The 72,089-nt window shown below is 35.1% G+C and overlaps 3 protein-coding genes and 1 non-coding gene across 4 annotated transcripts in view; all 4 read left to right on the plus strand.

Moving 5' to 3' along the window:
* LOC131649784 (P34 probable thiol protease-like) overlaps positions 1-617 on the plus strand; it is a 1,099-nt gene extending 482 nt beyond the window's left edge. Inside the window, exon 2 of the mRNA XM_058919542.1 lies at positions 390-617. Within this exon, the coding sequence (XP_058775525.1) occupies positions 390-617 (228 nt within the window). The remainder of the gene's footprint in view (positions 1-389) is intronic.
* A 19,629-nt stretch (positions 618-20,246) lies between these two features.
* Positions 20,247-20,753, plus strand: LOC131649785 (uncharacterized). The gene has a single exon (XM_058919543.1). It carries the CDS (start codon positions 20,247-20,249, stop codon positions 20,751-20,753), a length of 507 nt encoding a protein of 168 aa, XP_058775526.1.
* Positions 20,754-33,927: 13,174 nt separating this feature from the next.
* On the plus strand, positions 33,928-34,434 carry LOC131649786 (uncharacterized). The gene has a single exon (XM_058919544.1). It carries the CDS (start codon positions 33,928-33,930, stop codon positions 34,432-34,434), a length of 507 nt encoding a protein of 168 aa, XP_058775527.1.
* Positions 34,435-61,861: 27,427 nt separating this feature from the next.
* LOC131654290 (small nucleolar RNA R71) lies at positions 61,862-61,968 on the plus strand. Its single transcript, XR_009299332.1, has one exon. It is a non-coding gene; the product is annotated as a small nucleolar RNA R71 (small nucleolar RNA).
* The last annotated feature ends 10,121 nt before the right edge of the window (positions 61,969-72,089 follow it).

Consider the following 72,089-nt stretch of genomic DNA (forward strand, 5'->3'; position numbering starts at 1 on the left):
GTAGTTATATAACTTAGAGTTTTTATTCATGTATTTAATTTATTCATCTCTTTTAATTATATTATATTTGACTAAACTCAACTAACAAAATAAATTATAAATGATAGATCAAATATTTAAATCACAATGTATATAAAATATGTAAGTTATAATAAACACAAAGTTGGTCATCAAACTATTAATGAGTCTGATTAAAAATATTTTGAAATAATATTTTACGATCTTTGAGTAGTTTGAAATTATCAATAATAAATTGAAAATCAATACTTATAGCAGTCTCTCTTTTATTATTAATTGCCATGCTATCTCCTTAAAACTAGCTTCCATTTAAAATAATTTTTTTAATATTTTTGAATTTGATTATGAAAAACATATTTTTTCTTTGCCAGGGAGTATTTAGAGGTCAAAAGTGTCCGTTGGATTCTTTAAATACAACTCACGCCATGGTTATAGTGGGTTATGATTCTGTTGACAGCGATGAATATTGGATCGTGAAGAATTCATGGGGTACCCGTTGGGGAGATAATGGTTATATGTATATCAAAAGGAACACTGGTAAAAAGTATGGAGTCTGTGCAATCAATGCATGGGGTAGATTACTAGTTAAAAATAATTGAGTAAATGAGAATTAAGTCAACTAATTTCTTTTTCTCTCTCTTAGAAAGAATTTAGTGAACTAAGAATCTTAATTTGAAGAAAAAGTTAAAGCGAAATTTTACGGTTTTGTGAGTCTAAAGTTTGTTGTGTGGTTATTTTTTATGCTGTTTTGAATATATATGTCAATTCTCCTCTTAATTGTTGTTATTTTTTATGTAAAACAACAGAAATGATAATAAAGTAGTTGGTATTTTTGAATTTTATAAAATAATGTAGCAAATAATTGATATATCACTTTTCTCTATGGTTTACACTTTGCAATGTTTTATATGTTAGAATACTTTTTTTTTTAAAAACAAATATAATATATACAATAGAGGTAAGAGGAAGTTGTAAGAGGCGGAAGAGGTATCAAAGCATCCTAACCAAAATAACAATAATGAACAGAACTACGAATCATAACCTCATATACCGACTACTACTACAAAAAAGTATTTTTCTATGGTTGGGAGAAGCAATTTTGCCACAGGTGGAGGTCCATGATAACGAAACACTATAAAAAAATTGACATCTACCAATAGCAAAATCCCGTTGATAAAGATTCAAAAATCGTTGATAAAAAGAAAAAACTTTATATCGACGTTTGCTTCTGTCAGCTACAATTTCCTATACCAATGGTAAATTTTTGTTCCAATATCTTATACCAACTGCAATTTTGAGGAGTTAGTAAAAATTTCAGGGTTATAATAACGGCTAAATACACTATTTAATTACTTTATCCACAAAACTGATTTGTTGGTATAGGACAAAATTAGATGTTGGAATATGTCTTTTTTTTAAAAAAATATTTCTTTATTGTAATTAATAATTTTTAATAATCAATTTTTTTACAATTTTTTTTTTTGTATACACCACATAAAATTTAAAGCAACATCAAAGAAAATTCTAATTATATTGTCAAAATGTCGGGGAAGATAAGATATTGGACCTCGTTTTATTGAAATGTCGGAGAGGATAAAATGTTGGATGCAAGATATTGGGTGTGTGTGTGTGTTATTTTTTGGGAATATTGGGAAAAATTTAAAAATAAATCGTTTTGATATTTTGAAAAATAATATTTTTTTAAATTTAAAAAGATCTACAATAGCGCTTATTTTTGAAAGACCTATTAAATCGTGTTTAATATTACGGTTAACAATAGCGCTTTTTGAGAAATCGATATTAAATCATGTTATATTGTAGTAGGCTACGATAGCACTTTTATAGGAAGCACTATTAAATGGAAGGCTTATAATAGCGCTTTAAAGTGTTATCTTAGGTAGCACACCTTTAATAGCAGGAGCATTGATTGCGTTTTTAAGCGCTATTAAAGGCCATAAAAAGCGCTATTAAATACCTTTTTTGGTGTAGTGATTGATGTCTTTGCAATAACTTGAGCGTTGTTTCTGTAAGAATGTAGGATAGAGATTTGTTATTTTAGTTGTGTAACATATTCCCTCGATTTTTTTAAAAAATCGAGGGGAAACATATTTTCTATTTTCAATAGAAGAATAAAATAAACACTACACTACTACAAAACAAGCAAACAATAACGTCTTGTTTACAACATATTCATATACACTGCAATGTTAGGTTAAAATTTCCGCGCCCAGTAAGTTGTTGAATTTATAAACAGTAATTTAATGACGGTTGATTTTAAAACAATAGTAAAAAATGATGTGTAGCATGCGTCGACTTAAGGGATCTTTCCGTCGGCTCATGTAGAAAATTACTTAGTATGAGTCGACCATAGGTCGGCCTGAGTGAACTCGAAGGGGGCATAATCATCTATTCGTCGACTCATGGAATCCATGCGTCGGCTCACAGCATTCAATTTTTGACAGATTTTTCGAAGGTCATAACTTTTGATTCGTAAGTCTGTTTTGTGCGTCGTTCAAAACGTTAGGAAGCTAACGAAATGCTCATTATGATGAAAATGAATTGATTAGTACTAGATAATCTAATTATTATGTGGTTGTGTAGATGACATGTAATTATATATGTGTATGTCGTGGATTAATGTTATTTGGGAATAATATGTATTGGTATTGTGTACTATGTGCTAGTTATGATACATGGAATTGATGAAGGTTAATTGTTATGCATTGTTGTGATTGTTACATGATGAGTGTATGTTGTACAATTGGTAGATAATTCAATATGCTGAATTATGGTAATATGCTAAGATGTTAAGATTATATGGATAATTCTTATTTGCATATGTTTTGGTAATTGTATGTATCCATGATACTTAAATTTATGAAATGTATATGTTGTTTTTGGTGGTTGTTGAGAATGACATTGCTTGTCTTGTATGTAATATGTCATTTGTGATTGATAAAAGCTATGTGAATGCTATTGATGAATGTGATAATATGGTGATGTTTTGACAACATAATTGTGATGTTGATGTTGTGTTCGGTGTGAATTTCGTATGATGTGATTGTTCGATTTGTGTTAAGGCATGAATGCATTATACTCGGTGTTGTTTCAGTGAGTTATTTTGTGATGATATTGTTCATCTTAATTGGTGTTGATGATTAGCATGCTAGTTGTGGTGTATGCATTCATATCATAATTATGGTTGTATCCCGGTGGTATTTGGATCAGTGGAAGCTAATTCCCATTGTGTGGAATTAGTGATTTGACGGTGGCCGTATTCCGGTGGTGTTTGGATCGGTGAGATGGATTAATCCCATGATTTTAGTACCACATGCATAGTGTCTCATTGCATTAATATGTATGTTCATTATAACATGAGTGGAAGAATTCCAGTGTTATAATTTGGTGATGTGACTTGTGTTTAATTGTATTTGTGAATTGTTGGATGAACATTCTAAAATCTAGAATATGTTGCAATAGGGTGAATAATTATTTACGATGTTTTATTGTTTATGAACTCATAATATATGTGAACTGTGAATATGTCTCACTCTTACTGCTGATCATTTAATTAAGAAGTAACAGCGTTTGAGGATAGCTCGTAAAGCTAATCCATTTTAGTTTCAGTCGTGTCGGGTGTCATGCTCTGGTCTTGTAACACTGGGGAACATTCTTTGTTTAGGAGTTATTTAATAAACTCTTATTTTATTTATTTGAATAATTTTAGTCGAATTGAGACGGTGAATTTTTGTGCTGATAATTGATGTCTTCCATTATCCAATTATAAAACTCTATTCCGCTGTATTAAACATGTTTTGTTGAATAAATTTCGGTTTATGTTCCTCGGAAAAGCATGACAATGATTTTAAATTTTATTAAGGAATTGTAGCATCCTTTTCACATGTTTTACTCTGAATTTATTTTATATTGCGGGGGATTAGAAGGGTGTTACACTCTTCGCCCTCAAATATGTTATTTATTTAACGTTAAGGCGCGCCTTTTATTTTTAATTTATTTTTTAAAATAAAAAAAAAACTTAAAGGGTTATGACTACGGTTGGAATGTTCCACCGTTGTGATTTTTTGTTTTTTATTTAAATTTTTTATAGATAAATTCAACTCTGGTGCTTCTTTATAAAATTTCATATGCAACTAATATATCATAATGGTTTTGGGTATTGGTCGTGGTGGTATCTTTATAATATTTTAGACTTATAGGTAGCTTGTCTCTTCAGTATCCATTTTCCCACTAAAAAAAGAAACTAGACGAAACAACCTTAACGTTCAATACTGTGAAACAATACGCAATTTCAACCCTAACACCATAGTTCATTCTAGATTGTATCTTCTGTATCCATTCTTCGCTGTGTATTTTTCATTTTCGTCATCATCGTCGAGGAGGTTGACTAGACCATCACGATCCTCGACGTCTAGGAGGAAGATTATATCAACACCATTGTCACCGTCGAGAAGGAAAACAACAAAAACAACGTCGTTATCGGAAGGAAGGAAGACAACACCAACACACAGAAAATAAGGATCCCTAAACCCTAAAAACAAACAATATCAGTTCCATGCCTAAATTAGGTTACATCCCTTCTATTTGTAGATATGTCGTTTTCTGGACTGGGCTTCAAATCGCAGCAGTGAGGCTTCCAAAAAGTCTGCTACTTGTTCTCCAAGAAATTAGGACTTCAATCCAATCTTTCCTATAATATCTCCAATCAAAGACACCGTGGAAATCTTCGTGATTGAATCCAATTTGGAAAAAATATCAGATTGAGTGATTTCTTCGAATATTCTGAGTTGAAATAAAGAATCTTGTAGCAAATAAAACAGCCTGATTCAAGAGCCAGATCAATTTTCTGCAGCCAGGATGTCATGCCAAGATGTCATGACATCTTCTTCAACATGTTGAAGTCTGAATGCTAAGTCATATAGCATCTCTTCCAACATGATCTTCCTTAGAGTGTTTTAGTAAAATGTATGCCAACAATCAGAGATCCTCCAAGGGTTTTACCTGATTATACAATAAAATGGAGTTCTACAAGGGTTGTAATCCCAACATAACAGTACAGACGCAATTAACCCCAGTGTTACATATCAGAACTGACACCGACTTATTCTACTCACTATAAGAAAATCTCCTAAGCTAACCTCAATATCAAGCTACTTTAGATTACTTGCGCGTTACCAACATAGAGTTGACATTCAAACAGAAGGGGTGATATATCATAACAATATAAGAAAGCCTATGATAACAAGTATATGAGAATAGAGTCATACACGATTCACCACTTAACAACACATCCACATTATTTATTAACAAGTAGTATACAATTATTTTACAACATCTAATCCATCATCAAATCATCGATTATACAAGTATTCATCACCAAACAACTCAACATAATTCATCATCAAACAACTCATCAACATTCATCATTATGTAAAATGCAACTAGACTAATGTTTATGCAAATGCATGTGGTACCAATAGGACATACACCCTCATCAAAAAATTGCCAATAAATAGAGGCATCAACAAGGCATACATCTCCAACGTAATTTGCACTCAATCCACACAATGGTAATGAGGCCATCTTAGTTAACCACTCTAGGCCATCGTAACTTTCCAATCCATGCCATCATAGTTTGCCAATCCATGTCATCACGCATGCAATGTATGCGACAGAACATGCAACACAACAACAAAAACAACAATTATGCAAACACAAGGAATAAAAGCCTTCAACAAACACCGACATAGGCCATCACTTCTTCGTCCCCTCAAAACATCATCGTACAAACATACACAACAACAACATCACAATTCAAGCAATATAAGTTCTACAACACATAATAACAAGAATAATCACTAACATACATCAATTTCATCAATTTCATAGAATTCTTTGTTTTACGGTTAAAATACATATTTTTATGAAACATAACAACAGCATAAAAGATCATGCAATATAAGTTCTACAACACATATGCAACACATATCAACAAGAATCGTCAATAACATACATCAATTTCATAGAATTCTTTATTTTATGTTCAAAATACATTTTTTTAAGAAACACAACAATAACATCAAAATTCATGCAATATAAGCTCTATAACACATATACAACATATATAAACAAGATTCATCACTAGCATATATCAATCTCATCAATTTCATAAAATTCTTCGTTTTACGGTCAAAATACGATTTTTTTTTTAAAACAACAACATCAAAATTCATGCAATATAAGTTCTACAACACATATCAATAATAATCGTCACTAACATACATCAATTGTACCAATTTCATAGAATTCTTCGTTTTACGATAAGAATACGAATTCTTACGAAACACAACAATAACATCAAAATTCATGCAATATAGTTCTAAAACACATATAAAACACATATCACTAACATACATCAGTTTCATCAACTTCATAGAATTCTTCGTTTTACGGTCAAAATACGAATTTTTATGAAACACGACAACAAAGCCAGAATTCATAGCCATACAATACCGATACAACACCTAGCAACAAGAATCGTTATCAACAAGCATCGATTTTATTAATTTCATGCAATTCCCCATCAAAATCGAAGTTATCAATAAAACCCCAAAACTCATTCCTACATACAAATCATCATACCTAATCTTATAGAGTTAGAACCCCTCTCTTACTTTGGATTGAAGGTTTTATACACTTTCAATGGAATCATTGCCCTAGCCTCTTTGTGCCTCTTCTCATCTTTCACGAAAACCTTCTCTTTTCACGTTCTCTCCAAATTCTCTATTTTCCATTTTATTTTTTTTACTTATTTTTATTAACTACTACTAACTTTTAACTTCACTAATAGGCTTAATAAACACACCCCCACTATTCCTTATGCTAACACTACATAGGCCCACTAACTATTTACTCATTTACTCTCTTATTATTATTATTATTATTATTATTATTATTATTATTATTATTATTATTATTATTATTATTATTATTATTGTTATTATTATTATTATTATTATTATTATTATTATCTAACCTCAATAATAATTCTTATTCCAATCATATTTAATTCCACAACTTTTAATTCAAAGACACTATCCTCTATTCTAAGGATACGTACCCTTTGATACTACAATCATCATATAACATCAAAGAAAATTCATCCAATAAATCAACAAAATAACACTAAATCATTGAATAGCAAAAACCGGGGTGTTACAACTCCCCCCCCCCCCCACTTAGTAAATTTTCATCCTAAAAAATTCACTCGATGTCAACAAATCTAGATACCCCTATCACATTCTACTTTCCGTCCCCCAAGTTATGTTTAGCAATACCTCGTCTACTACTTCCCGGCTATAACGATAACATAACAACAATCCAACCAAATGCACATGCTAATCATTCAACATCTTCGCGATATAACAATTAACAAACATAGCATCCATTTAACAACATTTAAACGTAGCAACAACAACACACATAGATTTGTCATCGGCAAGTAATCATCAACATAACACATTTATACTCGGATATGCCACATCATTGATAAATCATCACACTATCATTACAACAACATCACTCATAACATCTCATCATCCTTATAGTGACATCAACATAATGAACATAATCTCACTTCGTGATAATATATATATATATATATATATATATATATATATATATATATATATATATATATATATATATATATATATATATGTAGTATTACTCATAGTTCCCAATAATTGACAACCAACCGATACAACGTCACAACAGCTGCAACAAAGTCATTATAACATCACACATTACCAATTCGATATTAACATATATTATGGTATCACAAATATTAACAATGAATACCTTTAAGTTAGATATCACACTACACAACCACTATGTCACATCACGCTTCGGCTGCGCCACTATAATCATCTACCTCAAAATCAATGTCCTAATTTGATTTCCGTCAACTACTAATTCTACAAGGTTTACATCTAGCTTCCAAGATCTCTTTTCTATCCTCCAGGAATCATTGTTCAACTTTGATATTCCCAATTTTACAACATGCGGCGTTAGATCGCATACAACTCTAGTATCTGAACTATTCAATAAGTCTTAATTCCTTCTTAGCCGCTTCTCCATTAGGTTCACACGAAATGGTGAACGACCATCTTCAGGATAGAACGTCAATCACCTTACACACTATCAAGCTAGCAAGACAAATCTATCTCGTCCAATTCGATCTCGTCTACTATCAGTAAGAGATTAAGGGTGACCAGTTCCTCAATTTGTCAATAGATAGCCATCAACCATAATGGATCATAAACTATCATTATCAAACTATAATAGCGTTCTCTTAGAACTTTTACTCAAGTCACCTAAAGCACCATAATCCAATAATCTTCTTTAAGGTTTACAATTCCTTCCACAATTTCCTTCTTATTCGATCTTGTCAATGAGACACCATCGTCCAAATGTATTATACGGTTTAATTCACACTCACTTAGCATTACGCAAACGTTAAGTTCCTTCTAACAAGAAATAATAATATACCTAATACATTATAATTCATTGTACTCCAATTGAAGTATGTATCCATGTAAAAAAGACTTTAACAACATTCCTAAATCCTTGGTTTCGTCCTAAATCTCACAAAATAGAGGATCCATACATTTTCACATTCGTATCTCATTCCAACTGTAATCTGAATAATACCATTACCTCTCTTTTCTTCAAAAGCTACTTTCACTCTAATCATCCTTAGTTGACATAAGCCGCATCTCCATGCGCTTCTCCAATATCGTAACCTCCTTCCTAATACCAAACTCTCCTTCCTCCAATACATTTATAAACAACATATCGTACTTTACTTCATCTCAAACATACCACGAAAGTAATTAATTAAGCTCAAAAAGCTTCTCGTCTCTTCAATCCATAATCTAAGTCTCTCGGCAATCATCACCATGTACCATTTAAATAGATTCCAGGAACCGGAACCATTACAATTAAAAGGAACATCGTTCTAGCTTCCTAACGCTTCAAACGGCGACCCAGATGGAGTTACGGTCCAAAAGTTATGAATTTCCAAAGTTTACCAAAAATTGCAAACACCGACATCATACACAGACACCACAAAGTTTCATTACACACCAATTTAAATTCATTTCCTCAACAAGAAAAAAAATTTCCAAGAAATTAAATGGTACGAAATTTTCTTATATTCAAACAGTGCGTCAAACACACACCCGAGTCAGAAATTATGAATTTTTGAAGTTTCCCCAAAAACCAGAAAAATTCCTGCGAACAGCCATCGGGTTCATACTAATACTTCACTAAAATACAACCAATTCAGCCATCTTTCATGAAATAAACACTTATCCATTCATACCTAACATATGTTAATGATTTGGAACCATAAAACATGAATTATAACACATTACCAAAACCTCATTTTTCTTATAACTCAAGAGACACAGTAATCTCCAGAAATTCCATCTTCAAAACACCAAGACTCCATTCCTAAAGATGTGAAGAACACAAGAACCTGATTATTCCCTCTCAAGGACACTTCGAATTGACAACCAAACATAAATCTTGAATCCATACTTTCTTTGAATTCGAGAATTAACTAGGTCTCACCAATATTTTAACTTCTGCACTTCAGGCCACACTAAACCAATTATTCATCCCTTGCAACTAAAACAGCCCCGAGAGGCAACAACCTCTCCCTCACTTGTTCTGATTTCCCTCCTGAAAACAAGTGAATAGAAGAACAAGAAAGCACCGACAGTGTTTCACACACATGTCGCGTGCTAAGGAATAATACGTCAACAATATTCCATTGTCAAACCACACTACTGACTCAACAATTTTGCTGGACGGACCGACATGCTCAAATACCACTAATAGTGCAGTCGTTTCATGTGCAGTTCCATGTTTTATAAAAGTTCTTAAATAAATCATAATCATACTCAGTTCCCTTATCACTACGAAGTCTTTTTTTTTTTTTACTAAATTGATTTCAATTTCATTCACATAAATTTTAAACATGTCAAGCGCTTCACTTTTATTCTTCATTAGGTATACATAAGTATAATTTAAACAAGGGTTAATGAACTTTTTGGTCCCTTTAAATATTGCAGATTTCGTTTTTAGTCCCTCCAAAATTTTCCTTTAAGAAATCGTCCCTTCAAAATTTTTCTTCCGAACTATTGGTCCCTAACGTCAAATTTCGTAGCTAATCAGTGGCTAAAGTCGTAGCTAATCTCTAGCAAATTTGACGTTAGGGACCAATAGTTTAGACGAAAAATTTTGAAGGGACGATTTCTTAAAGGAAAATTTTGAAGGGACTAAAAACGAAATCTGCAATATTTAGAGGGACCAAAAAGTTCATTAACCCTTTAAACAATCGTTGATAAAAGTGATGAAATAAAATTTTCTATTTCTAGCTAAAGTTCTATCTAATTCACATATATGAGAGTGTATAAGATATAAGGGGACAATTTCTTTAATTAGTAATTATGCAAAGTCTTAATTATTTTATCTTGACTATATATATTCACAGTTTTCTAAATCATTGACATTCATTTTTTGGATTAAATCCTAATTTAATTAGATTAGAGATAATGCACTTATTAACATGACACAGTCTAACATTTCAAACATTAAAATTACACCAAGAGTAAACATAAGAAATTTTTGTATTTAAATCAACATTAAACTTAAACTTTTAATCAGTAGAGTACCATTTCTCAACAAAATACTATTTTTTATGATGGTGTACAAATTTGGAATTTTTTTTTTGAATAACCAATTTTTTTAAAAAAATTCCAAAAATAACAAGGTTTTCAAATTAATTACCAAAATGTCACTTTTTTGCTAAAAAATACACGTTGTCGCCAGGGGGGGTGGCGACAACGTTGTGGGCTTTAGTGTGGTCGCCAGGCCCACTGGCGCCTACGTTGTTTCCTTTAAGTGTTGTCGCCACCCCCCTTGGCGACAACACCCCCCCCCCCCTATTTTTTTTTTCTTTTTTTTTTTTTGATATTTTTTTCAACTGTTTATTTTTCATTTTTTTTTTCTGTTTTTTTTATATTACTTTTTTAGTTGTTTTTTTTATATTTTTTAAGATGGAAATATAATACCAATATATTAAACATAACCAAAATACAAATTACATTGAATTGAAAAACAACACAAAATACATTAAACTGAAAAACAACTCAAAATACATTAACGATACAAATAAAAATCTTATTGCGCGCCACGTGGACCATGGTACGACCCACATTGAGGTTGTCTAATGGGTCGTGTAGACGGTTCACGAGTTGGTAGTGCCCCCCTATTCCTGCGACGACGCCCCCCTCTATTTGGTTCGTCTTGTGCTTGAGTCGACGGCCCCTCAATGAAATCTGGGTCTTCAACATCTGTGGGCCGTCCTTGACCTCTAGAATTCCCTCCATAGGATAGGCGGGTGCCCGCGGCGCTGTCAAAGCTTTGTCTAGGCGGGTTGAAATTTCTCCTAGTGGGTGCGGCCTGGAAGTTTTGGAAGTTGGTGGTGGAGCCGGTTTGGTTAAAATACAATGGTTGTGGTGGTGTGTTGAGGTCAAATTGTTGGTTGGTGTACTGTGACGTTGGTTGGTCGAATGTGGTGTATTGCGGGTATTCTTCTTCTATGCCCATGTCGGGGGTTATTGGTGGTGATCTTGAAGAGCTCCCCGCATGGAACTCTTGGAAATGTGATCTGGAAGAGCTGCCTACATGGAATTCTTGATTTTGTGGTTGAGGGTGGGATGGAAAAAACTGGTGGTATTGCTGGGAATGTTGTTGGTAAAAAGGTGTTTGTGGTTGGATTGGTTGTTGGTGGTAACTTTGTTGTTGTTGTTGTTGGTGTTGTTGTGGGTAATGTTGTTGTTGGTAATTTGGTGGTGGTTGTTGTTGTTGTTGGTAATTTGGTGGCGGTTGTTGTTGTTGTTGGTGGTGGTAATTTGGTGGTGGTTGTTGTTGTCCTCCAAAATATGGAGGTTGTGCTCGCGGGTCAGCTAAATAGAAAGGGGCAGACACAATCATTTCAGGATTTGTGACCGATCTGTACCAGTTAACATAGTCAACAGTTGGCTTCATTTCTCCCGGCGCCACAGGAAATTCTAGAACATATTTGGATCGACGAGCCCATATTTTACGCTGATCTATTGCAAACGTCTTGTAATTTTCTACGTACCACTGTTCGCTAACCTTCGCCAGATGCCAACGTCCCAAACAGTCAGGCTCAGGTGGGTCAGGGATACCTTGATGCATGCCGAATTGGAGCTTCACACGGTCACTTTGGTGCATCTCCACAGTGGTGAACCGTATGATGGGTGATTTTGTCGTCCAAATAGCCGCCTCGTCAAGGTCGGGTTCGTGATCCAATTCCAAGTAAGGTCTCCAAATAAACTGCAAAGCAAATAATATTAATTTCAAAATATAGAAGATAGTTAATTTTAAAAATATATTTAGAAAATGGAAATTTTTAGTGGTCTTACCTCTTGGGGTCCAAGTCGATCTAATACTTGGCGGTAGAAAATGATTTTGGATACAGGCGTATTGGTGTAATCCATTCCGATTGCGTTGAACCTAAACACATTAAAAGATATAAATCAATATAGTTACAAATAATAATAGAATAAAAAGCAGTAATTAAAATAAGATCCAAAAGTTACCTTGAAGCGTAAGGGAAGGCGAAACTGTGTGGATTTGCAGGGGCCAATACCGGCATTCTCCACCATGCCCATGCTTGTAGCAAGAATGCGCATCCACTAAATGTACAACTATTCTTTTTTGCACATTTGCACAAGGAACTATAGAGGTATGCTAACACAGCCGAACCCCAACTATATGTCTTTATTGCATCAATGTCCCCAAGTAAACACAAGTACATAAAATTAACACTATTTCCCGTGCCTTCGGGAAATAAAAACTTACCAAACAATAACATAATATACATCCTAGTTTTCTGTAGGATACTTTCTTCGTCAGAAAACTCATTCAATTTAAGGTCATCATAAGCTAGTTGAAGGCCAGCAAGCTTTATACCTTGTCCCCTACCCCTTTGTCGCCCCTCACCCACATGGTCCCCATCTGTTTTCTGTCCTTCGCATGCGTCCGAAACGAGTTCCTGTACCCTAGCATGCGCCTGTAATGATTCCTGAAGCGATTCCTGATAGATTCCTGCAACGATTCCCCCTATCTTCATGCATGCAGCCCTATCTTTTGTGGCATGCAATAGTCTTGTCAAAGTTACAATCTTGTGCAGAATTATTGCTTCATTTCTTGCATGCATTACCTTTGTGTAAGAGGTGGGGACGAGATTCTTTTGTGGCATGCATTAGTCTTGTCAAAGTTACTATCTTGTGCAGAATTTTTGCTTCATTTCTTGCATGCATTACCCTTGTGTAAGAGGTGGTGCATGATATATAGGAACTACTTCACATACTATTTTTTACAACCAACACAATTCTCCCAAACATTTCTTCCTTTTACAACACAATTCTCACATTTCTTCTTTCACAAACACATATCAAAATTATGGGATCCACCTCGCAGTACAAGGTTCGTGTTCATATGAATGGTGAGACATACCACTGCGACACAAACGGTTTTCTATTTAGAAACACAAACTCAACACGTTTTGCTCTAAATAGACAATCAGATTTCTCCTATCTAAAAAGGAAAATCGAATCCAAAATAAGAGAACCAGTGTCTCAGATATTTTACCGACAACCCCTTCTTCAACCTAACAACTCAGTCATGTTTTGTCAATCACAGATAACAACTGACTTAGAGGTCCAAAACATGTTCCTCACCCATGAGTATTTTGGTTATGATTATCTGGAACTGTACATAGTGGTTGAACAAAATGCTCCTTCGCAAAATATCCAGTCACAAGTTATTGATCTTGTTGTTGATGACGAACAACAACCCGAACATGTCATTGACGAAGAAACTGATATAGAAGATGTTGTTGATGAGTTGGTGAATCGTGAATCCGAAGATGAAGGTGACGAAGAAGTTCCAGTACCGGATCCAGTACCGGATACACATGCATATTCACCTCCGGCACATTTCACAACGCTTAATTTAGGAGAGGACGAGCCATCGTCCGATATGTTCTACAATCCATATATGAGGTCAAGCGAGGAGTTAAAAGAGGGTGACACGTTTCGTTCGAAGGATGATTGTCTGTTGGCTATAAAAAATTGGCACTTAGCAAATTGTGTTGATTTTAAAGCCGATCGATCAAATCCAGAGAGAGTCAGTATTGCATGCAAAAACCCGGAGTGTGGATACATGCTGAAGGCATCATTCAGAAAGAAGTTTAACGCGTGGGTGATACGTTCGATATCTCAAGCCCACACCTGCGTCACCACTAACATGGCGCAAGATCATCGAAAACTCAGTCATGACATGATATGTCATACCATCATTCCTCTGGTCGAAACTGACCCATCCCTGAAGGTGAAGACAATTATTTCTCATTGCGTTTCTGTGTTCAAATACAGACCTTCGTACAGAAAGGCTTGGTTGGCGAAACAGAAAGCAATTGAAAAAGTCTACGGCAACTGGGAGGAATCGTACCAACAACTTCCTCGCTACCTGGCTGCACTGGAATTGTATTCACCTGGGACTGTTAGTATATTGGAGACACTGCCGGCACAGTCCCAGGACGGAACCCCTCTCGAAGGTAATGGAATCTTCCATAGACTATTCTGGGCGTTTCGACCATGCATCGTCGGTTTTGGTTTTTGCAAGCCGATTATTCAAATTGATGGAACGTGGCTGTATGGGAAATACAAGGGAACTTTGTTGATGGCGGTCGCGCAGGATGGAAATAGCAACATTTTTCCAATAGCCTTTGCTTTGGTAGAAGGAGAAACAGCTGCTGCTTGGGGTTTCTTTCTGAAGAATCTCCGAGCTAGAGTCGCTCCACAACCTAATCTTTGTTTGATTTCTGACAGGCACGCTTCTATTGACAGCGCATACAACAATCCGGCAAATGGTTGGCACAACCCTCCCTCTAAGCATGTCTACTGTATTAGGCATATAGCACAGAATTTTATGAGAGAGATCAAGGATAAATTTTTGAAGAACCACTTGGTGAACGCGGGGTATGCCTTAAACCAACCTGGATTTCAATACTACCGCCGAGAAATAGCGTTGACAAATCCAGATGCAGGGAGGTGGATTGACAGCATTGATAGACCAAGATGGACTAGGTCATACGACGATGGGGCTAGGTGGGGCCACATGACTACAAATCTTGTGGAATCAATGAACGGGGTTTTCAAAGGCATACGAAACCTACCTGTAACTTCCATTGTTAGTGCTACGTATTTTCGGATGGCAACTTTGTTCGCCACACGAGGTAAGAGGTGGAATTCAGTGTTACAAACACAACAGGTATATAGCGATGTCTGCATGAAATATATACAACAGGAATCTGCCAAGGGTAACACTCATCGAGTGACCGAGTTCGACCGTCATGGCCACACCTTCAGTGTCAAAGAAACAATTGACCATAACCAGGGGCTTCCACGACAAGAGTATCGCGTCAATATCCCAGGTCGTTGGTGCGACTGTGGCCAATTTCAAGCATATCGCATGCCTTGCTCCCATGTCCTTGCAGCATGTTCACATACTCACTTTGATGCACTATCTTCGGTATCAGAAATTTATAAAGTATCAACGTTGCTCAACGTATACGACAATTACTTTCCGGTGGTAGCAATGGAGGCATATTGGCCTGTGTACGAGGGGGAAACAGTTTGGCATAACGATTTAATGCGTCGGAATAAAAGCGGTCGACCAAACAGCAGGCGTATTAGAACCGAGATGGACGTAACTGAAAAAATGCAGAGGAAGTGTAGTATATGTCGTGAGGTAGGACATAATAGGACCAAATGTCCCAATCGTGGATCTAGCTCCACAACATAGTTTTTAGTTTCGATGATATTTGTAATTTACTTTTTCAATGAAATGAACTTTTTTTTATAAATTTTATGGGTTACAACACAAAAAAGATTACCAAAAAAATAATGGATTCATGAATCATATTGAAAGAAATTACCAAATATTACCATGGAAAAAATATTTTGAACCAATAATATTTACAAACATTTAAGAGAAAATATTACCGAAAACATTAATGTTGAAAGTAAAAAATTACCGAAAATATAATACCATGGAAAAAAAATTTATATAAAAAAATCATGTTGAAAGAATATTTGAAAAATATAATATAAAAAAATTTAGAAGGAAATATGTTAAAGAAAAAAAAATATATATAAAAAAATCATGTTGAAAGAATATTTGAAAAATATAATATAAAAAAATTTAGAAGGAAATATGTTAAAGAAAAAAAAATAACAAAAAAAAAGAAAAAAAAAATATGGGGGGGTGTTGTCGCCAGGGGGGGTGGCGACAACACCTAAAATTTACATGTAGGCGCCAGGCCCACTGGCGACCACGTTTTGGGCCCATTGTTGTCGCCACCCCCCTGGCGACAACGTGTTATTTTTAGCAAAAAAAGTGACATTTTGGGAATTTTTTTGAAAACCTTGTTATTTTTGAAATTTTTTAAAAAAAAATGGTTATTCAAAAAAAATATTCACAAATTTGCCCTGAGATATGGACTAAACTCTTTCTTATTTAATAGAAAACTAGAAACAAGACCATTCCTAATTTCAACCCCAAGTTCGAATTATATAATATTTTTTTGTATGTTTCTTTACATAAGTTAATTATAATGAAGGCTCCAATCATGATTTGAAAGCTTCTGTTTGCAAAAGTTATTTTAAAAAAATTGTTTTAGACTTCTATACGTATAGTCTTAAAAATTCTCTCCTAATTACAATTACATTAAATATCAAAGTACTTATAAAATATTTGGTCATTAATTGGAATGGAAAATTAGTAAGATTTGGGCAATTTAAAATGTCATTTATAATTAAAAAAACAACTAACGTAAATATTTATAATTTTTGCAAGAGAACAAAATTTCAATTACACTAAATCTCAAAATACTTATAAAAAAACTTTGATCTTTAAGATGAGAGGAAAATACGTTATACTTGGTAATTTATTAATTTCATTTTTAAAATTAAAAAATATAATTAATGTAAATATTTATAATAAAATACTTTGACTGTTTATAGAGATTACTCGTGCGGTTTGGGATTGCGATGGCAATAAAAGTTCCGGATCGGATGGTTTCACTCTTGAGTTTTTCAACAATGTTGGAGACAGTTAAGGTTGACATCCTTAGATTTGTGATGGATTTTCACGACAAAGCCTAGGCTAACAAAAGGATGCACTTCGTCTTCCCTTACTCTTTTTCCTAAAGTCAGGAGCCCTCAATCCTTGTCCGAATATAGACCGATATGCCTAGTGGGAGGCTTGTATAAAATTCTAGCGAAGTTATTAGCGGGAAGGTTGAGAAGTCTTTAAGGGAAGTTAGTGTCGTTCAACCAAACGGAATTTGTTCCGGAAAGAAACATTGCGGACGAAATTGTGTCGTTTTCAAAGCATTTTTTGAAAGCATTTTTTGAAAAAGCCTGTGATCGTGTTAGTTTGAGATTTTTAAGGTATGTCTTGACCAAGATGGGGTTCGGAGTTACTTGGTTAAGATGGATGGAAGGATGTGTTTTCACTAGTAGTATGTCTGTCATTGTCACTGGTAGCACTACTAAGGATTTCAAGGTTGAGAAAGGTTTACGTCAAGGTGATCCGTTGTCCCCTTTTTTATTTATGTTGGTTATGGAAGTCCTCACGACGTTAATGAATAAAGCGATTGCTATTGGCGAGTTTAGGGGATTTAAGATCAACGATGGAGTAGAGGTGAACATGCTTCAGTTCGCAGATGGGACCGTCATTTTTACGGAGGGAGACACGGCGAATTTGTGGACCATGAAGACAGTTTTCAAGGATTTGGAGATGATGTCGGGTTTGAGGGTTAATTTCCATAAAAGCAATATTTATGGGATTAATGTCGGCGATTAGTATCTTGATACAACGTCCTCTTTTCTTTCTTGTAAAGTTGACGTTCTTCCGTTCAAATTTCTTGGAGTTCGAGTGGGAGATAGTCCAAGGAAGTTGTCTATGTGGAGGGATTTGATCTCTACTTTAAAAAGAAGGCTAGCGGTTTGGAAATGGGCGCACCTCAATATCGCGGGTCAGGTTTGCTTGATAAACTTTGTTCTTTATGCAGTCCCTATTTATTTGTTATTTTTCTACAAAGCACCGTCTAAGATCCTTAATGAGATTCGGTCTCCTCATAGTAATTTCCTTTGGAATGGGGGTGATGCGAAAAGATCAATCCATTGGGTGTCTTGGGACATTGTTTGCAAATCTAGGGAAGAACGTGGCCTAGGAGTTAAGAATGCAGAGGTGAGGAATGTCGCTTTATTAAGTAAATGGAAGTGGAGAATTTTAACGGAGGATGAAGCGGTTTGGTGGAGAGACTTATTAATTTCTGACAGTTATGTGTTGTTGCAGGACTTTTCTTTCTCCGTTGTTGTTTGTTGTATCATTGGGAATGAATATCATGTACCATTCTGGTACAGCTGCTGGGCAGAAAATCAAACCATCATGTAGGCTTTGATTATTTTTCAGTAGCTGAAGCCGGTGTGTTCACTAGTACGGAGTGGGATTGGAATATCGATGCTATTTTTCTGGACAACAACATTGTCCCCAGCGATTTATGGGAGGAGCTTCGCGAATTCATCAAGCATGTGTCTCCGAAGGTGAATGTCTTGGATTATTTTGAATGGAACAGCAATGCGGAGCGTGTCTGCACAGTCAAATGTTACTATGATATATTCAAATTGAAGCTCTCTGGTCCTCCTCTCATCCCCCGCATTGTCAAAACTTCTAATCTCTTATGGAAGGTAAAACTCCGTCTAAAATTCTTTTTTTCGGTTGGAGAATTATACACAATAGACTATCTACCAAAGATCAATTACATAAGAGGGGTGTGATGGAGGTTAGGGGAGATCTTAAGTGTGTTTTTTGTTTGTCGGAGGAAGAATGTCTCTCGCATCTTTTAGGGGGTTGTGCGACTGTGACAAATGTTTGGAAGAAGGTGTTCGAGTGGATTGGTTGCAGTGAGGTTTTAACTTTGGAAGAGTTTAAGGAGTTCTTTTTTGCCAATGAGAAGGTGAAGAATTTAGCCAAAAAGGTCTACGATTGCGGTCATTTGGTTATCAACTGCGTGGTGCATCTGGAATAGGCGCAATGCGATCATTTTTAAGAACGCTTCATTTAGTTTTACCGAATGTATTTCGGAGATTATGTTTAACTCTTGGAAGTGGCTATGTTCTTATTACAATCTATTGGACTTTTGTAATTTTTATGATTGGAATATTCTACCTCTCTTTTTTTTTTGAGAAGTCGAAATTTTCTGTGTCGATTTCGGTCGGAGTATCCCTTATACTCCTTATCAATTCCGTTGCCCATTAAAAAAAATAATTTTAAGTAATTTTAGTAATTTCATAGTAATGTAAGTAATTTTACTAATTTCATAGTAATTTAAATAGTTTTAGAAATTTTAGAAATTTTAGAAACTTTAGAAACTTCATAATAAATTTAGTAAGTTTAATCAATAACTTTACTAATTTAAATCAATAATTTTAATATTTCTATTAATCTTAATAAACAATTTTACTAATTATAGTAATTTCATAATACTTTAGTAATTTCCTAATAATTTCATAATAAATTAATTTTGTCATAATTTTAGTAATTTCACAAAAAAATTAGTAATTTTAAAGTAATTTTAGAAATTTCATACTAAATTAGGTTCAATGTTTTTAAAGTTTTATTTTAAATTATTTAATACTATAATTTATTTATTTATTCTATAATAGGTTAATAACTGAAATTTGTTTTTATGACATTTCTGTTTATATGTAAATATTATTTGGTATTTTCCTAAACCTTACCTAAAAAAACAAAACATATTCATAGAATTGATATTATATTTTCTAGGAACAGGCGTATTCGCCGTACCGGATAATAAATATTGAATTAAATTAAATATTAAAAAATATTGACATTAAAAAAATTGGTGGTAGTTGGTAAAATATCTAGGATGGGTTGTTTTCTTAAACCCTATAAAGCTTTTTACCATTCCGACAAAACCTTGTCAATTATTTCACTAAGAACATTCATCAAACATCATGAGCTCCCTTCCGAACAACTCTTCCTCCTCCGTCAACCGCCTCGACATCATGTTCCTCCTCTACCTAATGTGCAAGTTTCAGGTTCAAGACTCTGACAACCAATTTACCGATGATGACTACATTTATGACAAAGAAGAAGAAAAATTAGAATTCGAAATTGAAGATGATAAGCTTTGCCCCTACCAAGACGAGGGACTACGCGCGATTTACCAAGAAGAATCTCGGATTGAAGCTGAAGTCGTTTACCGAATCCTGAATAGCAAAGCTCATACCTTGAAGCCTAATTCGGGTCAAACAATTATGATTCGTGAAAGTAGCATCGCTGTTGAGTTTCGTGTGGATGAAGAAGGTGAGCATATTGTTTGGGAATGGCATGGTCATATTCCGAGATATACTGAGGAGCATAAATTTTCTCTTGAGTATATTTATGGGAATTACTTTCAGAGAATTGTACATGAGGAGGGTCATACTACACCGCCTCGAGTAGTTGCAGCAAATCTCTAGTTGCCAAACCTTGATGTTGTTGTGTTATTGAATACTTCTTTTTTATAAAGATTGGTCTACTTGCATTTTAAATTTAAAATACAATTTGGACTTGAGTCATCTGTATAGAATCTAAGGTGTCTTTATTCCTATCAGAAACTATGGATTTTAGTAATTTAATGAATTCAAGTTTGTGGCATGAAAAATCTTATGTTGCACATGATAAGATTGTGTTTTAGATTTGATTTACTGATGTTCGAACGCGTGTCCAATTCCCTTTGGCAACGGAGGGGAGAAAAGCAAAATTTGCTAACATTACAGGGGTGTAAAAGCCTATTAACCCTTTTTTTTTTCAATTTATGCATACATGAACTTCATGGCTGAGAGGGAGATTCTCCTCAGTGGCAAATTCAGAACATTTTGTTGGTGGGAGCTAAATAAATTTATTGAAAAAAATTAAAGTGAACATTTTGATATTTTTGAATATATTTAAAAATTGATACTAATTTCATTTAATAAAACAGTGGTGTTGAATGTTATGCTATATTTTAATACTAGTGTATTTAAAAAAATAAATTTTGTAAATTTATTTACATTAAAATACATGTAACGAACCAAAACCCATAACTTATCACAAAATTTACCAAAATTTAAATTTAATAAAAGAATTCAAACTTTTACAACTCATAATTGTTTTTTATACATTTTTTATTGTGAATAGATTATTTTATATTATCAAAGTTTAGAAAAATAAACATAAAATTTTCTTTTGAGTAAACTAAATATGATTTTTATATACTTGTAATTCAATTAATCGTAGAGACTTTTACAAAGTAATTTAAGTTTAAAATTGAAAAACAATTCTACTTTTTGTTGAAAAAATTATAATAAATTTTTTGCAAATAAAAAATTAGGATATTCTTAATTTTAAAACGGTAGTATGAGATTTTTTAATTGTTTATAAAATTAATAGAAAACTCTTCAAATAAAATGTCAATAATATATTTTTTATACTTTTAAAAGATAGAATTGTTTGATTTTTATTTTAGATATGGATGTCTAAAATATGAATTGTTTAAAATAATATAATTAACATTTTCAAAATCTATATTTATTAATTACTAACCGGTTTTTGATAACCGTATTTTAGATATGGATATGAATAATCCAAAAATCGATTAATTTGAGCACCCCTAAAGCTCTATTTAGTCAACACCACATAACCTCATTTATATTTTATCAAACCTTAAGTTTTTTTTGTCATTATTATATAAAGTCGTCCGTAATATTTTTAATGTTGGTGATGTATGGTGGTTCTTTATTGTGATTTATTATGTTAAAAATGTTTAGTTTTCTTTAAACATTTCTAAACTCAACGTTTTATATATGTTTTGTTTCTTTCATATTCTTCTCTGAAGAAATTTCAGGCTCTAAGAATTTCATCATTTAAGAATTAGTTTGCATCAGTATGTCTGTTTAAGTTTTCAAATCATATTTGTAAAGAATACAAAACATGGTTTTTTATTTTTGAATACTGGTTGTTTCTTAATAATTAATTATCTTTGCTTGGGGAATTAATAATATGACACTTCTATATTTGATCCATTATTATGATTATATTTAACAATTTACTACTTTTCTCATGTAATATTAAGAAAAAAAACTTAACAATAGGTGGTGTTTCATGTGTAACAATTATATAGGTCTTATACCTTACACAGGGATTAGCATGTTGCAGCAAATCTCAAGGTTAACCTTCCATCAATGTTCTCCATCTTCTTTGTACCCCCTTTCAATGACGGGTCTCTTCCCCCTCCTTTGCATCCATTCTCTTTCCTTCCCCTTTCTTGAACCTTTGCTTTCATGTTTCAACCTTTTCATATTTATCTTTGAGAATAACACAATTTTTTTTCATTCTCATCCTTACACAATCACATTGTAACTCTCAACAACTTTGAAGAAATTTTGACAATGCAATACAAAAATACTTCTAACAGATCATTTGCCCACATCCTTCCAACTAACACTATAGAAAACACTATCTGCAGCGACGAGATATTCATGTCACAACTTGAAAAATCACGTCACAACACTTTATTAGCGACATGTTTATTCACGCGGCAAAAGCGCGTGTGGCAACTATGTTGCGACATGATTTTCACTTCACAACTTTGCACGTCAAATTTACGTTGCAACTCATTGTCACCTGCTCTACCACCTCTACTCCTTCTGAACTTGCTCTTCCAAAAATTTTAAAAGTAGTTGCAACGTGATTTTTGAATTTAAGGTTGCGACGTGATTTTCACGCCACAACTCAAATTTTGAAAAATTCAAACTTCCCCATGTGCAAAATTTGACGTCTTTACTTTTTTATGTTATCTTTTGAAGTTGCGATGTGTTTTTCATGCCACAACATTCTCTTTCAAAAAAAAATTGACTCCCCCATGTGCTAACGTTACTTTTATTTTATTTTTTCAAAAATTTAAACACTTTGCGACGTGATTATCACGTTGCAACTCCCATTTTTTGCCACATATTTATCATGTAGCTATATCACGAGGCTGGGGACGTTTTTTCTTGTAGTGTAAATAGGAAATTAACTAGAATAATATCTCCCAGGTCTCCTTATTTTAGATGTTTCTATGTATTCAATGCAAAGATGTTTTAAAAATATACTTGAAATACATTAGAAGACTTTTATGAAGCGCGTTCTTAAGAAGGAGAATCTGATGAAGAATTATGTATATGCCTCATAACTTTAGAGAAGATGACACTGAGGTAACCCCTTTAACTCATCATCAAATTTTTAAGTTCAATGTTAAGTTTATTAAGGAATATGATAAATTTCAGAAAAACATTACTGACTTTTAAGATAAGGTCAAATTTTTAGAAAATAGGAATAAGATTCTTGGTGAAGAAATTGATAGCATAAGAAATATATTCTTAAAATCATATAAATGCAATTCTTGTGATTATTTGAAAAATGAAGTCGCTTGTTTGTTTGAATTCTTAGAAAAATTATTTAAGGTAAATATAAGTTCAATTCAATTCTTTCAAATAAAATTATTTTAATAAAAATGAGGTAGATTATAAATCTTATAGACCGCTTAATAATGTTTGAACTGATAAAACGAAAATCTAATCATCTGAGAAGGAAAACAATTTCCAACACTTCTTTTAACAAGAGGTCTTTCTTAAACACACCTTCATCGTTTAATGGTGTTAAATTTGAATTGTGTAAAGTTTGAATTAAAATTTCATTCAAAATATTAATCTTAAATTGTGGGAAACGATAACCAATAGTTTATTTATCCCTGCATACTACGTTAGTGTTTAAGTAGTAGATAAATCTATATCCTTTGAAGAAAAAAGACAAGAGAAAAATTGAATTGAATTTGAAAATCATATGAATAGAACAAAGGACGAAAATCAAATTTGTACACATCAATCAAAAGATGAAAATCATATGCGGGTGGGAATAAAGTCTCTCATCATATGCATGCATAAAGTGCTTGATGTAACACCCCCAATTCTATACTAAACAAATAAGGCATACATTTGCGTAAATCAGAGTAAAGAAGCATGCATCTCACGAGGGCGTTACACTTATTTCAAAATAAAACAAACATTTTATCTTTAAACATGCAATGGTCATTTCCAAATAACACGGGATTTAAAACAACATGCAAATCACAGCGGAATAATCATCTCATCAAATAAATGGTAAAGTCGAATGATTCTCATACATCATCCACCATATCTCAACATCTCGGCTCAAGGCCATTCATCAACAAAATAACGTATTCAAATACAAAATACAGTACGAGTAAACAAATATCTCATAGCAACAAGTCATAAAATATAAACCCAACCCCATGTGTTACATATGACCAGAGCATAAGTGACTACTTAGTCACGACACCTTACAAAGATATAAATCTCTAAGCTAAGCCTCCTTCGAAGCATCGCTATCCATGAAACCTGCACGTTACCAACAAAGGATAACATTCAAACAGAAGGGTGAGAATTCAACTTCTTATAGATAAACATAATATGGGAAATGTAAAACACAACAAGAATACATTTCAAGAATTCATCACTCTTCACATAAACATGCATCATATGCAATTAATCAAGATTCACATATTCATGTCATACAACTTAGCTCATTCAATTCCACATAATCAAACATGATTTCTAAACAATGTATATAATCATATTTCACCAACATGTAGATTCTAAGTACATATCCTTTTCGACAACATTCACGAAGTAACAATTGTATTCAAACATAATCATATTCTAAATATACAAGTTATCATCACATAATCACATACACATGTTTTTCCAAATATATAGACATGTATAAGATTCACCGATGTATCACAAGTATGAACATATATCACCAAATGCACATATTCATCTCTATCCCATTTCACGAAACATCATAGAATATATTTACATCATTGGAATCGTGTCATTAATATTACAAGTATACATGTAATCACCTCTCTTACCCATGTATCATCCTCAATCAAACATGATTCACATATCCACACATATATACATATATCATTAGTACATATAAATTCACATCTACATCACATATTTCAATCACATATATCACATTCATAACATAACAACTAATTCATATCAAATGAATCACAAATCCACATATATGCATATCCACCAACACCATTCCACACAATTCATATCACATAAATCACACCAACAACAACATTTCACACCGACACGTGCGACTCAAGTGTGACTCAATGCGATATGCATGTGGATCCCTCCGTTATCATTTTCGGTCACGCCGATTGCCACTCTCTATGGACAAGATAACCACATTAAAGCCCCATACCCGTTAAGCTTTCAAACCCCATACTCGTTAGGTTTGGGACAAGCAAATAATCTTCGCAAGATTACCCGACATTGCCACTTTCAAAGACTCATGCTTGTGTACGTGTGCAACAAAACAAGACTCATGCATTTAAGACGATCTCTCTATCTCTTAAACTACACAATCACATCTTTACAACTTTGCACAACATTACACAACATGACTTTCAATCCAATATCACACATCAATTAGCATTTATCAATCAATCACATAGTTCATGACATTAACATCTCATAAGGCATCCATGAACATTAGTCATACAAGATTCATCCATAACATACACATATAACTACATGTTATTTTCAATTAACATCATAATTAAATTAAACAAATACCAATCAACCCTACTCTATCATGTAGAAAATCTCATTAGCTTCCTGACGCTTCGAACGGCGCATAAAACGGAGTTACGGATCAAAAGTTATGGTCTTTACAAAATCTGCTCAAAATTGAACCTCTAGGTCGACGCAAACTCAGTTAGGTCGACTCAAAACTCCTCTAGGTCGACCTAACAGAAGGAAAAATAGATTTTTGGCATTCTGGACTGTTTAGGTCGACTCAGGTTCTGCATAGGTCGACCCAGGCTGCGTGAAAACTCAGATTTCACCATTTTTCTTCCCTAATCCCCTCATACAATATCCATTAACCCATACACAATCCCTACATCAATTGAAAACGAATTTTGCACAAATACAAGGTTCCTAAACATGTTCCTAACCATGGGTCATCCATACAACACATTGAACATGAACAAACCACAAAATCCAATTGATTTCACATAAACCCTATCATTTTCTAAATTCATGAAATGGAAGAATAGAAAGCATACACAACATTACCCAATCATATAAACCTATAAGAACTTGGATTCAAACCCTTACCTCTTGAATTTCTCCTTCTAACTTCAAGAAATCTACAATTCCTCTTCTCTTGTTCTTTCTCCTCTCTTCTCTTCTCTTCTTTTCCCCAAATTTTGTATAAGACAATGTGGTACTCTAATTATTCACGTTTTTCATTTTAGGAAAAGTCTAAAAGAGTATGCACTAAATCATCATTCAGAAGCTCTGACCCAAAAGATTTGGATGGCTTCAACAGAACATGGTCTGGAAGACATCAGAAGATGGTTTTGAGGAAATCAGAACATGGTCTAGAAGGCATCAGAAGATGGCAATCAGAAGCAAGGCTCTGAAGATTTGATGGTATCACGCTACAAAGAAGTTCCAAAGTCTGATGACTGAAGTTACATCTGCACCAACGCTGAAGACTCTAATATTCAAACTTCATTCTAATAGTCTGAGTCCAGAAGCAAGTACAAGATAAAAAAGCTACAACGTCAAATCTGTCTAACTGACAAAAGGAACGTTAGAAGCTACAAAAGGCAAAGTCACCAAGAGCAGTTGAAACAAGCCTCGAGGTAGTTGATAAAAGAGTGAAACATTAAATGCAGCAGTGTATTATTCACGTAAAGCATTTAATGTTGTTCAACGGTCACTTTTTTCACTGCCAGTTGAGGTAAATCACTTTGTAAGGGGTGGACTGGAGGTAGTTTGATTAACAACGAACCAGGATAAAAATAACTGTGTGATTATTTTTTATCTGCCATTTTTAGAAACAACCCTTATTCAATCCCCCCTTTTTAAGTGTTTTTCACTCCTTCATAACATTCATCTATCTTCTGGAGATTACAGGTGTGCTTCTTAATTAAGCAGATGGTCTCCTATTCTCAATAAGTATGTTTACAACACACTGACTAGAAGTCATTTCTGGTGCCTAAACAATCTATCAGAAGTTTCTAAGATATAACACATTACGAGCAACAACTCTATGTGTTTTACATTTAATTACAAGAACTATAAAATTTCTTGTATTCTTCTATTCTTGAACTTCTGGATGAGATCTTCTTCTTCTGTAAGCAGATTAAGAGCAACAACTCTTGTAAAGGTTGCTTCTTCTTCTTTATTGATCTTTGTCTTCAAATCTTCTTAAGATGATTTAGAGCAACAACTCTATTGTTGATTGCTTCTGATTTGATCTTCATCTTCTGAAAGCAGATTTAGAGCAACAACTCTATTTTAAGTTGCTTCTTCAAGAGATCTTCATCTTCTTCTGAAAGCATATTAAGAGCAACAACTCTTGTATTAATTGCTTCTTTTAGTTTGGTCTTATCTTATCTGAGTAAGGAGATTAGAGCTTCAGCTCTTGAAATTAATTCCTTCTTGTAAGACCATATTCATTTCCTCTTCAAGCAGATTTAGAGCAACAACTCTATGTTGAATTGCCTCTTCCAATGCTTATCTTCTTCTTGAATACTGATCATGAAGCTTATTACAGCTGATAACACATTTAATGATCATAAGCAAACATTAAACACTTCTTTAAGCAACAACTCAGTGTATTCAATTTCTCAAGTCATTCAATGTGAACAATGTATGAGTTGATCAAGTATTGGCGAATTTTTGATGACTCCAGTGGAGAATACGGCTAAACAACAGAGATTTCTTTTTCACTCTCTTATGATTTCTTCATATAGGCTTATAGTTAGTGTATGACAACAATGTGAATTGATTTACCACATACTGAGTATGTGTTTCCTCTTGTGTAACTTCTGATGCATGATTTCATATTTCTTCATTTATACTTTCATGCTCAGCTTCTCTCTGCAGATTTTCTCTCAAGATTTCTCTTTCACTGCACTCTGTAGTTGCACCATGGATTCACACTTTGGATGCATATTCAATGCATTTTTGGTGTACGAATGGGCACACTCAAGTTTGAAATATGATCTATATATATAGCTTGATGAGTTACCGTTGGAATCTAGCCGTTGAGATTTGTTTGAATATTGCTTTGAATGCTTTGTCTGGATTGAAACTTTAATGACAAGTGTTGTTCTTGGCAGAACCTTATCTTCAACATGATGATTGTAGTTGATGGCGTGTTTCTTTGGTTAAGCTTGTCTTTCCAATGCGCTGCATGTGACTTGCTTCTTCAATCAACCTTGGGAGTTGTTCCTTTTAAATGTTGTAATTGTTTTGCTTATGATGATGTTTCTAACGGTTTCCCATTTGATTCTAAGCTTTGTATTTTATTCAATTTGTATGCTAAGCTGTAGATTCTTCATTGGTTCACAAGTGACTCTGTAATTGTTTGCGTTTTATATGTCACTGCGTTGCTCTATCAGAACTTCTGATCTTCTGTTCATGTGATGTTCTTGCTGTAACAGATCTTCATGTATATTGATATTTCTTTTTCAACTCCTTTGCAGCTTCTGATGTACTTTCTGATTCTGTGCTTGTTGTATGTGAACGTTAATATTTTTGTTTAACTCTTTGAAGATTGTCTTGTTGAATTCTAGCTCCTTGTGATACTTTTGTTGTTACATGTTCTTCTGAGTGGGCTTGTTTTACATGTTCTTAATTAGAACATCTGATGAATTTTAGCTTCTTCAATCTTCTAGATGTTTGATTCTTCTTTCATATTTGAGCCAGTTTATGATGTAGTCATTGTACTCTTTTCCTGATGAATCTTGTATAAGGCTTATAGCATAATATCTGCACACTAAGTCAAATCATTAGTAATAAAATTGTTACTCATAAAATATATGCTTGTTATCATCAAAATTAGATTCTAAACATAGATTCTCAATCTTGTTCTAACAAACATGACACAGTCTAACATTTCAAACATTAAAATTACACCAAGAGTAAACAGAAGAAATTTTTGTATTTAAATCAACATTAAACTTAAACTTGTAATCAGTAGAGTACCATTTCTCAACAAAAATACTATTTTTTATGATGGTGTGCAAATCTACCCTGATATATGGACTAAACTCTTTCTTATTTAATAGAAAACTAGAGACAAGACTATTCCTGATTTCAACCCCAAGTTCGAATTATATAATATATTTATTTGTACATGTTTCTTTACATCAGTTAATTATAATGAAGGCTCCAATCATGATTTGAAAGCTTCTGTTTGCAAAAGTTATTATAAAAAATTTGTTTTAGACTTCTATACGTATAGTCTTAAAAATTCTCTCCTAATTACAATTACAATAAATCTCAAAGTACTTATAAAATATTTGGTCATTAATTGGAATGGAAAATTAGTAAGATTTCGGAAATTTAATATGTCATTTATAATTAAAAAAACAACTAACGTAAATGTTTATAATTTTTGCAAGAGAAAAAATTTCAATTACATTAAATCTCAAAATACTTATAAAAAAACTTTGATCATTAAGATGAGAGGAAAATACGCTATACTTGGTAATCTATTAATTTCATTTTTATAACTAAAAAATATAATTAATGTAAATATTTATAATAAAATACTTTTACTGTTTATAGAGATTACTCGTGCGGTTTGGGATTGCGATGACAATAAGGGACTATTTGTTTTAGAAGAAGTAGATGCGAAAGAGATAGCGAAGTGAGAAAGATCAAAGAGAGAGAACACTTCTCACGTTTGGAAGAGAAGAGAGTGTCTGAAATGACTAATTTAATGTGGGGTCAATGCTTTTCTTTTTCTTCACATACACGCGAAGAAAGATGAGAGAAGTGGTATATTTTGTCTCTGTTCCTATATTGCCCTCTTCTTTTTCTACTAATTAACACTGTTCAATTTATTCACGGGTAGATGAGCATCTCTGTATGATGAGTATTATATAATGTACACTAATTTTCAACTTGCATTTCATTTTATTTTTAGTTTATTTTGATAATGAGAAAATGGGTGATGCACTGACAGTGTAAAATAGTTTTACACTGTCAACCAATCACAACTATGTATCTAATTAAAACCCTCTTTTATTTTAAAAAACTTTTAATGACATGGCAAATTTGTGATTTTTTATTGGATGACAGTGTAAAACTATTTTACACTGTCAGTGCATATCCATTAAACTCTTTGATAATTTTCAATCTGAAATCACAAGGATAGAAGAACAACATATTAAAATAAAATATTTAATTTAACAATGAATGAATAGATATTAAAAATAGTATACAGCGTATTAAAAAAAGGTAAGATAATTTGATGAACTTAATTATTTTAATTATATAACTAAAATAAAAATAATAAAAATAATTTTTTTATAAGGTTATTATTGTCAATTTAAAAAGTTATTCTACTTCTCTCTCTTCTATTTCTCTTCTCTTTATATTATACCAAACAATAATTTAAATCTATTCTATTTCTCACATTTTTCTTTCTTTTCTCATTCTCTCTCACCTAATTCTCTCTTCACAACTTCTCTCTTAAACCAAACACACCCTAAAAGTTCCGGACCAAATGGTTTCACTCTTGAGTTTTTTCAACAATGTTGGGAAACGGTTAAGGTTGACGTCCTTAGATTTGTGATGGATTTTCACGAGAAAGCTAGGCTAATGAAAGGATGCACTTCGTCTTTCCTTGTTCGAATATAGACCGATATGCCAAGTGGGAAGCTTGTATAAAATTCTAGCGAAATTATTAGCATGAAGGTTGAGAAGTCTTTAAGGGAAGTTGGTGTCGTTCAACCAAACGACATTTGTTCCGGAAAGAAACATTGCGGATGGAGTTCTTGTTGTTAACGAGGTTTTGGATCTAGCTAAAAGAGATAAACGCAGTTGTGTCGTTTTCAAAGTAGATTTTGAAAAAGCTTATGATCGTGTTAGTTGGAGATTCTTAAGGTATGTCTTGACCAAGATGGGGTTCAGAGCTACTTGGTTAAGATGGATGGAAGGATGTGTTTTCAGTAGTAGTATGCCTGTCATTATCACTGGTAGCACTATTAAGGATTTCAAGGTTGAGAAAGGTTTACGTCAAGGTGATCCCTTGTCCCCTTTTTTATTTATGTTGGTTATGGAAGTACTCACGGTGTTAATGAATAAGGCGTTTGTTATTGGCGAGTTTAGGGGGTTTAAGATCAACGATGGAGTAGAGGTGAACATGCTCCAGTTTGCGGATGGTACCCTCATTTTGGCAGAGGGAGACACGGCGAATTTGTGGACCATGAAGACAATTTTCAAGGGTTTTGAGATGATGTCGGGTTTGAGGGTTAATTTCCATAAAAGCAATATTTATGGGATTAATGTCGGCGATTAGTATCTTGATGCGGCTTCCTCTTTTCTTTCTTGCAAAGTTGACGTTCTTTCGTTCAAATTTCTTGGAGTTCGAGTGGGAGATAGTCCGAGGAAGTTGTCTATGTGGAGGGATTTGATCTCTACTTTGAAAAGAAAGCTAGCGGTTTGGAAATGGGTGCACCTCAATATCGCGGGTCGGGTTCGCTTGATAAATTTTGTTCTTTATGCAATCCCTATTTATTCGTTATCTTTCTAGAAAGCACCGTCTAAGATCCTTAATGAGATTCAGTCTCCTCAAAGTAATTTTCTTTGGAATGGGGGTGATGCGAAAAGATCAATCCATTGGGTGTCTTGGGACATCGTTTGCAAATCTAGGGAAGAAGGTGGCCTCGAAGTTAAGAATGTGGAGGTGATGAATGTCGCTTTATTAAGTAAATGGAAGTGGAGAATTTTAACGAAGGATGAAGTGGTTTGGAGCGCAACTCTTATCTCTAGATATGAAAATGTGAAAAGGAAGGTTCTCATTGGTGACATTTTCGTCGTGGAGAAGAACAACTCAATCTGGTGGAGAGACTTATTAATTTCTGACAATTATGTGTTGTTGCAGGACTTTTCTTTCTCCGGTGCTGTTTGCTGTGTCATTGGGAATGGATATCATGTACCATTCTGGTACAGCTGCTGGGCAGAAAATCAAACCATCATGCAGGATTGCCCTGAGCTTTTTGCTCTTGCGCGTAATGATTATTTGTCAGCAGATGAAGCCGGTATGTTGACTGGGGCGGAGTGAGATTGGAATACCGATGCTATTTTTCTAGACAGCAACACCGTCCCCAGCGATTTATGGGAGGAGCTTCGCGAATTCATCAAGCACGTGTCTCCGAAGGTAAAATGTTTTGTATAGTTTTGAATGGAACAACAATGCGGAGCATGTCTTCACAGTCAAATCTTACTATGATATATTCCAATTGAAGCTCTCATGTCCTCCTCTCATCCCCTGCATTGTCAAAGCTTTTAATCTCTTATGGAAGGTAAAAGCTTCGTCTAAAATTCTTTTTTTCGGTTTGAGGATTATACACAATAGACTATCTACCAAAGATCAATTACATAAGAGGGGTGTGACGGAGGTTTGTGGAGATCTTAAGTGTGTTTTTATTTGTCGGAGGAAGAATGTCTCTCACATCTTTTAGGGGGTTGTGCGGTTGTGACAAATGTTTGGAAGAAGGTGTTCAAGTGGATTGGTTGCGGTCATTTGGTTATCAACTGCGTGGTGCATCTGGAATAGGCGCAATGCGATCATTTTTAGGAATGCTTTGTTTAGTTTACCGAATGTATTTCGGAGATTATGTTTAACTCTTGGAAGTGACTATGTTCTTATTACACTCTAGTGGACTCTTGTAATTTTCATGTTTGAAATATTCCACCTCTCTCTTGTTTTGAGAAGTTGAAGTTTTCCGTGTTGTTTTTCGGTCGGAGTATCCCTTATACTCCTTATCAATTCCGTTGCCTATTAAAAAAATTAATTTTAAGTAATTTTAGTAATTTCATAGTAATGTAAGTAATTATACTAATTTCATAGTAATTTAAATAATTTTAGAAATTTTAGAAATTTTAGAAACTTCATAATAAATATAGTAAGTTTAATCAATAATTTTACTAATTTAAATCAATAATTTTAATATTTCTATTAATCTTAATAAACAATTTTACTAATTATAGTAATTTCATAATACTTTAGTAATTTCCTAATAATTTCATAATAAATTAATTTTGTCATAATTTTAGTAATTTCACAAAAAAATTAGTAATTTTAAAGTAATTTTAGAAATTTCATACTAAATTAGGTTCAATGTTTTTAAAGTTTTATTTTAAATTATTTAATACTATAATTTATTTATTTATTCTATAATAGGTTAATAACTGAAATTTGTTTTTATGACATTTCTGTTTATATGTAAATATTATTTGGTATTTTCCTAAACCTTACCTAAAAAAACAAAACATATTCATAGAATTGATATTATATTTTCTAGGAACAGGCGTATTCGCCGTACCGGATAATAAATATTGAATTAAATTAAATATTAAAAAATATTGACATTAAAAAAATGGGTGGTAGTTGGTAAAATATCTAGGATGGGTTGTTTTCTTAAACCCTATAAAGCTTTTTACCATTCCGACAAAACCTTGTCAATTATTTCACTGAGAACATTCATCAAACATCATGAGCTCCCTTCCGAACAACTCTTCCTCCTCCGTCAACCGCCTCGACATCATGTTCCTCCTCTACCTAATGTGCAAGTTTCAGGTTCAAGACTCTGACAACCAATTTACCGATGATGACTACATTTATGACAAAGAAGAAGAAAAATTAGAATTCGAAATTGAAGATGATAAGCTTTGCCCCTACCAAGACGAGGGACTACGCGCGATTTACCAAGAAGAATCTCGGATTGAAGCTGAAGTCGTTTACCGAATCCTGAATAGCAAAGCTCATACCTTGAAGCCTAATTCGGGTCAAACAATTATGATTCGTGAAAGTAGCATCGCTGTTGAGTTTCGTGTGGATGAAGAAGGTGAGCATATTGTTTGGGAATGGCATGGTCATATTCCGAGGTATACTGAGGAGCATAAATTTTCTCTTGAGTATATTTATGGGAATTACTTTCAAAGAATTGTACATGAGGAGGGTCATACTACACCGCCTCGAGTAGTTGCAGCAAATCTCTAGTTGCCAAACCTTGATGTTGTTGTGTTATTGAATACTTCTTTTTTATAAAATCTAAGGTGTCTTTATTCCTATCGGAAACTATGGATTTTAGTAATTTAATGAATTTAAGTTTGTGGCATGAAAAACCTTATGTTGCACATGATAAGATTGTGTTTTAGATTTGATTTACTGATGTTCGAACGCGGGTCAATTAATCTTCATCTAATAAGTCCAATTTACTAATCACTGCATATTTTTTTTCAACTATAGCAAATTTATGCATACATGAACTGCATGGCTGAGAGAGATTCTCCTAATAGTCTCATTGGCAGATTAAGAAAATTTTGTTGGTGGGAACTAAAAAAATTATTGAAAAAAATTAAAGTGAACATTTTGATATTTTTGAATATGTTTAAAAATTGATACTAATTTCATTTAATAAAATAGTGGTGTTGAATGTCATGCTATATTTTAATATTATTGTATTTTAAAAATAAGAAAATTTAATTTATTTACATTAAAATACATGTAACGAACCAAAACCCATAACTTTTCACAAAATTTACTAAAATTTAAATTTAATAAAAGAATTCAAACTTTTACAACTCATAATTGTTTTTTATACATTTTTTATTTTGTGAATAGATTATTTTATGTTATCAATGTTTAGAAAAATAAACATAAAATCTTCTTTTGTGTAAACTAAATATGATTTTTATATACTTGTAATTCAATAAATCGTAGAGACTTTTACAAAGTAATCTAAGTTTAAAATTGAAAAACAATTCTACTTTTTGTTGAAGAAAATTCTAATAAATTTTTTGCAAATAAAATATTAGGATATTCTTAATTTTAAAACGGTATTATGAGATTTTTTAATTGTTTATAAAATTAATAGAAAACTCTTTAAATAAAATGTCAATAATATATTTTTTAAAGTATTTTTTATACTTTTTAAAAGATAAAATTGTTTAATTTTTATTTTGGATATGGATGTCTAAAATATGAATTGTTTAAAATAATATTACTAACATGTTCAAAATCTATATTTATTAATTACTAACCGGTTTTTGATAACCATATTTTAGATATGAATATGGACAATTAAAAAATGGGTTACTTTTAGCACCCCTAAATAGCTAGCTCTATTTAGTCAGCACCACATACCTCATTTATATTTTATCAAACCTTAAATTTTTTTGTCATTATTATATAAAGAAGCCGTCCGTAGTTGGTGATGTATGGTGGTTCTTTATTGTGATTTATTATGTTAAAAATGTTTAGTTTTTTTAAGCATTTCTAACTCAACGTTTTATATATGTTTTGTTTTTTTCATATTCTTCTCTGAAGAAATTTCAGGCTATTAGATTTTCATCATTGAATTTTCAAGAATAAGTTTGAATCTGTATGTCTGTTTAAGTTTTCAAATCATATTTGTAAAGGATACAAAACATGGTTTTTTATTTTTGAATACAGGTTTTTTCTTAATAATTAATTATTTTTGCTTGGGGAATTTATAATATGACACTTCTATATATGATCCATTATTATGAATATATTTAACAATTTACTATTTTTCTCGTGTAATATTGAAAAAAAAAAAACTTAACAATAGGCTGTGTCTCATGTGTAACAGTTATATTGGGCTTATACCTTACTTAGGGATTAGACTTTTGTAGCGAATTTCTAGGTTAACCTTCCATCAATGTTCTCCATCTTCTTTGTACCCCTTTCAATGACGGACCTCTTCCCCCTCTTTTGCATCCATTTTCTTTTCTTCCCCTTTCTTGAACCTTTGCTTTCATGTTTCAACCTTGTCATATTCATCTTTGAGAATAACACAGTTTTCTTTCATTCTCATCCTTACACAATCACATTGTAACTCTCAACAACTTTGAAGAAATTTTGACAATGCAATACAAAAATACTTCTAACCGATCATTTGCCCACATCCTTTCAACTAACACTACAGAAAAAACTATCTGCAGTGACGTGATATTCATGTCACAACTTGAAAAATCACGTCACAACACTTTATTAGCAACATGTTTATTCACGCGGCAAAAGCGTGTGTGACAACTTTGCACGTCAAATTTACGTCGCAACTCATTGTCACCTGTTTACCACCTCTACTCCTACTGAACTTGCTCTTCCAAAAATTTTAAAAGTGTAGTTGCAAATTGATTTTTGAATTTAAGGTTGCGACGTGATTTTGACGCCACAGCTCAAAATTTGAAAAATTCAAACTTCCCCCATGTGCAAAATCTGACGTCTTTACTTTTTTATTTTATCTTTTGAAGTTGCGATGTGTTTTTCATGCCACAACATTCTCTTTCAAAAAAAAATTGACTCCCATATGTGCTAACGTTACTTTTATTTTATTTTTCAATAATTTAAATACTTTGCGACGTGATTATCACGTTGCAACTCCCATTTTTTGCCACATGTTTATCATGTCGCTATATCACGAGGCTGGGGACGTTTTTTCTTGTAGTGTAAATAGGAAAATTAACTAGAATAATATCTCCCAGGTCTCCTTATTTTAGATGTTTTTATGTATTCGATGCAACGATGTTTTTAAAATATACTTGAAATACATTAGAAGACTTTTATGAAGCGCATTCTTAAGAAGGAGAATCTGATGAAGAACGCCGTATATGCCTCATAACTTTTAGAGAAGATGACACTGAGGTAACCCCTTTAAATCATCATCTACAGAGTAAAAAACAAGAAATATCCCAGAAGAAAATCTGTAGTGAGAAACTGAGCATGAAAGTATCAGCAAAGAAATATGAAGTCATGCATCAGAAGTTATGCAAGAGACAACACATACTTTGTATGTGTTGAACTAAAGCTATAGTGTTGTTACACACTAATCATATGCCTATATAAAGACAGAGAGAAAATGTGTGGACACATCAGAAGTTACTCAAGAGGCAACTTACACCAAGTATATGATGAATCAAATGGTGAAATGTACATCACATGCCTATAAGAAGTGTCTCAAAAGATTAAGAAGAAGAAAATTTCCTGTTAAGCAATATCCTCCAATGGAGTTAGAAGATTATTGAGAATACTTGATCATGTGGTTAAATGATCATATTGAAAGACATATAAAAAAGAAGACACTCAATTGTTGCTCGTAGAAGTGTTTCATGTTGGCAAATGTTTATCAATATGTCATCAACTATAACAGTCTTTAAGATCAGTATTGAAGAAGCTGAAGCTGAAGATCAATATGAAGAAGCAATTCACTAGGGCTGCTGCTCTAAATCTGCTTTCAGAAGATCATTTGAAGAAGCAACTCAAAACAGAGCTGATGCTCTGAATCTGCATAAGAAGATTTGAAGATGAAGATCAAGATAGAAGCATCAAACATAAGAGCTGCTGCTCTTTATCTGCTTTTAGAAGAAGAAGATCTCACACAGAAGTTGAAGACAAGAAGACTAAAAGATATTATGGTTATTGTATTTAAATGTAAAAACACATAGAGTTGTTGCTCGTAGTGTGTTATATCTTAGAAACTCCTGACATATTGTTTATGCTCCAGAAGTGACTTCTAGTCAGTGAGTCGTAAACATACATACTTAGAATAGGAGATAATCAGCTTAACTAAGAAGCACACTTGTAATCTCCAGAAGATTGATGAACGTTATATCTCGCTAAGATCACTGGACGGTTCATCATCTGTAATCAGTCACGAGCAGTTGGCTTGTGCGGGGTTAGTCACAGTAGGATGGTTGTGCAAGGAGTCAATGGATGTTATATCTCGTGGAGATCACTGAATAGTACATTGCAGTCAGTTACAGCAGGTAGCTGTGCAGGGAGTTAGTCTCAACGCGTTGTTGTGCATGTTACTAGATTTATGAACGTTATATCCAGAAGGAATCACTGAACGGTTCAGTCATCTAGGGGTTAGTCACTCGCGGGTAGCTTGTGCAGGGTCAGTCACAGCAATTGGCCGTGTAGGATTGTTATTCAAGACGGAGGATCGTGCACTTGTAATCATGATATGGTTATAGTGGATTAAGACCTCTGTTGAGAGGCAAATCACTTAAAGAAGGTGGACTGGAGGTAGCCTTATTCAGAAGGTGAACCAGGGTAAAAATGAATGTGTCTTTTACTATCTGAAATACTCGTTTTAACTTAGAACATCCAAGCGAAAGCTCCTCAGAATTGTATTGGGCAAGTCGGAAGTTCTGATGAGACATATAAGTTTAAATGAACATCTTATTGGTTATGTAGTTCTACACCTCATGCTTTCGCAACATCAAAGCATAATCCAATAGATGATTAAATGAAAGAAAGAAAAGACGTAAGAGAAAAAGAAAGGGAATTTTAATTGATAAAGAACACAATTCAATCCCCCCTTTCTTGTGTTTTTCTCCACCTTCAATTGGTATCAGAGCATGGCTCTGTATTGATCTCAAGATCAAACACTTAACCGTGTAGAGAGATCCAGAAGGAGAAAAACCACACTGAGTTGAAATCAATGTCAAATTCAAACACTCAGTATAATCAGAAGATGTCAAGAAAAAGATCTCAAGACTCTGAACTTATTATCTACACATCAAAAGAAGTTTGAGAATCAACAAAGGAACTTTCGACAAAACTCAAGACATCAGAAAGAAGAATATATGCTCAAATGTAAATATTCAAAGATAAAAGATGATCAACACAACAGTAATCAACACAAAAGATTAATGAAGAAACAACCTCATCAGAAGATACGATGGAGAAGCAGCAAGAGAAAAACAAGAATAAAGCAAGGAAAGACAGAACTTCTGCTCAAGAAGACGCACTCTCTCTCTCAAGAAAGAAAAGGAAGAAAGACTATCTTCAATATGGTCAGATCCTTCTAAAACTCTCTCTTTTATAATTCTGCTGACTTCATATGAGCCTTATTAATATTGTATATAAATCCTTTCTGCATGTCTAGTACTCGTTGCCACCTACATTACTGACTATCCTATTCCCCCATACAAGCTAAATTAACTTCAACACTAACGTGTGTATCTCTTGTCTACTCATGCAAACTCACCAATTAATAGGAAAAGACTAAAGCTCTTAGGTGTGCATCAATATCCTGTCTCATCATGACTAACATTTCCTTTTCACTCCCTACATATACAAACTCTGACTTAAACAGTTCTCATCAAAACCTCTCATCCTCCCAAACAAAACTCACTTCAAAGCTCTCTCATATCCATCAAACATGTCAACAATGACTTACCATGGAGATGTAAACTACCTGAAGATCATAATCGAGAAAGATCCAAATCTTGCCGTCCTCCTGCAAGATGCAAGAGAAGTCATATCAAGCTTTTAAGTTCAAAATTGGGCAAATTACTTCACTATGCTTCGAGGTCCTGTCTACCCTGTTCTGGTAAAAGAATTATGGAAATTTTCCAGAATCAGTGATGATGGAAGCACCATTACCTTTGAAATCTTTAAGCTTCCCATTTTTGTTACCCTTTCATCTGTCGTTAAAGCAATAGGTTGTGTCTCCTCTGGAGTCACCCTTGAAGAATTCCAATCAGATTTAAGATTAGTTGAAATCTTCAAAATCCTGTTCAATGATTCCGCTCCTTATGATTCAAACAATCTTGAAAACCTTCTTCACTACAAAAATCTGGTTCAAATTCATCTTAACAAACCTTCGCCCTAGAATGCCAGTTAGGGATGTCCTGGCCCATAATGACCGAGTATTGGTGTTTCTACTAACACACCACCACGGGATTAATCTTCCTAGAATAATCTTCAATCACCTTAAAGACACCATCAACGTATCCAGAAATTAGGATCACTTTCACATACCTTATGGAAAAGTAATTTCTGAGCTAATCATGAATGATGATATCTTTAGATTTTTTAGTCTAGCCGGACCAAAGAGAGCACTCGCATCTGGATGATGTGATCGGGTTGAAAAGATAGAAGAACTCGAGCACTAATTTTTCTCATGGAGAAATTCACGTTGAAGTTCAAGTTAAAATGTGGTTAACCAGGTCTAGAAGAAGAAGAAGAGTAAATGTAAGTATAGGATTATAGTGATCTGATGATAAAATTCGTACCTTATGTTCTTAGTAAAATCAATGATTAAATTATTCCTTCTGTCTAAATCTGTCAGATTAATTCAATATAGGAACAAAACAAGATCTAATTCAATATTCATCGTCATAAGATTTATAACATCTTAGACTCAATGATAGAAGTCCAAAATTTTAAAATCGTGCATGACAAGAGTTCAAGAATAAAAAGAGCATCTAGAAGACTTAGAAAATCCCAGCCATATCAGTTTGTCTAAACTAACACACAATCAACAATAAGTAATTGTCCTTCCTAGGTACCATGCAAGATATTAGCAGCACAAAAGTCACAAAATCATCCTAACTTCCTCCATACGTCTCTGTGTAATAATTAACACTACACTCTAGGTTCGTCTCTTTTCATAATTATCAACCTCAAATTATTCCACTGCCCATTGTGGTCGTCGTTTTCTTTACCTCCCTGTTTCACTTGGGAGGACGGCACGCTAGGCCCTTCACGCGAAATTTGAAAGGAGGATGCGCCCGGGTCGGGATGAATTTTGTTTCAGTTCTTCCTACGATATCACACGAACTTTTTAATTATCCTACGAGTAGGAAAAGGGGAAAAAGATCTCAAATAAACCCTAGGAGTTTGCTAAGTGCGGGGATTCACCTAGACTAGAAATTCTGGAGTCCGGGGGGTCGGTTATACATAGGGAAGAGTTTAAGCACCCTACATATCCGTAGTACTCTACGGGAACCTTCCCAGTGTCTATGTGTTTGTGCTTGTTGCTTATTATTGGGAAAGTTTCTCCTTTGTGTTAGGAGATGGAATTGATTTAAAGGAAAGACAGACTGACTGACTATTTTTGGTATTTTATTAGCTCGCTGAGATTCCTTGTGAACCTCATGCCTACATATCCCTAATGGAAGTCAGAGCTTTTTGTAGTTCGGAGAACTAATTAAGGAAATTAATGATTTTTGGTGCCTTGCTTGAAGCTCAAGGTTGAAGCTTGAATTAAATCTCTGTTTACAGTAAAGAGACATGAAATCATCTTTACAGAGAGGTATTTCTACTATTCCACCACAAACATTAAAAGAGTGACAGAATAACTGAATTCATTTCATTCAAGAGGGGGACCTTACTTGTGTATGTACAAGTATACCAGTCAACTGTGCCTTGAATGAAAGAAAGATGCTCATCCAAATTAGGGAAAGTTACCACATGTCTGGGTTTTAGTGCCAGCTCATGCCTTTCAAAATCCTAAATGGGAGACTTAATTAAAATTAAAATGAAATGTAATGTTTGTTGGTTTGAATGTGGTGAGATAGGAGAAAGATCTCTCTATAGAGATAAGCTATATCCATCTACTGTATAAAAGATTTGATTTTTAGCTGGCTTGTATGAGGCCCATGCTTGAGGCTTTTGATTGATTTATTATTTTATTGACTCTGGGAGATAATTCCACTGGGGATGGATTTAAACTAAAGAGTTTTTGTGTTATGTACAAAGCCCAGAATTGAGGCTGACTCTAGCTGGAGAGTATTTATTTGATGGATTTTATTTGGTGTTCTGTACAAAGCCCAGAATTGTGGCTGACTCTACTTAGGGAGACTCTATTTTGTGCCTTGTATGAAGCCCAAGGTTGTGGCTGACTCTTAACTGGGGAAGTCATTATTTCATGCCTTGTATGAGGTCCAAGGTTGAGGCTGACTCTTTGGGGAGTTTTACTCTGCTGGAGGATTTATCTATTAAAAGACTGATTTTTTGGAGGCTAACCCTTTCCAGGGATTTTGAATGATAGCAGAAATATTATCTAATTGAAACTTCTTGTTTAAAGCCCAAGATTAAGGCTGACACTGACTGAGGATATATAACTAAGGATCCTAGACTCTGCTAAGGAAATTAATGAAGATAAGGGTGACAGACACTGTCCATGTCTCTCATTCCAAAAGGTGTACTCAATATGAGATTGAGACAATCTTAGCTTGTTTAAAGTATGGTTTAAAGTGGAAGAAACTCACCAGGATATGCTAAAAGGTAACTAAAGACTTGTTCCTATGTTTATAAGAAACCTGATGGGTCCTTGTATACAAGCTCAAGAGGAAGCTGGAAATGCTTTTAAGAAGCCTGTGGGTCCTTGTACAAAGCCCAAGAGGAGGCTAATCGAGGGTCATCGAGGGTCCTTGTTATAGCACAAGAGAAAGCTATGTGGTTTTGAACTTATTTTGTCTCTAAGCAAAAGGGTAAGAGGTTTCACCGGGAATAATTCCTCTTGGGTGGATGTATCCTATTTTTTTGTTATAAGGCTTTTTTCAAGATGTTTCACCGGGAATAATTCATCTTGAGGGTTTGAACTAAAGATCTCTAATTAGGAAAGAGCCTTCACCGGGAAGACATTCTCAATCCTAGGCCATATTCCTATAATATATATAGTTTAACTGTCCTAAGGTTTACACTCAGACGTAGTTTTAAACAATATATAAACAGTTTATATTTGACAGTAATTTAAATAAAGACTGTAAATTGAAATCTATAAAGCCTAACCTGGATGGAGTGGAGGCCTTTGAAGGAGTATGTACAAAGCCTTACCAGCAATTTTATTGATAACAGTTGAATATTTATAATAAACAGTTAAAGGTTTTTAAAAACAGAAGAAGTGAAGATGGACAAAGGTCACATAGGTATCTGAAGAGTTTCACCGGGAATAATGCCCTTCAAATACCAGAAGAATGTTTTGAAAACAGAAAGAAGATTTTGTAAATACAGTTTTTGAAAACAACCTAAGAAAAGAAAAAGGTGCTGGAACTTACACTCTATTAGAGGCCCAGTACTTTATAGTACTGGTTATATATAAAAAAAAACAGTTGAAAATGATTGGTAATTGGAATGATTACTGTTTCGTTGTCCGAAAACTTTGATCGTTCGGCTATCCGGAGATTTGAAAACAGTTTAAGTTCTTGACAACAGTCAACTTAATTAAGATAATGACAAAGTCTAATCTTGATTAAGACCTAAATGATTAGGGTTTTATCACAAAAATATTTACAAGAGATTTGGTTTTGAAAATCAAGTGAAAATTGTATTTTTTAAGGTATTAAAACATACTTAAAATATGTGATTTTTAACCTAATTAAAATATACTAAAATAATATATTTTTATGATTTTTTGGTATATTTTCAAAAGGAAAATGCTTATTAGTAAGAAAATAAAAAAAACAAGAAATGCAAGAATAGATCTCAACCATCCATTATCACCACAACTCCCATGATCCCTATTAAAAATGAAGTTAAATTTAAAATTAATTTAAAATTTACCACTAAAATAGTGACACATACTCATTCTTGCATTTCTTCTTCAAATTGTTTCGTACTAAATAGCATTACTCTTCTCAAAATAGATATAATAAATGAGAAGTGTGTAAAAAATAAATCAAAAATGTTTTAGTTTAATAGGTGAAATAATTAGTTAAAGTTATAAAGAAATTGAAGTGGAAAAGTGGTAAAAAAATAAGGTTTTGTCACCTAGAGGGCTTGAACTCACGCCCTCCAAGTCACTAACCAAAACTCCCACCATCTGGGCTAGGCGCGCAACTTGTTAGACAAACACCTTCAGTTTACTTTATTTGAAAACAAGTGCATAAATGAACTAAAAATAAAACAAGCAAAACAAAAGGTCTGAGGGGGGATCGAATCCCAGACCTAAGGCAAGAGAGAGTGAGAGGCGCATGTAACCAAGTGAGCTGAACGATTTAGTCGTTCAAAACACGCTTCCATGTGATTATATTTTAAACTTGCCTCTGAAATTCAAAAAAAACGCGCACAAAGCATCTTCATCTTCAACCTCACCATTTCAATTTCTGGAAATCCTATCTCCCTCAATTCTCAACCAAATCCAAAGATGTAAAGATGGATTTTGCTTATTTTTGAACCAGGATCATGATGGTATCCTTTAATTTTATTTATTCTAAGTGTAACTTAAAATTCGCAAGCATGAACACTAAGAACCCTAAAACTGAAATTTAACATGAAATACTTTATATGTATGATATGATGCAATTGATTGAGGGTTAATGATCCTTAAAGGTGCAGAAACCAACTGGTAACTTCATTTCTAATTTATCATGCGTGAATTATTGAGTTTGAAGTTCTTAAAACTTACCTCAAAAATGGAGATTTAGCTCTGATCAAAGTGTGCTACAGAGTTGTTGTAACGATCCCAAAAGCTTCAGTGATCCCCCAGGAAGGTGTTGAGATGTTTGGCTTGGATTGAAACTGCCCATAACTCCTTGCTCGACCCCAACTGATATGGATCCAAATGAGAGGTAGAGATGATGATTCTCCACGTACAGAAGTGTTACAGAGGTTTGGATCACCTCTAAATATCTCCCTTGATGTGTTTGAATACTTTCAAACGAAGAGCTTTGGTTTGAAGAATCCGAGCCTTCTTGCCAAAGAACCTTTGAAAAACCTAAGTATGAAGAGAGAAGAGAGAAAGCAAGAATTTTGTTGCTTTGGTGTGTCTAATTACTGAGGTATGCAATCTTATTTATAGGCAAAGAGTTTAGTGTGTTTGCAGACAGTGAGCTTTGCTTAATGAGGTTAACTTGGTTACTTGGTTATGAAGAAATTTCAAAAATATCCAAAATGCAATGATGGCAATTTTGATTCCACTTGATCAATCCCCTAGCCATCGATTTTGTGTGATCTTAGGGGACAATTCTGTTGCAGGAGTGAACTCTAATTGGCTTAGGAGAAGATTCTTTGGTGATTCATCAAGATTCCAAATTTGTAATGATTACTTAATCACATGGCATTGAATTCTTGCAACTTGGCCAAAAACGATGGAATAGTGCATTTGATTCCTTCAAATCTCTTCTGATATCTCATTGATGAGGATGCATCAATTGGTAGAGGCATTGGTACAAATTTTGCAAAATTCAAATTTGGACATGACCCATAGTTTCACTTCAAATGCCCAAACTTTGATCAACCATATCTCTTAGCTCATAATGAATTTGAAGATGGTTGAATACAATTTGAAAATCCCTTGATATGTACTTTAATTCATTAGTTTGATGTTTGCCCAAAATCCTTAGGGAAATTAGTGAAAAAGTCCCATAAAGTTTGAAGAAAACTAGGGTTTTCTTGCTAGTTTTGTGAAGGCAGTCACTTTGAAGCTCCATATCTCTTCAATGGTTGATTTCTAGCCAAAAAATCATATGAGACAAAGTTGTTCATTGGATCAAAATCTTCAACTTTGATGTTGGAAGTTTTTTTCAGTTTGTACTTGAAATTTTGAGATATTCCCTTCCAAAGTTTTGAAAAAAAGACTTAAACACTTGGAAAAATTTCTAAGTATGAAAAGTCAATCTTTGACTTTTTGATTCTTGACTTATTTCCTTGATTTTCTTTGGTCAAATGACTTCATTAATCATATATTGATGATGTTGATCCTTAAAAGTCATGTTTTGACTCAAAACCCTAAAAGTCAAAGGTGGTCCTGTATAGTTGACTTTTTCCAAATGAAGTGAAATCTTGGACTTTTGTGATGAATCAAACTCTCCTCCTCAAATGAATGATGTAAATGGATGATATTGAGGTAAAAGAAATTCTTGAGTCATGCTTTGAGTTCTGGATCCATGTCCTGATTAAAAGTCAACTATCTTGGTGAATTAGGTCAAAAACCCTAATTGTCGACCAGATGAAATTGATGATTGTAGATCTTGAATTGAAGTGTAATTCCTTATGGATATTGTCATATGGATTATTTGAAGATGATTGAACCAATTGATAGGTGTCCTGGAGCTTTTTAGGGTTTCCCAAATGTGGTCCCTAATGTCAGTCCTTAATGGGTTGAAAACCTTAGCTGAGCAAACCTGAGTTCTGATAACTGTTGTCTAATCAACATAGATGAATGAATGAATCATTTGAATCCTATGATTGTATTAGAGGCTATTCTCATATTGATTGATTCTTTGCCTGAACTCTTTTGTCCTTGAGTACCCTCGACTGGGCATCAGACAAGTAAGTGACTGTTCTGAGTACCTATTCCTGAATTTGATGAGGTACTTGAACAAGTATTCAATAAAATATCTTCAGTTAACTTATCATTTTGTTCAACCAAGATAACACAATTAAATAACAACATCATGAATGACATAAATCGTTCCCCCCAGAGTGCTACGTATCAGAGCGACAACCGACTCGAGTAACGACAACTAAATCTTCATACTTGAATACCTGCACGTTGCCAATATAAAGGCAACGGCAAAATAAGAGAAAAGGGTGAGATATCAAATCATATAAGTGGGCGTATGATAAAGTGCATGCTAGGATTCAGACATATAAAATCATCACATCGCAAGTATCAATAGCTACTATACACATCTTACTTCTACAGTTCATTAGTCTCACATACTTTTCATCACACAACAAGTCATAATCATGTAAATAGTATCATCCAATAAATTTCACATATTCAAGTATGCACAAAATTCAATAGTATAATACTCAAAAGATTCAATACTATTATCCCAAATATATACACAATCCATCATTATCACATATTCACACATTTAACAAATTATGTATCAAAATATCACCAGTTTCAATTATCACATCTCATGTACACATAAAAATCACATAAATGCATATATTCAAACATCACATAACCTCAATGTGACTCAATGCAAGACATGTGACTCTATGCATGTGGTACCCAATGTGGACCCAAAGTTCCACCGCTTCCGATTCATATAGAATCTAGCCACGCTTCAAATCCGGACAAGATCGAAGCCACCAAATGTAAACATATAGTTTACCGCTTTCCGAATTCACTCTAGAATCCAAGCCCACTTGTGTTTCAAAGCAAATCCACCTATGTTTCAAGGCACACTATGATATGAATGTATGTACAATATCATAAATATATGCAATTAAGATCATCTCTACCATCTTAACTTTCCGCATATCACAATAATTCAACTCTATGAATTATCCACCAATTGTACACAACATTCGCAACACACACACATCATTAACATATAAGAGGCCAATTAATCAATTACGATTCACACAATCCAATTAACACTAGTAACCATACTATCTCATATTAATTCTCATTTTTGCCAATTATACATAAACACACATTTTCAACATCAAGCAATTAATCATTAATTTAATGTTAACCAACTAACCACAGAGAATCAATATTAGCACAACATCATGGCATATACATATATTATTCTCAACGTACATATTCAAGCCAAAACACAATTACGGACGAATCCTCAAAATACCGTAATTTACCGACAAACCGAATAATTGATCCAACTTCAAGTATATTCCAATCAATTAAACTCATTGCAATTAATTTAACTATTAATTTAACCAATTAATATCAAACTATATTAATTTAATTCACTTCTATTTCTATTCCATTTCCACCTTCTAGCATTCTATTGCTCAAGACCATTTTTATTGAAAAGAATATCGCGCTAGCTTTCTAACGCTTCGAACGGAGACTCAAACGGAGTTACGGTTTAAAAGATATGAATTGTTAAAGTTCCAATGAAAAAGCAAACACCGACATTATACACTGACAACTCTAAACATGTCAGAATTACTCAAAACAAACAAAAGCATGACTCTCAGTAATTCAAAATAACTCTAACAACTTTATTGTCAACTCTAACAACTCTATTGACAACTTTAATAACTCTATTGACAACCCTATTAGCAACTCTAACAACTCTATTCAAATTAAAATAATTTAAATTAGCTTATTATTCTAATTATTTATATCTAATTCTAAAACTCCTAAAATTATTACAAATAATATTAATTCCAATTCCGTTATATTCTATTCCTAAAATGTGTGTCAATTTCCATCACAAAACCAATATTTATTTATAAAAAATATTTAAATTAAACACAATTTTGGTCGATCCGTAAATATCACAATTTCAACAAAATAACACCACCAATGTTTAAAATCGGGAATATAGTGTTGCAAAAGATTCTTATAGGAATTCATTCAATTATGTTATATGTGTGCCTAGAAGAAGATCAAATGTCCCTACATTGGTTAATGAGTGAGCAACACAACACAATTGAAGAAAATTCTTACCTCTTTTTGAGTAGTACGTTAAGCATCTAATCAAACCATACTATGATGTTACTTGATCATATTATATCTTAAAATATCTATATTCTCTAGAAATGTCTAATGTTAAGATATATTTGGATGCCAATGTATTTTTAGGATGAGTGTTGAATGCATCATCTCTGTTTGGCACTCCAACAAGTACACCAACATCCCAATGCATAGAATAATAACAAGTTAGGTTCAGCATCACTAAGTAGTATATCAATATAAATGTTTTAGCAATAACTTAATAAAAAATATGTTCTACTTGCATCATATACACATTCAAAAGCTGAGATCATAGTCCAAACAGTGACTATATTAAACTATATACTAAATTGTTAGTGAACTAACTTGTAGTACATGTTTCATGATCTTTTGAGTTCACGAACTCATTCACCGCTAACTTCTTAGTTGAGAACAAGATTATGACCAAATTTATGTCATTGAATTCATGTTGACCACAATCTTAAATCAAGTTACTAAGTTACAAAAATATCACTTTTTAAAATAGTCACATAAATGTACAGTGGTAAGTATAAATAGGGTATATGGGAAGGGAAAAACACCAGAGTTATATATAACCATATCCAGCAAAATGAGAATAGAAGAAAAATTGAAAGTCATTCATCACAGTTCCAACTTGCTAGGTTTTCATGCCATACAGTCATAACACATAAGCCATTTTATCAGACAGTAAATTAGGAGTATAGCAGCTTAGATTCAATCGGTTTCATAGAAAATCTCTACTTCCAGCAATTGACTAATACTAGCATATGCAATAATTTAAATCTCTCATCCCTAACATACAATTGTTCATAAGCCCCATTATAGGAAGAGAACCCCACCCTTACCTTATCAATGGAAGCAACTCATTGGGTCTCTAATTACATCTTAACTTGACACCATGGATGAAAAATCTTCAAGCTTCTTCTTCTCCATAGTCTTGCCTATTTCTCCTCTATTCTTGTTTCTTCATTATGACAACTCCCCCTTTCCAAAATCTCTAAAACCCTAATATAAAACCAATTGGGCTTAGTGTTTAAATCCTCTCTTTATTTAATATCCTCCAAAGTCAATTTAGGCCCAATAAGAGATATAACTCAAATAATCAATTATATCACTTATAATAATAATTCCTTCAATATAATAATTCCGACTTATAATTAATATTATTCTTAATATTATTTTCCGACTATCCGACTTCAATTTATATAATTCCAAATACGCCCTTAAATAACACCGACAATCCAAATTCGACTAAATCAAATATTTAAATCCTTCAATAATTTAATTAACCAATTAAATTAAATTCGGAGTGTTACAACTTGAAGGTATGACATCTCAGGGGGGTCAAAATTAGGGTATGACAGATGCCCCTATTTAAGTTTCTTTCGTCTGGAGGGAGAAAGATTGACATCTTAATCTCTCCTGTGCGAAAGAGACTTAAATATCAAAGAATGCCCGAATTTTGGGCGTCCTTGAGATGTTGTAGTGATAATAAAATCCTCGTGCATGAATCGATCCTGTTGTCGCACTCGGCGGGGAATAGGGAGACAAACTCTTGTAAAAATGTGTTATGCGAATTCTGGTGAATGGATGGCAATGCGAAATGCGTGATCCATCTTCTTTAACTAAGCGCTTACTACTTAGAAAAAGGTAAACTACCTCCTCTAGCTTCGGATGTTTAAATCGTGAAACTGGTGATCGCGACTTTACGTGTCTATAAATCTAATGACTGCAAGTGCACAGTCGTGTCGTGTAGTTTTAAAAAATATCGAATCCACAGGGACTATGAATCGATCTACCGTTATCTAAAGTTACTATGTAAAGCTAGGGCTACTAAAATTTTGATTGTTCCTAAGGGAGAGTGATAGTGAGAAATAAAGAATATAATAAAAGACAGGTATCAGTATGTATTTCGTTTAACTTAAGGTAATCCGAAGGTCCATTGGCTTTTGCATAATTTAATTAAAAATCTTTACTAATTCAATTGATTAAAAATCCTCGTCTCAAACTTTCGCTCTGTTGATTCAGATTACTATCCTAATCCTAATGTACGCTTTCGCCATCCCATTAGATTTTAGAAGAGCTTTTTGGAAACAACGTAATTAATAAAATGCCTATTTTATGAAGTTGTTATCTATTTAAATCCCCTAATCTCAAACTTTCGCTCTGTTGACTCGGAACATGCTAATATCCCTAACGTACGCTTTCGCCATCCCGCTCGGGTGTAAAAACAATTTTTGAAAATAAATAAGTCCCAATTAGTTTTAATACGCTTTCGCCATCCTTAAAACTAATGTCCTATGTCTACTATCCAGTTAAAGATCTCAAACTTTCGCTCTATTGATTTTAACCTTTGACCGTCTTAACCCCTCAAACTTTCGCTCTATTGGTTTTAAGACTTACTAATTAAATTAGACATATAAACCAAAAATAAGTGATATTTAATAAAACATAATTAAGCCAATTTATTTCGGATCCCTCGGTTAACTTACTCTACATACCGACACCTTAGTAATTTAGCCAGACATATTAATATGGTTAAACATGCATAAATAGATTCGGTTTATAATAATAGGCATGTTAATAGGCATACAATATATCATGCAAATAAACATATAAATAAGGCGGTAAATATTAAACCTGAATTAAATAAATGGCAAGTAAATCTTCAAGTATCGAACCTCCACCACAGGTTGGCTGGATCGTTCTTCGGAATTTAAACGTACAGAAAATAAAACAAGGAAATAAAAACGATAAATCCAACGTAAGGCTAGATTTATAAAAAGTTCACAACAATTTCCGGTGTAGAAATCGTTGTGAGAAAATAAGTGTTTGAATGAAAGCAGAATGAAAAATATGATTCGCGGTACAATTTCAGCAGCACTTCGTTAGCAGGAAATCGGACCCTTTGGACTGAAGTGACTGCTTCTATTTATATGGGATGCTTTGCAGTGACGTTGCGTGAAAAGAGGAAGCTCTTCAGACTGGCTTGGAGACGTGCGTCTCCGATTCTTCAGGAAGACTGGGCGCATGACTTGAGACGTGCGTCTCAAGTGGAGAATCTTTAGGGAAATGGAGACGTGCGTCTCCCTTTTGCTGATGTGGCATAGAGACGTTGGAGACGTGCATCTCCGCTTACTTGTGTGGATTGGGCTGCTTTCCTTCGTGGGCTGGATTGCTTCATTGGGTCTTTGGGTCTCTTTCAGCACACTTGGGCCTTATTTGTACTCCCTTTTTACTTCAGCACCTATTTTTCGTCTTTTAGCCATAGATATGGGTCGTTTTAGCTCCATTTCTTCTCTTTTTCACAATTAGTCATAATAAGAGTGTAAAACCTGAAGCAAAGCAAAAACTCGCGTAATATCATAATAAATCAATATAATAAACGGAAAATGCTATAAATATCTATGGATTTCTGGCTAAATATACGATATAAAATCGTGTTATCAAATTCCCCCAGAATTGAACCTTTGCTTGTCCTCAAGCAAAATAACAAGATAGAAATGGGAGGACAGCGAAATGAAACACGCTTCCACCACATCGTTCGGTCATACTCAGCTACATTGTGTTCTTGTTTGAAAATAATGTTGCAGATCCAAACAATAAACTTATAGTAGCGACACTAGACAACTCCCAGTATGCATACCAATCTGAATCATGCCATTATAGCTCGACCTTTTGACTCGTCATCATGTTTTACCCTTTTCATTCGCGCGCAATCACATTAAGCCCATTATCTTGACACGCACATAGCAGAGTAGTCGGTTAGTGACTATGATCCTTCTCATGGAGTTCTGGCACAATATGTGGTATACTCCTTAGCATTCACTTGTAGATTGTGGGGAATCGGACAATAGTCCTTCCTACCAAGTTCAGTACCAGATGACTTCTGAACCAATCAACAATGAGTTTTTAAATTCTTTGTATTTGAGATTTGCGACCGTTAGGTTAAATGATCTTGTGAGGATCACCTTACTTAGTAGGCACATTTCTTATTATGGTTAAGCACATAATTATTATTATGAGGATCATACACTTATATTCATCGACTCTCTGCGTAGTTTGTATCTAAGACGGTGCCGACTGCTAGAATAAACTACTAAGGGTTACTTCAAAAATTAAAGTCGATGGTTTCGGTATAACGGGTATTCAAATCGGTTACGCATACTTGGGGGTTTTAGAGTGTAGGGACAATAAGGGTATTGACTTGAATCAATTTCTATGCGTTGAGTGTTTGAGTAGCTTCATATTTCTCGAACGTGTGGGGTTTCGTGTTTATCGTTTAAGAGCAAAATTTTTGTTATGGCTCAAGAAAATGGAAGAAATTGAAATAACTACGGAATTATAAAGATAAGACTTGAAATTCCATAAATATTCTTTATTGAATTAGAAAAAAACATTACAAGGAAGGGAAATAAACTAAAAGGAAAGGAAATAAACTAAAAGGAAATAAAACTAAAGCAAGTAATACGACTCCCCCAGACTTAGATGATGCAATGTCCTCAGTGCATGAGAACTACTCCTCGGTGTTGCGGTTGCGTGAACTGCTTGCGCCTCTTGTACGAACACGGCGACGTCTATCAGTAGGAGAGCCATTCACACGAATGTTAAGATCATGCAATTGTGTAGCAATTTCAGTGCATTGGCCTTCGTTCCTAATAGCATAGTCACGGTGCTCCTGTTGCATCTCTCGAATAAGCCTCAGTGTTTCATTTTGATTTGTCTGCATAGCTTGAAATAGGTGGTATTGTCGTTGAATTGCAGCATACATGGCATCAAGAGTGATAGGCGGAGGGTTGTTTTGAGGAGGTTGGTTGTCATCAGCTTGTCCTTGGTTGAGTTCTTCTTCATTTGCATCCACAGGTTCATTAGGATGTTCAGGTTGGTTATCTTGAGGATTGCCTTCAATGAGCCTCCAACGCTGAACATAACGGATGTTGATTCTTTCGGGGCATGGAAGGATGACATAAGGAATCAGAACTTTGTTGACGACCAAAGTGTATCGCCCATCATGGCAGGGTGAAACCAAGTGGGAGTCACGGCAATAAGTGAGGTCGAGTGATTGAGCAGGCATCATGAGATGAGAGAGTGAGAGGAGATCATCACCAAGACCTAAAGCACATGCCAAGGTGGTAATAAGTCCGCCAAACAAAAAGGGGTTTGTAGTGGGGGCGTTGACACAGCTTTGGATGTGTTGGAGCATAAAAGGTGCGGCGTTGAAACGGTGATTGTTTAGCGCACAGTAAAGGAAAAATGGTTCATGTTGATTTACCTTATGGTTGTTGGATCTCGCAAAAATAGTATGCCCCAAAACATGTTGAAAATAACGTATAGCGGGGTTTTGAATGTGAGAAGCATGTAGAGCCCTCCAACCAGTAGGAACTTCGCCAGTGAGATTAAACCACAGGTCGAAAGCATGTTGCTCCCATGAACGACCATTGAGTTCTTGAAAGATAGTGCGGAGAGCATTTGGTGACGTATTAAAGTGCAAGTACGTAGCCACTACTTCTTGATCCAAAGTATATTCACGGTTGAACATCCGAAATTGGATGCTACCGGTTGAGAGCGGTTGATCGGAAGGAGTGTCGTAGTTGAAAGAACTCAAGAATTCTAAGACGAGCGGCTCATAAGTTGGTACGGGTTCGGTACAAAGATGGTGTAGGCTAGATTTAGTGAGTAAACGGGTGACACCATCAATGAGGCCTAGTGTTTCTAGACATTCGGTGTTCACAAATTTTGTGGGAACAACCGAACGTTCATAGAAAGCGAGGTATTTGGTTCTTTGAGCATCGTTGTCGTCTTCTCGGAAAATAATATTTGAAAGGTCGGGAGGTGTTCTCTCAGGACGCACACTACGGATGATTGAACGTGGAGGCATGGTGAGTTTGAAAATGGAAAATAGAAATGAGAGTAGAATGGTAGAAAATGGTATGAAGGTTGTGAAAAATAAGAGTGGTGGTGGTGTGGTTTTATAGTGAGGTTTGAAAATGGTGTGGTTAATGGAGAATTAAAATGGAATTATGGTGGTGTTTGAAGTTTGAATGGAATAGAAGATTGGGAAATGATGAAGAGTTAAGAGGTGAATGATGGGGGATGAATGAGGTTAATGGTGTTTAAATGGAAGAAATAATGGGAAGGATGAAGAGGAATGAATTTTGAAATTCAAATTCAAAATTCAAAAATGGGATAAATGTGGTTTTCTGCGTGGTCAAAAAGGCAGCACAGACTGCTGGCCTTGGGAAGGCGCGCGTCTCAGGCAGCCAGTCTGCTGGGGGACAGGCATGGAGACGTGCGTCTCCTGTCCTATGCATGCAGACTGCTGGTCCCACATGAATGGAGACGTGCGTCTCCTAGCTCAGGTAAGTGGTTTCCACGCGTGCAGGTGTGGACCAATTCTGACAGTAGCATTAATACAGAATACCAGCTCAGTACAGTGTCATTGTATCATACTATAAACGGCAAAAATATGGTATACAGGAATGCATAGCAGTTTAATAGTGATGTAGTAAGAACACAGCAGCAGTAATAAATAGAATATTGCATTTTAAAATTAAACCGGTACTGAGTGTTAACAGGAGCAGAACGTAAAGGTGCATAAAGTGAAATCTAAACTTAGAAATTGAAATTACTAAAACTAGAAATAAAATCTAATAATCTAAACGGTAACATCTAGCCACGTCTATTGTTATGCACATTAGAATAAATGTGTTTGAAGACTTCGTCGAACTGAGCATTGACGGTGTCGATGAAATCGAAGAAATGCATTTGCAAAGTGTGAAGCTCGTTGCGCACATGTTGTACATCTTGTTGTAGTGTAGTGATGGCTTGCTCGTGCGTGTTCAGATTAGGCATTCTTTGATTCACCGATGCGGTTGATGCAGCGGGTTGTTGTTGCTCGAGCTCGACATCAGTCATATCAACAGTGTAATCATCAGCAGAATCTTCAGAAGGAGTTTCAGGCTCATACTCAGATATAGGTTCATCTACAGAAAGAGGTTCATAATCAGGAATGGGTTCATCTTCAGGATTGGGGTCATAGTATCCAGGAGGAGTGTCAGGCTCAGATTCTGATACGTGCATTTCCTCATCAAAATGTTCATAAGCTTGAGGGGTTTCAGGTGAGGGTTCTCTCTCAGGAATCTGACCATAGTAAAGCCAGTTAGCAGGGTTGTGCACACTCGTCCTTGGACTCGGTAAGGTGAACTGATCCAATACTTTGTTATCAATGAGTAAATCAAACTGATCAGGTCCAAGGTTACCGATGATACCTCGGTTAAAGCAGAAATGAATGTCCATAGAATTGTGGGAACCAAGAGGTGTCAATCTAAGCAAAGGTACTCTCATTCCTATAGCATTAGCAATTATAGTGACAAATCCGCCAATCCTAATAGGTGAAACTTCGTCTTGCATGATGCGCTCGAAGTTTGTTAGCATGAATGCGATGGCATTGACCGGGCGATTCTGAGAGGAGCAGAACATGATGAATAACTCTTCTCTAGAAACTTCAGTGATATTACCAGGTTTTCCAAAGATGTAGTGAGCAATGATCTTATGGAAGTATCTGAAAGCGGGGTTATGGATGTTCTCAGACTGGAATTCGTTCTCTTCAGGGTTGTCGTTTCCAGTGATCTTGCCCCAGTATCTTTCCAACTCCCAGTAAGCAAGACTGTCTTCAGCTACTTTGGTGTATGCATCTGATCCATGAGGTAGCTCTAGCATTTCGGCAAAATCTCGGATGCAAAAATTAAATTCCATACCAAAGAGTCTAAAGAGAATGACTCCTTTTCTCAGTCCTTGTCCATAGTTAGGAAGATAGGTCAGGGAGCTCAAGAATTCCAGAGTGAGCTTCCGGTAGGTACTAAACTTGCGGAACAGGTGAGAACCAGTCCAACCAATTTGGTTTAGCAGGTGCAAAACGCTTTCTTCGATACCAAGTCGTACCATAGTCGGTTGGTGAGGGTAGCAAGTCAAATCCATTTGTCTTTCAGCCAGCTTATCAAATCTTGCTTCTTGTCCTCTACCACGGAACACAACTTCCATATTATCGACTTCTTGCATCTTAGTTAGTAGTTAAGAAAAACCTAGAAGTTGAAAATATTAAGATTAAGTTAGAACTAGGCTAGTGTTTATTTAAAATAGAAATAAAATTAAATAACAAGTTATAATAATAAATATAATTATAAAAGGAAATATTTTCTCGAATTAAGATAGCAGTTATAATTATAATAATTATTATAAGATGTATGAAAAAAAAGTAAAAATGATTAAAATTAAAATAATTAAAAATAGAATAGATTATTTAAATGAAAATTAAAAGGTTAAAAATAAAAATAAAGTAAAATAAAAGAATAAATAAATGTGGGTTGTCTCCCACCAAGCGCTTTGTTTTATGTCGTAAGCTCGAAGATTTTAAAAATAGAAAACTATTTTTTCGAATGAGCGGGCAGCTCGTCAAGTTTAAAAACTTCGATGTTTTCATCGTGTTCGAGATGATGGTAATACTTTAGACGTTGCCCATTTACGACAAAAGGTTTGACGGTTTCTCCTTTGATTTCTATCGCTCCACTCGGAAATATGTTAGTTATTTCGAAAGGACCGGACCATCTAGATCGTAACTTACCAGGAAATAATTTTAGTCTCGAATTAAATAAAAGTACTTTATCGCCTATGCTAAAATTTTTCCTAGATATACGCTTGTCGTGCCATTTTTTCGTTCTCTCTTTATAGATTTTGGCGTTTTCGTAAGCGTCTTGCCTAAGTTCTTCCAATTCGTTTATATCTAGAAGTCGTTTCTCACCAGCGGCAGTGTAGTTTAGGTTTAAGTTCTTAATGGCCCAATAGGCTTTATGTTCTAACTCTACCGGGAGGTGGCATGATTTTCCATAAACGAGTTTGAATGGGGTAGTTCCTATTGGAGTTTTGAAGGCTGTTCTATAAGCCCATAAAGCTTCATTTAGCTTGGTTGACCAATCTTTCCTAGATATAGCAACAGTTTTCTCCAATATTTGTTTTATTTCGCGGTTAGATACTTCTACTTGTCCGCTTGTTTGTGGGTGGTATGGTGTAGCTATTTGATGATTTACTCCATATTTTCGAAGGAGTTTCTCAAGTATTCTTGAAATGAAATGGGAACCACCATCGCTAATTACCAATCTTGGCACACCGAACCTAGGGAAGATGACGTTTTTGAAGAGTTTGATAACTACTCGTGTATCGTTTGTAGGAGAAGCGATAGCTTCTATCCATTTCGAAACGTAATCGACAGCTACGAGTATATATTGATTTCCAAACGATGACGGAAACGGTCCCATAAAGTCTATTCCCCAGACGTCAAATATTTCTACTTCAAGAATGCCTTTTTGAGGCATTTCATCGCGTCTCGAAATGTATCCGGTTCGTTGGCATCTATCACAGTTTATTACAGCAAAGTAAACGTCTTTCCACAGGTTGGGCCAGAAAAGTCCAGATTGAAGGATTTTGGCGCAGGTTCTAGATGTGCTATGGTGTCCTCCACACGGTGCAGAATGGCAGTGTGTTATTATGCTTCTTATTTCTTCCTCGGGTACACAACGTCTAAAGATTCCATCGGGGCCTCTTTTGAACAGGAGTGGGTCGTCCCAATAGTAATGTTTTAGGTCATGGAAGAATTTCTTCTTCTGTTGGTAACTTAGATCAGGAGGAAGCACACCAGCAGCTAGGTAGTTTACGAAATCTGCATATCAAGTTATGTCAGAGCGGGCTAAAGCTATTTCAGCTAAGTTGTTGGTTTCAGTGTTTGGATGGTATGGTTCGAATTCATTTGCTTCTAATTGAGCGATGAGTCTTTCATAAGGGAAATCATCGTCAATTGGTACTTGTTCGGGTTTTAGATTTTCCAATCGAGAGAGGTGATCTGCTACGACATTTTCAGTACCCTTTTTATCTTTAATTTCCAGGTCGAACTCTTGTAGTAACAAGATCCATCTCAAAAGTCTTGGTTTGGCGTCCTTTTTGGTTAAGAGGTACCTAATGGCGGCATGGTCAGTGTATATGATTATTTTGGCTCCTACCAGGTAAGAACGGAACTTGTCTAGTGCAAATACGACAGCTAATAATTCTTTTTCTGTCGTGGCATAATTCATTTGAGCTTCGTCTAGGGTTCTACTCGCATAGTATATGACATGTAGTTTCTTATCTTTTCTTTGCCCTAGAACGGCTCCTACAGCATAATCACTCGCGTCACACATTATTTCGAAAGGCTCATTCCAGTCGGGAGGTTGCATAATTGGCGCAGAGATTAATGCTCGTTTAAGCGTATGAAATGCTTCAGTGCATTTATCGGTAAAAATGAATTCGGCGTCTTTCATTAGTAGTTCAGTTAAGGGTTTTGTAATTTTAGAGAAATCCTTAATGAAACGTCGGTAAAAACCAGCGTGTCCCAGAAAACTTCTTATTTCTCTAACGGTTTTGGGAGGTTGAAGGTTTTCGATAATTTCGATTTTAGCTTTATCCACTTCGATCCCTCTATCGGATACGATGTGTCCAAGTACAATTCCTTGTCGAACCATGAAATGGCATTTTTCCCAATTAAGGACTAGGTTAACGCTTACGCATCGTTTAAGTACCAGTTCAAGGTTCTCTAAACATGTTTCGAAACTTCCTCCACAGACAGAGAAGTCGTCCATAAAGACCTCCATTATTCCATCTAGGAAATCGGCAAATATTGCCATCATGCATCTTTGGAAGGTCGCGGGTGCATTGCATAGTCCAAAAGGCATTCGTCTGTAAGCGAATGTACCATAAGGACAGGTAAACGTGGTCTTCTCTTGGTCGTCAGGGTGGATAGGAATTTGGAAAAATCCGGAGTATCCATCCAGATAACAGAAATGCGAGTGTTTAGCTAGGCGTTCGAGCATTTGATCTATGAAAGGTAAAGGGAAATGGTCTTTTCGGGTAGCTTTGTTTAGCTTCCTATAGTCAATGCACATTCTCCATCCAGTTTGGGTACGTTGTGCTACATATTCGCCTTTAGCGTTAGTGATTACAGTAACTCCTCCTTTCTTTGGTACGACGTGAACAGGGCTAACCCATTTACTATCGGATATAGGATATATTATTCCGGCTTCTAGCAGCTTTTGGATTTCCTTTTTAACCACATCGCTCATAATAGGATTTAGCCGCCTTTGATGTTCCCTAGAGGTTTTACTATCGTCTTCGAGCATAATGCGGTGCATACACAGAGAAGGGCTTATACCTTTCAGATCTGATATGTTATATCATAAAGCGGTTGGGTATTTTCTTAGGACATTAAGTAATTTTTCAGTCTCGGTTCGTCCTAAGTTGGCGTTCACTATAACTGGTCGGTTTAGTTCTTCGTCTAGAAATTCGTATCTAAGATCGGTAGGAAGTGTTTTCAGCTCTATAGCAGGTTTCTTAGGTCCAGGTATAGGATCGGGAGTTAAAGCTAAGCATTCACTCAGGTGGTCATCTTGATATTCCTCACGCCAGTTGTCATCTTCAAGAATTGGCGGCATAGGAATTCTTAGGATCTCAGTTTCCTTATTTGGTTCAGATTTTATTTCTTTGACACACTCGTCGATTATGTCGGCAGAACAGCATGTGTCAATTATAGAAGGTGCTTTTAGGAATTGGGAAAGGATAAATTCTATTTTCTCTTCTCCTACTTCGAAAGTAAGCTTTCCTCGCTTTACATCTATAATTGCACCAGCGGTTGCTAAGAACGGTCTTCCTAATATGATCGGGATGTTAGAATCTTCTTGGATATCCATAATGATGAAGTCAGTTGGGATGTAGAATTGACCTACACGAACAGGGATATTTTCTAACATTCCTACAGGGTATTTTACTGAACGGTCAGCTAGTTGAAGAGACATTCTCGTTGCTTTAAGCTCACCTAGATTTAGTTTCTTACAGGTTGAAAGAGGCATCAAACTAACACTAGCTCCTAAATCGCACAAGGCCTTCTCTATAATGGTTTTACCTATTACGCAGGGTATAGAGAAACTACCAGGGTCTTTCAGTTTTGGAGGCATGTTATTTTGGATGATAGCGCTACATTCAGCGGTAAGCGTTACGGTTTCGTTATCCTCGAGTTTCTTTTTGTTTGATAAGATTTCTTTTAGGAATTTAGCGTACGAAGGCATTTCAGTTATGGCTTCTGTGAATGGTATGGTTATGTTTAATTGTTTCAGAAGTTCTACGAATCTTTTAAATTGCGCTTCGGTTTTTGATTTAGCTAATCTCTGAGGATAAGGAATTGGTGGCTTATAAGGTGGTGGTGGAACATAAGGTTTCTCTTTTTCAGGTTCCACTTCGTTATTGTTCTCATTAGTCTTAGCAGTTTGGTCATCAGTTGATGTCTTTTGGGTTTCCTTTGGCTCTTGTTGTGACATGGGTACGTTTTGAGTTCTAGGATCAATGGGTCCATCGTAATTCGTTCCACTTCGTAGTGTTATTGCGTTTGCATGTCCTTTAGGATTAGGTTGTGGTTGAGCAGGAAACGTGCCGGCAGGGGCAACAGTAGGTGCTTGTTGTTGGGCTACTTGTGAGATTTGAGTTTCTAGCATTTTGTTATGAGTAGCTAAAGCATCTACTTTGTTCGATAGTTGTTTTAGTTGCTCGCTGTTGTGGATGTTTTGGTTCAGGAAGTCTTTATTGGTTTGTTGTTGGGAAGCTATAAAGTTTTCCATCATGATTTCTAGATTCGACTTCCTAGGGGTATTTTGAGCAGCTACAGGCGCTTTTTGGTAGCCAGGTGGTACAGCAGGTGCTTGTCCAGGTGCGTATAACGCATTGTTGTTCTTATAAGAAAAGTTCGGGTGGTTTTTCCATCCAGGGTTGTACGTGTTAGAATAAGGGTTTCCTTGAGCATAGTTTACTTGATCAGATGGGACTCCAGTCAAGAGTTGACATTCGGCAACTACATGTCCAGTCAATCCACAGATCTCGCAGTTAGGTGCTACAGCAGCAGCGGTGGCTGAAGGAGTGATGGTTAAGTTCTCGATCTTTTGAGTTAAAGCGTCTACTTTAGCGTTAACGCGGTCTATATCACTTACTTCGTACATTCCTCCTTTGGTTTGAGTTTTCTCTAGAGCGGCTCGTTCTCCACCCCATTGGTAATGGTTTTGTGCCATGTTCTCTATGAGTTTGTATGCTTCATCATGGGGTTTGTCCATTAATGCTCCGCCAGCAGCGGCATCTATAGTCATTTTAGTGTTATATAAGAAACCACCATAGAAAGTATGGATGATCAGCCATGGTTCGAGTCCATGATGAGGGCATATTCTAAGCATGTCCTTGTAACGTTCCCAAGCTTCGCAGAGTGATTCGTTATCTTTCTGAGTAAATCCGTTGATTTGACCTCTAAGCATAGCAGTTTTGCTAGGCGGAAAGTATCTCGCTAAGAATACTCTCTTCAATTCGTCCCATGTGGTTATGGAATTAGAAGGCAGGGATTGAAGCCACGCTCTAGCTCTATCTCTTAAGGAGAAAGGAAAGAGACGTAATCGAATAGCTTCGGGACTGACGTTGTTAGCTTTGACAGTGTCGGCGTATTGCACGAACACAGATAAATGAAGGTTAGGGTCGTCTACAGGGCTTCCAGAGAATTGATTCTGTTGAACAGCTTGGACCAGCGAAGGTTTCAGTTCGAAATTGTTTGCCTCAATCGCAGGTGGTGCGATACTTGAATGCGGTTCAGCGCGCGAAGGAGCGGCATAGTCTCTAAGCGGACGAAGAGCAGCCATCTCTAACTTTGGGGTGATTTGATTGATTTGATCAGTAAAAGTCAATTCCTGATTTATAGGAATTGGTGCTACTTCGGGAAGATTGCGAGCTCGACGTTTGACGTTAATGAAACGTTTGATCTCGTTAATTCGTTGTATTAAATCTCCTCCTTGTGAACGAGTATTTGGCATACAATCGTTCAGAAAGAAAGGGAAGAATTATCCTATTCTCTACGGTGTAACAGTGAGTTACGATATCGACTTAAATAGTCCCCGGCAACGGCGCCAAAAACTTGATCGCGACTTTACGTGTCTATAAATCTGATGACTGCAAGTGCACAGTCGTGTCGTGTAGTTTTAAAAAATATCGAATCCACAGGGACTATGAATCGATCTACCGTTATCTAAAGTTACTATGTAAAGCTAGGGCTACTAAAATTTTGATTGTTCCTAAGGGAGAGTGATAGTGAGAAATAAAGAATATAATAAAAGACAGGTATCAGTATGTATTTCGTTTAACTTAAGGTAATCCGAAGGTCCATTGGCTTTTGCATAATTTAATTAAAAATCTTTACTAATTCAATTGATTAAAAATCCTCGTCTCAAACTTTCGCTCTGTTGATTCAGATTACTATCCTAATCCTAATGTACGCTTTCGCCATCCCATTAGATTTTAGAAGAGCTTTTTGGAAACAACGTAATTAATAAAATGCCTATTTTATGAAGTTGTTATCTATTTAAATCCCCTAATCTCAAACTTTCGCTCTGTTGACTCGGAACATGCTAATATCCCTAACGTACGCTTTCGCCATCCCGCTCAGGTGTAAAAACAATTTTTGAAAATAAATAAGTCCCAATTAGTTTTAATACGCTTTCGCCATCCTTAAAACTAATGTCCTATGTCTACTATCCAGTTAAAGATCTCAAACTTTCGCTCTATTGATTTTAACCTTTGACCGTCTTAACCCCTCAAACTTTCGCTCTATTGGTTTTAAGACTTACTAATTAAATTAGACATATAAACCAAAAATAAGTGATATTTAATAAAACATAATTAAGCCAATTTATTTCGGATCCCTCGGTTAACTTACTCTACATACCGACACCTTAGTAATTTAGCCAGACATATTAATATGGTTAAACATGCATAAATAGATTCGGTTTATAATAATAGGCATGTTAATAGGCATACAATATATCATGCAAATAAACATATAAATAAGGCGGTAAATATTAAACCTGAATTAAATAAATGGCAAGTAAATCTTCAAGTATCGAACCTCCACCACAGGTTGGCTGGATCGTTCTTCGGAATTTAAACGTACAGAAAATAAAACAAGGAAATAAAAACGATAAATCCAACGTAAGGCTAGATTTATAAAAAGTTCACAACAATTTCCGGTGTAGAAATCGTTGTGAGAAAATAAGTGTTTGAATGAAAGCAGAATGAAAAATATGATTCGCGGTACAATTTCGGCAGCACTTCGTTAGCAGGAAATCGGACCCTTTGGACTGAAGTGACTGCTTCTATTTATAGGGGATGCTTTGCAGTGAAGTTGCGTGAAAAGAGGAAGCTCTTCAGACTGGCTTGGAGACGTGCGTCTCCGATTCTTCAAGAAGACTGGGCGCATAACTTGAGACGTGCGTCTCAAGTGGAGAATCTTTAGGGAAATGGAGACGTGCGTCTCCCTTTTGCTGATGTGGCATAGAGACGTTGGAGACGTGCATCTCCGCTTACTTGTGTGGATTGGGCTGCTTTCCTTCGTGGGCTGGATTGCTTCATTGGGTCTTTGGGTCTCTTTCAGCACACTTGGGCCTTATTTGTACTCCCTTTTTACTTCAGCACCTATTTTTCGTCTTTTAGGCATAGATATGGGTCGTTTTAGCTCCATTTCTTCTCTTTTTCACAATTAGTCATAATAAGGGTGTAAAACCTGAAGCAAAGCAAAAACTCGCGTAATATCATAATAAATCAATATAATAAACGGAAAATGCTATAAATATCTATGGATTTCAGGCTAAATATACGATATAAAATCGTGTTATCAACTGGTCTCAGTTGTGATTTTGGACAATATCTCAGATAAAGAGAGATTCTCCAAAGGTTTTTTTCCTCATCAAACTTCTCACCAGCACATGGAGATGAGATACCATTTGATGGCAACTAAGAAACTTCATCATCTTTTGGAAGATATCTCTGATGAAGAGAAAATCTCCAAGGTTTGTTTCCTCATCAAACTTCTCATCAGCACTTGGAGATGAGATACCATTTGATGGCAACTAAGAAACTTCATCATCTTTTGGAAGATATCTCTGATGAAGAGAAAATCTCCAAGGGTTGTTTCCTCGTCAAACGTCTCACCAGCACTTGGTGGTAAGATACCATTTGATGGCAACTAAGAAACTTCATCATCTTTTGGAAGATATCTCTGATGAAGAGAAAATCTCCAAGGTTTGTTTCCTCAACAAACTTGTCATCAGCACTTGGAGATGAGATACCATTTGATGGCAATTAAGAAACTTCATCATCTTTTGGAAGATATCTCTGATGAAGAGAAAATCTCCAAGGTTTGTTTCCTCAACAAACTTCTCATCAGCACTTGGAGATGAGATACCATTTGCTGGCAATTAAGAAACTTCATCATCTTTTGGAAGATATCTCTGATGAAGAGAAAATCTCCAAGGTTTGTTTCCTCATCAAACTTCTCATCAACACTTGGAGATGGGATACCATTTGATGGCAACTAAGAAACTTCATCATCTTTTGGAAGATATCTCTGATGAAGAGAAAATCTCCAAGGTTTGTTTCCTCATCAAACTTCTCATCAGCACTTGGAAATGAAATACCGTTTGATGACAATTAAGAAACTTCATTATCTTTTGGAAGATATCTCTGATGAAGAGAAAATCTCCAAGGTATGTTTCCTCATCAAACTTCTCATCAGCACTTGGAGATGAGATACCATTTGATGGCAACTAAGAAACTTAACCATGATTTCCTTCCAACTTGATGTCTTTGAAGGAACATCCTATGATCATGCGCCTTTTTGAGGGGCTAATGACTTTGCTTGAAAGTGGACGAACTGTCTTCGGAAAGAAAACTACCATTCACCGGCTTATGCTGAGAAAGCCTTGGAAGTGAACAAATTGTCTTCCGGAAGAAGACTACCATTTGTCGATCCGTTGGGGAGATTCCAAATTATTTTCTTTGACGAAAAGTGCCATCTATTGACCCTGCTGGAGAATTACCAAACTGTTTTCCAGGAGGAAAAACTATCACTTGTCAATTATGCCAGGGAATCTAAACTACTTGGAGAAGAAAACCGCTCGTCGACTCTGTGAGGAAATCAAATGGGAAACAAAACATCTTATTTAAAGAAGATTGTCGAGTGTCTCTCTGCAGGAGAATCTCAGCCGGGGAATTCCAAGAGTGAACAAACTATCTTATTTGAAGAAGATATCTATTGTCGACTTTGCTTGGGATTGAACAAACTATCTCTTTGAGGGAGATTACCATTTGTTGACTTGCTGGGGATTTCTCAAAGTAAACAAACTATCTTCCTCTAGAAGACCACCATTTGTTAACCTCTTGGGAAATTCGGGTGTATGAACTTTCTTTCTTGAGAAGAAAAAAACCCTTTCACGACTTCGCAGGGGAAGCTTGAGTACATGCCCAAGTGACTCGGGCACTAACATGATCAAATCCTAACTAGACTATGCTAACTATGCAATTATGATATGCGAAGTATGCATGAATATTACGAATGTAAAGTGAATGTGAATAGAATTGTCGCAGATGTGAAATCCTATGATACGACTTGAATCTTTGTTGATCAGAAGATGTCTTTTTCTTGCAGATTGCACTCCGTTGGGGATAACTGGTTACCGGTTGCTCGCTGTTTGAAGTGAGTGATATGATTTGAACTGAAAATCCATTATCGGGAGATGTTCGCAAAGCGACCTCATGGGGAAATTTTGGTTCCCGGAGCCTCAACCGTTCTTGGAGCAACTGTTTGCATTCTTCCTATTGTTTGTAAACCTTAGAAAGAAATTTCACCTTTATTTCGCAAGTAAATTCATTTTATTTTATGAAAACATTTTGTTTTAAGAAAATGACTGTTAAACTTAAAAATGCATTTTAAGAAACGAAATAAGACTCGATTGCAAAGAAAAGGCACAAGGCTCAAATTATTATTTATGGAGTGGTAATCAGCCAAATGCTTGATTCCATGGAGTATTTACAAAGTTGGAAATTGGTAATTTTCGGGAAAAGGGCTACGATGAAACGTGAAGACCGTTATCTTTCCCTTCCACTCGGAATTGCGCTGTATTCGTGCTTCGTAGAAGATGACCTACTGATGATGAATACCCCGCTATGGATTTTCTGAATGATCAAGTTTGTCCTAAACACAGTTACTTGCCATATATCCCTAACTTTTGCGTAAACTACCCCTTTCGGGTTTTAAGTCTACCGGGATTGATTATATATATTTTTTTATGTCTCTAACTTTTGCCTGAATCGCCCTTTCGGGTTTTCGATTCACCGAGACGCTCTTTTTTGCCTAAGTTGCTCTTTGCGAGTTTTCAAATTAGCGAGCTGTTCTTTTATTTATTTAGGCGAAGTATTTCTTGACTGCGTCGACGTTTACAAGACGAGTGAATTCTTCTCCGGCCATAGTCGTGAGTATTAAGGCTCCTCCTAAGAAAGCTCTCTTGACCACGTATGGGGCGTCATAATTGGGAGTCCACTTCCCTCTCGAATCTGTGAGAAAAGATTGAATCTTTTTGAGTACAAGGTCGCCTTCTTTGATTGTGCGAGGTCGAACCTTTTTGTCGAAAGCTTTCTTCATTCTTTGTTGATATAGCTGTCAGTGGCATAAAGCTTTCATGCGCCAAATTTTTAATTAAATTAAATCAAGGATTTATTCGTTGGAATTAGTCGAAGTCGGGATTTATCGGTATTATTCTAAAGGCGTAATTGGATTAATATGTTGATTTAAGCAGTTAAGTTATGGTCATATTAATAAGTCGGATTAGTCAGAGATGTACAATTGCGAGTTAGTATTGTTAAAGTTATGGATCAATGGTAAATGTGGAATATTATTGGAAATAATATTCGGTTATGTTGTGTGGTTATTTATTTACGTGTATTATTCGGATTAATTGAGTAATTAAAGAGATATTATGAATTGGGCCTAAGTGGAAAGAATATAACACAATGGATGGGTTATGAGTTAAGTCCATTAGTGAGAATGATAGTAAGAGTTAGGGTTTTAGAGGTTTGGCCTCATAACTCATTTTGTGGAGAAAGAAGAGAAAGAAGAGAAAGAAGAGAAAGCTATGGCATGAAGAGGAAGAGCTCCATTGAAGGAATTGAAGCTTTTGCTAAGGTAAGGGTGGGGTTCTTACTCTCTAAGGGTTGGCATGATGATGTTTATGGTGGGTTAGGTTGTATGTTATTCTCCATGGATGTGTGAGTTTGAAATTGTTAGGGTTCATGATTGAATCCATGAAATTGTGTCATTAATCATGTTGTTGATGTTTGTGTATGAACCCATGGTTAGAAACATGTTTAGGAAACTTATATGTGTGCTAAATTTGCTTTCAAATGATGTATGTATTTGGTTTGGGTTAATGGGTGTTGTATGAGGGGAATGGGGAAGAAAATGGTGATTTTCTGAGTTTTACGTAGCATAGGTCGACCTACACAGAGGTTTGCGTCGACCTGTGCAGCCTAAAAAGGCAAAAATATGGGTTTCTGATGAATGCGTCGACCTATTGGGTCAGCGTGCGCATACCCGAGGGGGACAAAAACGTTTTTGCGTCGACCTGAAGATCCTTTGCGTCGACCTGCTGATGTCCATTTTTGACAGATTTTGTAAGGACCATAACTTTTGATCGGTAACTTCGTTTTAGGCGCCGTTTGAAGCGTTGGAAAGCTAACACAATGAACTATACCATCATGCAATAAAATGATACATAAGATATAGTTTCCTATTATGTTTATTAGGATTAAGTGATGAACTATGTTGTGTTAACATATGAAGTATGCTCTTTGCGATGAATTGACATAAGTATGTTGTAGTATAACTTGATGTATGTTTTCTTATGATGATACAATGTTATTGAGATGATGATATGTACCTTCCTTATGATGAGATAATGATGTATGTGATGATATGCCTATTTGATAAAGATGTTATATGCTATATGCGATTAATTGTGCGTATTTGATATGTATGAGTCGACGATGATGCCATGCGATGACTTAATAATATATATGAAATTGAATATAACGTATTATGATGATTAATCGAATTAAGGAATATGATGAATGTGTTGATGTTGTTGGCAATATGATGAATTGTTGATGTTTGTTGTTGTTGTGCAATATAATGAATTGTTGTTGTTGTTGTTGTTGTAATATGATGAATTGTTGATGTTTGTTGTTGTTGTGCAATATAATGAACTGTTATTGTTGTAACATGATGAATTGTTGATGTTTGTTGTTGTTGTGCAACATAATGAATTGTTGTTGTTGTAACATGATGAATCGTTGTAGTTGTTATAACATGTTGATGTTTGTTGTTGTTGTGCAATATGTTGAATTGTTATTATTGCTATAACATGATGAATTTGTCATTGTTGTTGTAGACTCTATGGTCACTATTGATAAGTTGTATTATGTTGATAAGAATGAAGTTGAACAGATGTTGTATGTTGATATGATGTGAGGACGTGATTGAGATGTGGTAAATTACTATGATACGGTTATTGCCATAGAACTTTGGCATTGAGTTGATGTTGTTTAGTTGATGTGGTTATGTTGTTTAAGTTGATTATGTCGTTCAAGTTGATTATGACGTTTAAGTTGATTAAATGGTTTAAGTTGTGTTTGTGGATGTGTATCATTTGAGTCGCATCCATTGCATTGTTTGAGACGGCCCTTGTGGCAATTGTTTGAGACGGCCCTTGTGGCAAATGTTTGAGACGGCCCAATAGCAAACTGTTTGAGACGGGAGTTTTACTCCAATGGTACCACATGCATATGCATAAGTTTGAGTCACATTCGAGTCGCATTTGAATTGCATTTGAATTGTGTTTGGATTGTTGGGATGACGAGGTGTTTGTTGTGACGTGATAATGATATGTTTGTTGTGACGTATTTGATATCATACCTGTATATTTGAATATGTGATTAATGACACCGTTGCCGTTTTGAAAGTTGTATTATGTCGATAAGTTGTTTTACCGTGAAACTTGTTGTAAGATGTTATGTGATGCGAAGTGGTGAAATTATGTACGATCTATATCTCCTATATTAATTATCATGCATTCCTTTATATTGTAAGATATCTCACCCCTTTGCTGATATTTCCCCTACCATGGGAAATGGGCAGGTACTCAAGATTAGCCGTGGTTGTTCGAGTTCGTTTATGTGAAGTCTTGATGTTGCTTTATGGCAAGTCGAGTCGGTGTCCATTGCTCTGATACATAGCACTCGGGGGGATTAGTCGTTATTATATGATTATTGTATTCCATGATGACATTTGTGTTAAGTTGAATAATAAAGATGTTTATAAGTTTAAGTTGTAAGTGGTGAATGAAGTTTTGTTTCGAATTCTATGTATCTTTATTAAATGCAATATAAGTATGTTTGTTTGGTTAAGTCGAATTGTGACATCCCATCTTTGATGAATATTTTTAAATGCACTCTGATTTTCTCTTATGATTGCGGGGTAAATTTGGAGTGTTACATACATGACGTCCTCTTCCGGAAAGTCAAAACTGGTTGATTCATGACCATTGAGTGGATGGTGAGCCAGGTGCTCAGCTAGGATACTTCCTTTCACAGCTTTTTGAGCGTGATACTCAATGTCATATTCTGATAACAACATCTGCCAACGGGCAATTCTCCCTGTTAAGGCAGGCTTCTCAAAGATGTACTTGATTGGATCCATGTGAGAGATCAAACAAGTAGTATGTCGAATCATGTACTGGCGGAGACGCTTGGCAGCCCAGGCCAAAGCACAACAGGTTTTCTCGAGCATGGAGTAGCGGGATTCACAGTCAGTGAATTTCTTGCTCAGGTAGTAGATGGCATGCTCTTTTCTTCCACTGGAGGAGACAGAATGGGTGGTTCGAGCAGATATTCCTTAATGCTGTCGAACGCTTTCTGACAATCGTTTGTCCAGACGCAACTCTGATTTTTCCATAGAAGTTTGAAAATTGGAGCACAAGTTGCAGTCATGAGATATATGAATCTCGATATGTAATTCAGACGTCCAAGAAATCCTCTAACTTGTTTCTCGGTTCTGGGCGAAGGCATTTCTTGAATTGCCTTGACTTTGTGTGGATCCACTTCAATTCCTCGTTTGCTGACGATGAAACCAAGGAGTTTTCCTGAGTAGACACCAAAGGTACACTTGTTGGGGTTCAGGCGAAGCTGAAACTTCCGTAAGTGTTGAATTAACTTTGTCAGATTCTGTATGTGATCTTCCTCATTCTCTGACTTGGCAATCATGTCATCCATATAGAATTCCACTTTCTTATGCATCATGTCATGGAAAAGTGTAGTCATGGCTCTTTGATAAGTTGCCCCTGCGTTCTTTAGTCCAAAAGGCATAACGCGGTAGTAGAACGTTCCTTAGGGGGTGATGAAAGTTGTTTTCTCCATGTCTTTAGGTGCCATTTTGATTTGGTTGTATCCCGAAAATCCGTCCATGAATGAGAAAACTTTGGATTTTGCTGTACTATCAACCAGCACGTCAATATGTGGTAAAGGAAAATCATCATTGGGGCTAGCTTTGTTCAAATCTCTGTAGTCAACGCACATGCGGACTTTTCCGTCTTTCTTAGGAACGGGAACAATGTTAGCTAACCACTGAGGGTATTTTGAAGTGACGAGGAAACCAGCGTTGATTTGCTTTTGAACTTCCTCTTTGATTTTCAAAGCCATCTCCGAATGAGTTCTTCTCAATTTTTGCTTGACCGGAGGGCACTCTGCTTTTAATGGTAAGTGATGCTCCACTATACTGGTATCCAACTCTGGCATATCCTGATAAGACCAAGCGAAGAAATCTGAGAATTCCTTGAGTAGTTGTATCAAACTCTCTCTGATCTCTGAACTGAGCGAAGCTCCAATCTTAACCTCTTTTCTGTTTCCATCGGAACCAAGGTTAATGATCTCTAGAGGCTCATTGTATGGCTGAATGGCCTCTTCCTTTTGTTGAAGTAACCGTGAAATTTCCTTTGATATTTCTTCGTCTTCTTCTTCCTCTGCCTCGAATACAGGAAACCCAAAGCTTGGAGAAGTCATACGATCGTACGTTTCAACGGGGTGTTTTATGATTAATCTGCATATGTGTGATAAATTTTATTTAGACAACAAGGAAAGACTCGGTGTATGCAGTTAATGGAATTTTTGATGTTTATTAGGGGTGTTTTTTAGGATTACCAATTTCCGAAAAAAGAAAAGGAAAAACTAAACGAAGGAACAAAATGACATTTTTATTTATCAACAGTCATTTCTTGAAACAAAGACCCTATAAAACAAAACTCTATTGCTTTGGGCGAAGCAAAGAGGAACATTTTCCTAAGAAATGGTAAAATGCAAAGCCCTATGAAACATCTCATCACAATGGGCTATGGTGAGAGGACAAAATAACGGTGAAAGTTCCTACTTAGGAGTGCGAACAACAGTCGAAACTTCAACAGCCGTCCAAACGTGGCGAACCCCATTGTGCACTAGGTAATCTGGAACCTTA

The sequence above is a fragment of the Vicia villosa genome, linkage group LG2 (genome assembly GCF_029867415.1).
Source record: "Vicia villosa cultivar HV-30 ecotype Madison, WI linkage group LG2, Vvil1.0, whole genome shotgun sequence".
Lineage (NCBI taxonomy): Eukaryota > Viridiplantae > Streptophyta > Magnoliopsida > Fabales > Fabaceae > Vicia > Vicia villosa.

Excerpts from the sequence above, each read along its gene's own strand:
- LOC131649785 (XM_058919543.1), top strand. The coding sequence starts at position 20,247 with ATGAGCTCCCTTCCGAACAACTCTTCCTCCTCCGTCAACCGCCTCGAC.
- LOC131649786 (XM_058919544.1), top strand. The coding sequence starts at position 33,928 with ATGAGCTCCCTTCCGAACAACTCTTCCTCCTCCGTCAACCGCCTCGAC.